At 46.2% G+C, this 58,430-nt stretch overlaps 4 protein-coding genes across 13 annotated transcripts; 3 read left to right on the top strand and 1 right to left on the bottom strand.

Annotated features, from left to right (window-relative positions):
* Positions 1-18,493: 18,493 nt before the first annotated feature.
* Positions 18,494-26,348, top strand: PDCD2 (programmed cell death 2). 8 transcript variants are annotated; one of them, XR_004985960.2, is made up of 6 exons: positions 18,496-18,825; positions 19,248-19,490; positions 20,194-20,325; positions 23,104-23,207; positions 23,657-23,762; positions 26,025-26,045. XR_004985960.2 is itself a non-coding variant. In XM_036425517.2 (6 exons), the coding sequence occupies exons 1-6, from the start codon at positions 18,543-18,545 to the stop codon at positions 24,092-24,094; spliced, it is 957 nt and encodes a 318-aa protein (XP_036281410.1). In that variant the 5' UTR covers positions 18,496-18,542; the 3' UTR covers positions 24,095-24,673. The 8 variants fall into 8 exon arrangements, 4 of the variants coding, with proteins under 4 accessions (XP_036281411.1, XP_036281410.1, XP_036281412.1 ...); XR_006740758.1 differs by lacking the exon at positions 26,025-26,045 and adding an exon at positions 24,014-24,111; XM_036425517.2 differs by lacking the exon at positions 26,025-26,045 and adding an exon at positions 24,014-24,673 and having other exon boundaries at positions 23,649-23,762.
* A 2,975-nt stretch (positions 26,349-29,323) lies between these two features.
* Positions 29,324-41,100, bottom strand: LOC118712088 (TATA-box binding protein). Of its 3 annotated transcripts, XM_036425520.2 has the most exons (8): positions 40,965-41,100; positions 39,544-39,736; positions 37,161-37,549; positions 34,880-34,967; positions 34,058-34,149; positions 32,035-32,202; positions 30,763-30,857; positions 29,324-29,971 (listed from the first exon to the last, which is right to left on the bottom strand). In XM_036425520.2, exons 2-8 carry the CDS (start codon positions 39,595-39,597, stop codon positions 29,892-29,894), a joined length of 966 nt encoding a protein of 321 aa, XP_036281413.1. In that variant the 5' UTR covers positions 39,598-39,736; positions 40,965-41,100; the 3' UTR covers positions 29,324-29,891. The 3 variants fall into 3 exon arrangements, with proteins under 3 accessions (XP_036281413.1, XP_036281415.1, XP_036281414.1); XM_036425522.2 differs by lacking the exon at positions 32,035-32,202; XM_036425521.2 differs by lacking the exon at positions 39,544-39,736 and having other exon boundaries at positions 40,965-41,091.
* Positions 41,101-41,976: 876 nt separating this feature from the next.
* Positions 41,977-53,961, top strand: PSMB1 (proteasome 20S subunit beta 1). The gene is made up of 6 exons (XM_036425523.2): positions 41,977-42,151; positions 44,030-44,137; positions 46,145-46,226; positions 49,950-50,079; positions 52,697-52,803; positions 53,570-53,961. The coding sequence occupies exons 1-6, from the start codon at positions 42,042-42,044 to the stop codon at positions 53,753-53,755; spliced, it is 723 nt and encodes a 240-aa protein (XP_036281416.1). The 5' UTR covers positions 41,977-42,041; the 3' UTR covers positions 53,756-53,961.
* Positions 46,913-47,263, top strand: LOC118712086 (40S ribosomal protein S28-like). The gene has a single exon (XM_036425514.2). The coding sequence runs from the start codon at positions 46,958-46,960 to the stop codon at positions 47,246-47,248; it is 291 nt and encodes a 96-aa protein (XP_036281407.1). The 5' UTR covers positions 46,913-46,957; the 3' UTR covers positions 47,249-47,263.
* Positions 53,962-58,430: the final 4,469 nt, after the last annotated feature.

Genomic DNA, 58,430 nt, shown 5'->3' on the forward strand with positions numbered 1-58,430 from the left:
ACCCTAACCCTAACTAACCCTAACCCCTAACCCCTAACCCCTAACCCCTAACCCCAAACACTAACCCTAACCCTAACCCTAACCCTAACCCTAACACTAAACCCTAACCCTAACCCTAACCCTAACCCTAACCCTAACCTTAACCCTAACCCCTAACCCTAACCCTAACCCTAACCCCAAACCCTAACCCTAAACCCTAGACCCTAGACCCTAGACCCTAGACCCTGACCCTAAACCCTGACCCTGACCCTAAATCCTGACCCTGACCCTGACCCTAAACCCTGACCCTGACCCTAAACCCTGACCCTGACCCTGACCCTAAACCCTGACCCTGACCCCTGACCCTGACCCTGACCCTGACCCTAACCCGACCCTGACCCCTGACCCTGACCCTGACCCCTAAACCCTGACCCTGACCCTGACCCTGACCCTAAACCCTGACCCTGACCCTGACCCCTAAACCCTGACCCTGACCCCTGACCCCGACCCTGACCCCGACCCCGACCCTGACCCTCTGACTCTCTGACCCTCTGATCCTCTGATCCTCTGGCCATGACCCTGACCCCCGACCCCCACCCCCACCCCCACCCCTACCCTCACCCTAACCCTAACCCTCTAACCCTCTAACCCTCTAACCCTTGACCCTGACCCTGACCCCGACCCCGACCCCGACTCCGACCCTAGCCCTAGCCCTAGCCCCTAGCCCTAGGCTATAGCCATAGCCATAGCCATAACCATAGCCATAGCCCATAGCCATAGCCCATAGCCCATAGCCCTAGCCCTAGCCCTAGGCCCTAGCCATAGCCATAGCCATAGCCCTAGGCCATAGCCCTAGCCCTACTCATAGCCATAGCCATAGCCCTAGCCCTAGCCATAGCCCCTAGCCCTAGCCATAGCCATAGCCCTAGCCCTAAGCCCTAACCCCCTTCCCCCTCTGAAATTCTCATCTAACCTGAAGGGGAAGAAAAAGCATTAGAAAACATCAAACACAATAAACACAATATCCACAAGCAATGCTACACAGATACATGAGACGCATGCTGGCGGAATCGGCGCAACCTCTTCACAATTCAACAAATGCAGAAAGCAGAACAAAGCTCTTTACCCCTTCAACATAACCATATCCAGGCATGTGGCTTGACAGTCAATTCAACCGTGACATCCATGCTTATAGGCTGATCATCAACCAGGTAGCAACAGCTATCATCTCTTTGTATATCACCCTAAAATACCAAGGAAGGAACCAAACAACCTTTTCTTGGGATGCACAGTGAGCACCAAGGTCAGCACGCTAAATGCATTTGCTGTCCCCACGTGTACCCCAGCGCACTACCGAGATTCATCAGCAAACCACCACACCACCAAGAGTCAACAACAACAACAATATTGGGGAAAGCATGAGCGCAAGCATGTCCTAGCCCCAAATTGGGCTCCTCCCAAGCCGCTGGCAGACTTCGTGTTTCCCTAATCCCCAAGGACCATCATGAAGGAAGGGAGGGAGGGAGATAGGGAAGGACATGGAGACACAGAAAATTAGAGACAGAAACAGGACAGTAAGAAAGAATGCAAGAGACAAAGATAGAAAGAAACAGAAAGATTGAGAAAGACATACACAATCAGAGACAAAGACAGACAAGGAAAGAGGCAGAGGACAGACCGAGAGAGAAAGAGAGACAGAGGGGGGAGAGAGAGACAGAAAGGGGGAGGGGGAGAAAGGGGGGAGAGAGAGGGAATCAAAGAAAAAGTGACAGAGACAGAGAGAGAGAGAGAGAGAGAGAGAGAGAGAGAGAGAGAGAGAAATATAGACAGAGACACAGAGAGAGAAGGAAGGGAAAGAGACAGAGGAGGGGAGGAAGAGAGAGTGGGGAGGAGAGAGGGAAGGAGAGAAAGGGAAGGAAAGAGAGGAAAGGAGAGAGAGGGGAGGGAGAGAAGAAGGGAGAGACAGAAGAAAAAATGGAAGAAGGGAGGGAGGGAGGGAGACAGGGAAAGAAAAAGAGACAGAATGAAGGAGAGACAGAGAGAGAGAGAGAGAGAGAGAGAGAGAGAGAGAGAGAGAGAGAGAGAAAGAAAGAAAGAAAGAAAGAAAGAAAGAAAGACAAGAAGAGAGACAGGGAGGGAGGAAGGAAGGGAGGAAGGGAGGGACGGAAAGGCAGACAGAGAGGGGAGACAGACAGAGAAAGAAAAGGAGGAGAGAGAGAGAGAGAGAAGGCAGGTGATAAAGAGAGACACAGACAGGGAAAGGGGGAGAGAAAGAGATAGAGATAGACAGAGAGTGTGGGAAAAATAGAAAGCGACAGAGAGATAGGAGAGAGAGAGAGAAAGAAAGAAGGAAAAATAGAGAGACAGAGAGAGAAACTTAGACAAACAGAAAGATAGATGGAGAGTTAAAGAGAAAATACAAAAACAGAAAGAAAGATACAAAGAGAAAGAAAGTTAATGTAGGAAGGAGGAAAAAAAAGATTAAGAAAAAGAGAGAAAAAAGGAGGTAGAGACACTGATCTTAGTAATGAGAGAAAATCATGACTCTCCTTCCTCCTGCATGTAATCTGATGCAGATGGAGCCCACTTCAATGGCACATGCCCTTGGCAGCAACGAAACCAGGGACTCCTGACCTTATAGATGACCCCTGCACAGTCTTTTCCGAGGTAAGTACGATCTGGCAGGTGGTGAACCTCAAAGGCTATGAATTCACATGAGCTGTTATCAAAATATTCTCAAGAAAGCAACCACCACCTATCAGATGCATGATCCACATGGCAATTAGAACACACAGTGAAGATGGGCACTCTGCATCCATCATCACTCTAATAAAAACCATTGTAAAAGGGCTTGACCCAAAGGAAACCTGCACAGACATGGTCTGCACCTCATAACGCAGAGGCTGAAAAGCATGCAAGGCAACAGAAGACACATGTTCATAAGTCATTATTTCGGCCTATTAATGAAAAGACACACTCAGTGCCAGACATACAATTTCACCTTGCAAGGAATTTTCTCACCTTGCTCATAACACAACTAAGCCCTCAAAATCTGTCATCATTTCTAAACGCAACACAAACACCAACAATAGAGACTACCATCAGTGTGTAACGAAACACAATGAGCATCTTGCAAAAAAAAATAGGTGCCAAAAACCTAATCTACACCACAAGAGAAAGACACATACACACACACACACACACACACACACACACACACACACTGGACTGCAGAACTTCCACCCTACAACAAGCAAAAAAAAAAAAAAAAAAATCCAGAAACGAACGTCAGGCACCAGCACTCACATCCAAAGGCATTCCCCCAAACTGCAGCATTCGGGCAGCCAGAAAGCCATGAAACAGATGCCAGAGACTGACATACAGCAGATGCCTCAGTCCACATCGCACACACCAGAATCTGAACAAATAAGTACAATCAGGTCCAAAACAAAACCCAGGAACAGTTTTCTGAAAGAAAATAAAGCACAACCACATACACTCATGGAATTACATGCAGAACCGTAACTGATCCTATCCTATCCAAGAGTAACTTTTAAATAAACCAGCACACAGCTTAAGTAAGCCCAACACCAGGCATGCCCACAAGCCATACCCAGCAACCACACCAAGCAAGCACTCTCACCAGCCACACAAACCAGCAGAACCAAGCAACCAAACCCAGCCACCACAACAACCAGCCACTCAGAGACAAAAAGCAAACCAACCTCAACCACAATGACTGCAGCCACAGACAGAAACACAGAGAGCAGGCTTTCAACAGAGCAAGCCAAGCTTCCCACACATCCAAGACAACCCAAAAACATAGAACTGCACATCTTGGAAATGCATAAGAACCAAATTGCAGAATCCGGGAAGCAAGCAGAATGACACAACGATTCAATCATTAAAAAAGAATAAAATGCACATAGCAGGGGCTACACTTGGGTCACCAGCTGGTGTGCCTGTGGCTGGCATGTGGCTGTGGTTGGCTTGCAAAACACCAAGGGCAACTCCCAAAAGCTATCCCAAGGTACCACTGAACCCCCACCCTGATCCGGGACCCCCTTCAGGAAAAACCAGCTAGCACCAACCCGTGCACAGAAATTTCAGAGCAGCATGCACATAGACTGTTGCTGCAACACACAACATGGATGGCACCATATGGTTGAAGACCCGGTGTCTGTGAGGAGAAGAGATAGCCAACACTAGATGGCCAACAGGGGATGGAGGTTGAGAAGGCACCTGGCCTGCAAAGGAGGGCAGCCAGAGACAATTCTCCATTTAGGAAGGGACAATTATGGGTTGCCAGGACAGCACAGTATAAAATCTAATTCAAAACAGGCTAGCAGAGGAGCACTTAGAAATCAATCAGGCTAGCATGGGAAAAGGTATGAGGTGATCAACATGGCAATCAGAATGGCTCAAGGACAATCGGGATTTCAGGCAAGCAGTTTGGAGCCAGCAGTCAATCCTGCATGGTGATAGGGATGTCCAAATGCACGCCCTACCCAGTAACGGCGAAACGGGGCATGAACGAACACTTTAACATTCCTAAAAGGGTCCCGGATTGAAAAGAGTGCAAGAGGCTTACCTTTGCTGACAGGTGCCCATCACATGCCGGCTGGACCACAGCAAGCGGTTTGCAGATCGTGCATAAAGGCAGGCAATTCCTCTCTTGAAAACTGTGGAAAAAAGGGGGGAAAGTCATTCATATCATACGTCTTACACTCAAATCTCTAGAACAATTACTAAAGTAACACGACCAACATAGAAAGAAATTCCGTACATTTCACAGATGCACTAGGAAAAGTCACACACAGAAGAATGCCAATATTGTGAACAAAAACTTTTGCATAATAGAGAACCGTGACGGCATTGGATTAAGGCTGTTAAGTGGGTGATATTGAGGAAAACAAATTGACAGAATAATCATCACGTAGATGCTTTCTTGGGTAATCTCAAAACTACAGAGGAAAAAAAAAATCCTGTCACATGGTTTTCAAACAAAACACAACCACCTGTGAAGGTGTATCTTCCAGAGAAAAAAGTGCAGAAAGTGGAATTTTGCAAACCTTACACCTGAAAGCAAGAGCAACAACTGAGACACTGTTCTGTTCACTTATAGCTTTGACAACCAGCCCCTAACAAATTTAAATCATTGTAGAGAGCATGAGCCTGCGTACTGAAGACTACTCGGCAGGATTCCATTTGAACGCATTTACTTTCCTTTCTGGCACATCCCCAGTGGGAGGCATGCACAAGCCAGCTAATCACTTCTTATTTCTCAGGGATGCTTCTCCCTGTGCACGCCTCGCCTGCCCTCTCTGTAACACAATGTCAGGAAACACCAGGAAAAATTCAATAAATCAATCAATCAACTAATAAGGAAACAAAAACATATGCAATTAAATAAAAATGTAAATTAACACACTAACCACCAAGTGAAACACAAAGCAGCGCCATGGCCTGAAAATATGGAAGAGGATGGGACAGAAAAGAAACACCAATAAAAAAGTAAATCGAAAATGGAAACATTACATGCCAGACATGTGACCTGTAACTAGCAGTGAAGTCTTACTATTATTGTACAATAACTGCCAATGCATTCACAGAACAGACACAAAATGTGCAACAGAAATCAATTCATCTCCCTCATAGGCACCAAAGGATGTAAAAGGGACCTGACACTCAGAAAACAATTCATCTCCCTCATAGGCTCCACGGAATCTAAAAAGGACACTGCACTGAAGTGGAAAAAGACATACAGTAAAGGAATGGGAGATACATAATAAGCAAGAATAAGAAAACCAACGCAATATAAGACAGGACACTCAAAATCAAAAGGCAGAAATGGACATGAAGAACGCCAGCCAAGAAGTAAGAGTGCATTTCCATCAGGAATGATATATCTCTCTGGCTTCCTACTTGCAAGAACTGCCGGGGGCGGGGGCGGGGGGCGGGGGCGGGGGCGGGCATGAGCAGAGCAAAATGAACTGTGACATGCAGCAGGCTGCCTGTTTGCACCCCTAAGTACTAAAACAGACCCAATCAGGATACTGCTCCCTCCCAAAAAGGCATTGGCAAAGAAATGTCTCAGGAGTACGTGTGGTGCCTTTCTAAAGCCCGCATAAACGTCCCCACCTTTAGAAAGGAAAAAAAACCTGCACCCAGAATCAGAGATAACTATCTTAAGGGACTTACACACTCCCCCTTTTAAGGTTCACAGAGCTGACAGGATACAGAGGATGCAGAAAGCACAGAGACGACCGAGACACCAAAAACATAAAGTCAAAGCAACAGCCTTGTCTGCTACGGAACCAACGGAGTCCCGGGACCAGCCACGCTGCTGCGGCTGGAAGGGGAGCGGAGCCAGAGCAGCCTGTCCTACAACCCCCACCGCTATGTCGCCTCAGGACTCACACAGCGGCCCCTCCTCACGGCCTCCAGGGGGCTCACCTCACCTCACCTCAGCCGCTTGGCCGCTGCCTCTCCCTGAGGCGCTCGCCTCACTCCTCAAGGACAAGCCACGCGCGGCCACTGCGCGGCCACTCCTCAGGACCGACAGGTCACAACTCGTCCCTGAACCCCGTGAGGCTCCAGCAGATCCACCTCCACAAATGAGTACCAGACCTTCAGTCACTCCCGCAGGCTCAGTTCCCGCCTCTCTCCGCAGTTCCCGCGCGCGCTGTGAATGGCTTTGGCTGGGGACGCACATAGAGGCCACGCCCCCAAGCGCAACGCAGGCTCCAAAGTGCAATCATGCCCCGCCCCTCGTCCCAACCTGAATGCACACCTCCCTCACGGAAAAGATTTCCGGCTTAGCCCTTATGTCGCCTGATAATGCTCATGAAGGACACTTGCACTGATTGTTAAAAGACAGTGGAATGGAACCCCACCTACACATCGCGACTTGGCATAAAGAGTGCCAGCCTTCGGACTGACGGATCCTGGAATGGAATGCAATACAATCGAGGCACACATGCCAAGTTTTAAGAATGGCTACCTGCACGAAACGTACAGGAGTCATGGAATCCATGGCCCCCTCTCACCGTGAGCACTCCTATCTATCCACCCATGTCCCGCTTCATCCGTCTCCAGAAACCAGGAAAACCATAACCGCACTGTCTGAAATGATGAAGTGTAAGACAGAAGGACTGACAAACACAAACAAATCTACTGGCAGCCTCCCAAAATGCAGCCCCCCTGTCGGGGAAGGGAGCAGGGACACGATATTCTGCTGCAGACATTCATCCCTTCGGCAGAAAAGCGCTGCAGCCGCACAGGCTGCCCAGAACAGCAACACTAAGTTGCGATCAAGGCCTTTCCCGGACACGTGGACGAAAAACCTCTGCACCCTTTCCCAGCAAGTAAAAAAGGGATAGAGAATGTGGCTGCAGGTCTCTCCGTGACCACACACTCATGACCAACCCCTCCACGGAGTGTGGACATTGCACAAGCCACTTGTTCCCTGGTCTATCTATCCTCAGCTCTTCAACGACCTACAAAGTAAACACTCACAGGCGGCAATTAATATTGGAATGGAAATGTGGCTCAAAACTAAAAAGACCCCCAGCACATAACGGAGACTAATCTCACAAAAACAAAACACAAAGACTACCCGATCGTGATCTTGGCTGCAATTATCCTGAAACATACATAACACACACACCGGTAAGTTTTATGGACTGCATCATGAGGACATCCCAAGGAAAGTACTGGGCACACAAACCAGATGACAGGAAGAGAAACTGCACAGCCTTCAAAACTAGTAGTTTAAGGAATCCCAGCCCCAGAGCATAAAAAAGCCCCCCAGTACCCAAAGCTGAACACATACCACAGGAAGACAGGAGCAATAAAAGCAATTCTTGGACCATAAACGCTGGACACTACATCACAAAGCATGCTTTCCACAAGAACCTAATGCCATACCTTCATGGGGAACCCACACAGAAACAAAGCAAGAAAACCAAGAACAGCCAAACAGACGAGAGACCACCTAAGACAATTTACGAGCAGAACAAGCACACTGCAACAGAAAATCAGACCTTCATCTGTGAACTGAGATCCCTCAGCAGGCACTGTACACAGAACGACAATCACCACATGGCAGACACAGAAGTGGAAACACGGGCCCTCACACTGAGAACAGGGCACTGACAACTAACCCCAGACATCCTACATGACCCTAGCCCCTACCCCACCCTCATCCTTCATAAAAACCTTTGGAAAGTCAAAGGAAATTTTAAAAACCAGGAAAAGAGAATGATGCAGCATCAAACAACGCACAGTAAATAAAGGAGCACAATATCCATAGAGCCCAAAACACAAGAATGCACAAAGAATCCTTCCTAACTTTACTAATGAATCCCAATCTTTCCCAAAGAACCCGTGCAACAGGTCAGCAACATTTCTGTCCAGCAACCACAGCAGTTGAAACAGAAGCAACTCCCACCTGTGATTTTTAGAATGCTTCCCTCAAACAAATAGCAATGTGGAAAACCTCACAGAAACGTCAAAGAACATGTAACCAGCGCAAAGGAAAAACCAATGGGAAATGGCTTACAATCCAGGAGATGTCCACAAGGCTAGAGCACTCTACCGCCTATCAAATGCTCACAACGGAAACTATGAAATATAGAAGCGACTATTCTAACATTGAACACAAGATGGCAGCAGAGGATCGCAAAAAAAACGCAATAGTCACAGTCAGGAAAAGACAGCAGAATCTCGGAGCAATGGTGCCTGCAAATAAAGGGAAAACGCAGCAGAAACCTCAAAAGCAATCACCCGAATGAAAAACACAGGACAACCAAAAATATGCGTGCATCACTGCACACTGGAAAATAAGCTCCACAAACTCACTACACATCAACCCACAGAAGTGGCAGACACAAAAAGAACAGCAGGCAAAAGAGCAAAATAGCAAAAACACTCAAGACGGGCCACACACTGGGGAGGTGGGGGAGCAGAGCAGCCTCCCAAGGCTCCCCGAGCTACTCACCTCAGAAGCCAAGAATGCAAGGGCAATGCTCACATCCTATGTGGTCTGGTGGGAACGCAAAAATCCCCGTTCTTCAGGTGCCACACCAAGGATGCATGCCAGACACCAAGGATGCATGCCAGACACCGGCGGGGCACGACTCCTTGCTCCCCATAAACACGAACAAAGGGATGTTATGGGCTGCATGCCTGTAGTAACTATCAGGTGTGAACCTCAGGGCTAAGCTGAAGCGATCAATTGTCTTCTGTCAACACAGCTCACTAAACTCAAAAACCTACAGCAAGTGGTGACTTCCCTCTCTCGCCAAAGTTCATTGAATTCAGAAACGTTCCACAAGGGGCAACTTCCCAACCTCAACAAATGTCATTGAATTCTGATAAGCCAGGAAAGTGGTGAGTTCCCTCTTTCAAAACCCTGAAGACAAAACTATGCAAAACAAAAGGCGCAAGAGGAATCACCCTTTCTTAAGGAAAACAACACAATCTCCGGCCATCAGGTGGGCCAAGCACACAGCGCCCTTCCCTGCGACAGACAACAATATCCATCAATCACCTTGCTCTACACCCAATGCCAGTCCTTCCCTACCTGAGACACAGCCCAACCCAGCGAATGCAGCATCCAATGGATAGCAGGGAAGCCAGTGACGCCCTTACTCTATGAAGAGCAGATATAAGAGAAGGGCACGAACCTCTGTTCCCTTTTCCTAGTACAGCGCTCCTACTCATTGGGATTACTTGCCGATGTGGAAACACCGTCTTGGAGAAACTCAGGAAACTGGCCAAGGAACGTAAAGCATGTCCCGCTCACCTCCCCGCAGTTGAGGGCAGACTCCGAAGCAACTCACCCAGGAGCACCACGGGGACTGGGACTGGTGCCAGGATCCAGCATGGTGCCCCGTTGCGCCCCGCCGACTGCCCGCTGCACACATGACAATCTAACATTAAAAATGCATCCACTGTCTACCATACAAGCCAACCGAGACACCAAATAATAAATAACACTTCAAAGGACATGGACAACACTTACAAATTAAAACTTGACACAACACATACCACTGTCTCAGGATTCAAAAATGCCTCCACCTCATCAACAAACAACCTCACCTCAAGGCACCTCACCGGAACCCGTGCCTCACCTCACTTCTCACAACAACACAACGCTTGTGAGCTTGCACTTACAACACAGCACCACACGCATGTGTGGCTCCACCCTCACCACCGAGCCCTTCCAGGTGAAAGGTTCCTTTACACAGAAAACACTGATGGACATAACTTAGGCACCTACCTGGATAAACAACTTACATCACAAGCACAAAGGAACAGACTTCATCTACACTAAAAACTCCTGCACCTACTGACTCAATGCCAATCAATGTTCTCGGACTCTGTGTTGTGGGGTAGAACCCTGGGTTCAAAATAAAACCATCGGAGACTGATGATTAATTTTAAGAGCAGGCAAAGATTTATTGAAATATCTGGCCAGGACAGCCACGAGAGCACCACAAGAAGGTGGTCTCCACACGTACTGCACCGTTTCAGTGGTAGGCAGTACCTTTTAAAGGTTCAAACCACAGGAAATTAACTTTGTTCTAAATAAATCCTAAAGACTAAATTCTAAAGATATTACTACCTACTATAACCTGTTACATATTTAATTTTCAAACCATCTTTTGTGGTTATCTTAGGTCTCTGGGTTTGCAAGACTGCCACCCAAGCCTTCCCTGAGCTTGTCAGGTTAGAATATGGCTCTTTTCTTTCACAGTTGTAAAACACAATTACCTAAGCCGCTTTTTGGAGCCAACTTCCCTGGCCCACCCTCAGACCAGCAGACTTCTCCTGATAGTGCAGATGAAAGCCTCTCCCCTTTTTAATCGCCTGGACTCCATGTCTTGTTTCTGCGTCTCAAACCTCTCAGCTGGAACTTTACAACAACCATACTTCACTCAACCACCTTCCTGATTCATCTCACAGCTCCTCTTTCCCGTGGGAGGACACCGCCCCGCTCCTTTGTCCCATACCAGCCTCTCACCTACAACCCCACAACGCTTCTGCACTAAAGATGACAAAAACAAAAAGAAAAAAGAAAAACAACCTCTTATGCCTTTTTGTAAATTCCAATAATCCATACATGGCAAAACTTGACCAACAAAAAAAGGCACGCACACGGCAACCTCTATTAAAACACAATCTTACCAAAAACATAACACCCCCTCAGAACACAATCATTTGACAAAAAAAAAAAAAAAAAAAAAGGTGATACACTGAAAGGACAGGGCGGGGCGAGGATGAGCTCCCAACTCCGCCCCGTAGGGCGGAGTTATCCCTAGCCTTCAAAACTCCTGGACCGGAAGAAATTCACTCTCTTCCACCATGCTGCCGGCATGAGTGGGGGAGCACATGCTAGCATGGTGAAGGCTCTCTTGCTTATTGCATCGGACTTGGCTCCCTGGTGGTCCTTGGGGATCACGAAGTCTGGGCATAACAACACAAATAAAAGAACAAAATATCTCAATCACCTCCACAAGGAACACGCACAATCAGACAAAAGTGGATTCCACAAAAAGTCACCTCAGGAAAATGTCAAACACAAGGATTAACATCAGAAACACACAATCACACCACAAACAGGCACCTTCTCCAAAAAAAACATCATTTTCCTCACAACAAACCTACACCGCTTCTTACCCTTTCAAATAAAAACAATGCACTTCCAACTTCCAAATATAAACAACAAACAAGGACTTGGGAGTGCCCTGATGACCATGCAACACTCCCATTATCAGGAAAAATGCCTCAAGCTTATTTCGCATTCACTGATGCTTCCAGTCAGGGAAAACAATCAAACCAAAATCTTGAAACAATTTCTCACACTTTGTTTCTTAATGAATATGTTGGTGACTTCCTATTTTTTTCTTTCCAAAAGTAAGGGACAGGGATACAGAGTTAGAAACATGGATGACAAACAAACATCAATCAGCTGCTCATGCAGGCCCCCCCCCCCACCGGAAAATGTGACCGCAACAAACGTACATGCCCTTGACTGGATAAGAACAGGGAATCTTTCACTTCACAGCAAGACGCTCTAGCCACAAAATCAGCCAAACCGTTTGCACAATTTCTTATACTTGGAGGAGTCCATAGGAAAAATCATAAACAGAGGAAAATGCACAGACACTCTGATATTCAGGAGACTCATCGACATTCTGGGGAGACTTTCCAGAACTCACTGCCTTTTCAGAACATCCTCAAGGGGCAACACCTACTTTCCTGGTGACCCAACATTTACACATGAAACAAAAGTTAGAAAAGAACACACACAAACAAGGAAATGATTTAAATGCCCCCTTATAAACAGCCATGGATCCACTGGGACGAAGGCGGAGACACAGGAACTGTAAGGACCACCAGCAACACATGGGAACTACAAATTGCCCAAAAATACCAACATACACATAAGACAATCTCATGCCATCGTTTCTTCAAAAGAAAAATATAAAAATCCCCTCACACAGCGGACCCACTGCCCCAATAAATGTCTCTCCTCACACCTCCTAGCTAGCACGGATCTTTGACACAACCTTAACAAACACACAGCAAACACGATGAGCAACAATATCCACGTGTGAACACAGTGCTTTACAATACCACTTTGCAACACCTGGTGTCACACACTTTCATTCAAACAAGGACACAGACATGCGTGACATGAAAGAAACCCAACCCAACCACACAATTCTGGGCGGTGGGGTGACTGTGCTATTTTGCAAAAAATAAAATAAAATAAAAACTTTGAGATGGCTGCAGAAGACTTAACATTCACCATTCACAACACTTCAGATGGGGGGGGGGGGTGATGCGCCTGTAGGGGGACCAAAAGGAACTTCAAACTAAATAGCACCTTTCACAACTAGGTCCTCCCATACGAAAACAGTAACTCCTTTGCGTTTCACCCTTTGCATTCAACTGCGGGGGGGGGGGGGGGGGGGGGGGGGGGCTGAAATTCGCTTCAATTTGTGAAGGCCAGAGAAAAAAGGCCTGCAAATAACACCCCAGCTGGTTTTACACAACAAACAGTGCTCAAATCACTTGCATTGCATCAAGGAATCAAGCAAACTCAAACCGCATCCTGGGGGAGGGGGGTTTGCCCATGGAAGATGCCGGCAAGCCCAATGCACGCCACCACTTCATCATGAAAACCTTACAGGCAACACATACCCCGGAACATGAACTCCACATAGGGGGCTCAAACACCTGCCGCTGCCTTCAAAATGGCAAATATGAGGGGAAGGGGGGACACGGGTCCACATGGCCTCGGACAGTGGAACGGGCCTCCTCACATGCCTCAGGGACATCGCCTCCCAACCACAACACTCACTCCACGGAAAAAAAGAAACATTCTTCACATAACAATGCAATCTTCTTCTCAACGAATCACAATCAACGTCACACTTTAAATTTAAAATAAAAAATAAAACCTCCTCACAACTGCCTCTGAACAACATTTAGGAACACTCAGCTCCATTCCAAAACACTTGACTACACACAACCACAACTTCCACACACACACACACACACACACAAAAAAAAAATCTAAATAAAAAGAAAACGCACAGAGTCACCACGCGCCTCAGGAGACGTCACAAAAAACAACACACCTTGGCCATGAATGGCACCTCACCTGGGGGACGTTAAAAGGATACCCCCTTCACAACACACGCTACAAAGGCACACATCGCCCCAACACATCACAAGGAAAACTCCCCAGCAAAACAACACACAAACATGTCTCATTGGCGACACCTGATGACAACGCAAGAAACGCCTTCACAACCAGACACCTCTCAGCACCATGGACAGGCACACAAAGAAGTACCATCACCGAGGACTTGGCGACATCTGCTGACAAACGGAGGAAACGCCTTCAAAGCGAGAAGCCTCTCAGGACAATGTCATCGGCAAGGACTTGGTGACACCTGCTAACCAACGTGGGAAACGCCTTGACAATAAAACACCTCTCAGCGCTGAGACCGGTTTGGCTCAATAGATAGAGCGTCGGCTTGGGGACTGAAGGGTCCCGGGTTTGATTCCGATCAAGGGCATGTACCTTGGTTGTGGGCAAATCCCCAGTAGGGGATGTGCAGGAGGCAGCTGAGCGATGACTCTCTCTCATCGATGTTTCTAACTCTCTATCTCTCTCCTTTCCTCTCTGTACAAAATCAATAAAATAAATTTTAAAAAAATTAAAAAACACCTTTCAGCACCATAGACACAGAGAACATAACTCTCAACGAAGTTCCTGGGAGCAAGTTGAAAAGAGAAATCTCTCTCTTTCTCTCTCTCTCTCTCTCTCTCTCTCTCTCTCTCTCTCTCTCTCTCTCTCTCTCTCTCCCTCTCCTTCCCATCTCCTACATCATTCAATTCCAACAAACATAATTTCAATGCCAGGATACAGTTCCTTTAAAAATTCTCATTTTTAAAAAGTACATTCACGCACAGAGTGCAACAAAATAAACAAAAATAAAAACCTTCACATTTCATCACTTTTCTTGCTGCAGCACTTCATTTTCAACAATTACTCATTTTGGACTTTCAATGTCACACCATTCACAAAATTCACCAATGAGTACATGACCATATTTCGCAGATGAAAAAGGACACATCTAGCCCACTTTACAAAATCACAAATTCAAGTAAAAGGAATAGGGATCACACGTGTTGTAAAGACAATACCTTCACTCACAATCAAGACGCCTCATAGGCAAGGCTTGTGATGGCACATCTTTAACACTCAATAGCACCACCATCCCGCTGCTGCTCACTCATCACACCATTAACTTACAACTTACACAGCTCAACACTCATCACTTCACTTCAAATAGGACACGGGGAGCGGTGGCGGGGGGGATGACAACATCTGACTCACGGTACCAATCAAACAACTCACAGGGAACTGCCATACAACACTCTGGTAATGGAGCCCACAACCTGGCATGTGCCCTGACTGGGAATGGAATCCCACAACCTCCAGGTTCACAGGTGGAAGCTCAACCACAGAGCCACACTGGCTGGAGGGCATCGGGGGTTTGAATGGTCTCTTCTGCAGTCAAAGTTCCAAAGAACAGAAACAAAAAGAACATTTTTCTTCAGAATCGGAGGCGACTGACCAGGCACTGGAAGCTACGGGTCCTTTGGGAGGGACTCCGCTCTCCAACCCTCACTCCCAGGCTGTGACCCTTCAGCCACGGTCTGGCAGCCCCAGGACAGGGTCCTCCCAAGACACTAATTCCTCTTCCTCCTGAAGTGCCTCCTCTCAGGCTTCTTGCCACTGCCACCTCACCTGACAGACAGTCCACACCCGCAGTGGCACAGCCGCCACTGCATTTCTCTGTTATAGTTATATTAGTGTGATGATTGATTTATATTTTAAGGATTTAAAACAGTGTGAGAATAATTATTTGTGTGATTTAAAATAGGAATGAAAGCATTTACTTTTATGAGTGATTTATAGTTTAAGTGTGAATTGTATTTCTGATCTTATTCTGATTTTATTTTAAGTTACAGAAATTATTTGAAATGTGTTTTAGGCTTAGTAAAAGTAACTCCATATAATGTGACTTGAATCCATTTTGTAAAACTTGAGTTTTAAAACTGACTTTGAGCCCCTAACTGTGTGAATGCCCTAACGTGTGCTTATCTGGAAAGTTGTAACTGTGTGAACGCCCTAACAAGTGTTTATCTGGAAAGTTGGGAACTGAGGAAAAAGGTACTTGGAGAGCTCCCAATTAGACACACTGAAGATTTATTGGTTGCACCCAGAAGGAATTAAGAGACACCCAGAAATGGCCATAAATAAAGGGACCTAGAGGCACTGGTTAGAAACCACAAAAGGCTCCTCCACCTGACGTGTTCTCCCACTCTCTTCTCCCTGTTCGAAATACTGCATGAAGCTCTGCCGGAGTGAAGCTGTCACTCTGCCTGTGAGCCGAACCTCTGAGGCCTCGTTCCTGACCGAGGCGCTGCAGCGGCACGTTCCTGTCCAGTGTGTGTGTCTGTCGGCGCGGATCTCCAGGTGACCTGCCTGGGCTTCTGGAAACCACCAGGACTCTGGTAAATAAACCTTGGGATTCATGCAATCTAACTCTTGTGTCTGTGTTTAGTTTATGCTCGGTCAGTTTTAATTAAGTACTGTGGGGAATCCGTATAAGTCCAGTTCTCTGGCTGAGGAACCCCAGTCACCTGTGCAGAAGTTCCCACCTGAGGGTGAGTTGGAACACTCTCTAAAAGAAAATAGCATATTTTCATTGATTTCAGCCACAGCAATACACACCCACAGTGAGAATCGGTTGCCTCCTGCACCTCCACACCAGGCATGGCGTCCCCAACCTTCGAATTGAACCAGGAATCACATCAGAGACCTCTGGGTTCCTAGGTCAAAGCTCAACCACTGACCATACTGGTGGGGTGTGGCCAGGTGGAATCGCTGTACCCAGGAGAGAAAGACTCCTTGGCTTTGGGCTGTTAACTCTGTTGACTCAGGGTTAATACTGCATTAACTTAGGGTTCACACTGCATATGAATGGGTTTGATCCACCCCTGTGGAGGGGGGTCGCCCTAGCTCCCCATCTCTTGTGGTTTCCAGGTCCAGGGCACCTTGGCTCCATCCCAGTTCTGGTTATGGGGGGGCGGGGGGAGGAAGGGGGAGAAGGTAGGGGCGGGGAGGGGTCTCTGGAGCCTGCAGAGTCCCTGATTCCAGATATTTTTATCCTCCGGTTCAGCAAAGTGTTAAAGCACTCAAGTCTGTAAAAGGTTCCAGGAGGAGGACTGGGAGAGGTGAAGACTCAATGGAAAGGGTGCCTCTCACAGGAAGGGGTGTCAGCAGGATCTCTGGCCGCCTGCCAAGGGCATTCCTGGGACAACGGGCGACATTGCAATCCTGTAAGAGGACTGGACTGCAGAGACACAGCAGTAGCAGCGTGAACTTCACGATGCTGATGGTTGTGCCAGAGAAGGCCCTGGTTTATAGGAAATTGCCCCTGGTATTAGAGCGAAAAAAAACTATAATATTTGCGGGGTCACAGGGTATCACACGGGAAATTTAAGATTGCTCATGAATAGACGTCTCTGTGCTATACTTGTCACTTTATTGTAGTTTTACTTTGGGAAGGCTTTAAAAAAAAAAAAAAGTTTAAACGACTCAATTCCAGAGATGTCCACAAGACGGCGACATAACATCACAAAAGTGGGTTACCAGGTATATATTGTAGATTAATAATGGGGATTTTTTAAATTTTTTTTTTTTTTTACCATAGATGGAGTTATTAGTAATGAACTAAAACTTCCCGCAAATGCTTTTCTTTGGCCTTAAACTCGACATTTCAGGCGTTACAATAGCTATGATGTTAACGCTTTCAGAAAATATGACTTGAAGTTGAAGAGTAGGAGCTCCTCAATGCCTCCATCAGTCTTTTTTCCTCTTTTATAATCATTGCTAGTCGCCCATCTCGGGATATCGCAAGCAAGGTCCTTTCTGCCTCTGCCTCTTCTGGGAGCTCCTGGCCACCTCTCTTCAATCACCACGTGACCCCATCTCTGTCCTCACCTGACTTCTTGAGAATGTTTAGGGGGCCCTGCCTCCTTACCCACAGGTCACAGGTAAAGGAGCCAGGCTGTGGGCAGCCTAAGGCTTCCTTTTTAGCTCAGCCCTTTTACCTCCTGTATGCCATCAAGGAAGTCGCTTGCCCTCTCTGCTGCTCCTCACAGGAGTGTAGGGAGATTGTGGGCGCCCCACTTGCCCTGAGGGCGTTCTGCTCCCTCGTCTGCACCCCCACCTCACCACCCTTCCCTCCCCCAGCCTTCCAGGGAGGCTCAGGCCCCTCTGGATCTCTGGCATGGACTCTGGACGGCCACTGCTCTCCTGTCTCCTTTAACCCCAGCTGAAGGATTTTGCCAAAGGGACTGCTGACAGGTGTGAGAGCGGAGGCAGCCAACCCGGGAGATGGCACCCCGGAAACAGGTCCATCCAAGGTCTCCAGGGGGCGGTACAATGCCATCACTAAGAAGTGGACACGTGAGCAAGGGGTGGGTGCACGTGATCACGCAGGCACCGAACAAGGGGGCAGGGCTACGTGATGGGGAAAGAGGCAGGCGGACAAGGGGTTGGGGCAGGTAAAGCTGACCTCCAGCACGAAGCTTCACACTGAACCCTAACCCTAAAGCCTAAACCCTAACCTTTAGCCCTGGGCCCTGACCCCTCAACCCTTCCCTCTCATCTCCAGTTTTTGCTCTCACCCCTCCTCAGGGCGCTCCCACGGCCCCTCAACCCTGCCCTGACTCTCAGCAGCTCCGCGAGCACTCGGCCCGCAGAGGCCAGGGCAACGGGAGTGGGCACGTGTCCGCAGCGTGTGCCCAGTCTACCGCCTGGGCTCACAGACCCTGGGAGGGCCCCAGGCATGACACCGGAAGTCAGTCACACAATCGCTTCCGGTTGGCTGTCCAAAGCGCCATCCGGGACCCGCCTTCCGCCTTCCGCCTTCCGCCTTCCGCCGGGGTGGCACTGCACGCGGATGGCAGTCGTGCGCGCCGGGGCGGCGGAGTTGGGCTTCGCGGAGGAGGCGCCGGCCTGGCGGCTGCGCAGCAGCCAATTCCCCAGCAAGGTCGGCGGCCGGCCGGCGTGGCTGGGCGAGGCTGGGCTGCCCGGGCCCGCGGAGCTGGCGTGCTCGCTATGCGGCCGCCCGCTGGCTTTCGTGCTCCAGCTGTACGCGCCCCTGCCCGGCCGCGCCGACGCCTTCCACCGCAGCCTGTTCCTCTTCTGCTGCCGCGCGCCGCCCTGCTGTGCGGGCCTGCGCGGTGAGCGGCGGGCGGGAGCGGCAGGGGAGGGCGGGGCGGGCTCCCGGGGTTCCCTTCCCCGCCCTCCAGCCCGGCTTTTCTTATCCCGCCGGTCCTCCGTGTGCTTGCTCATGTTTAGACTTTAAAAGGGTCTGTTTTCAGAAAGCGGTGTCCCCAAAGCTTTTCCGCATCTTTTCGTCTGTTGGGCTCAGTGGTAACTGGATTGACTGGCTCAGAGAGCCAGCTCGGTGCGGGTCCCAGACTAGTTTATAGATCTGAAGACTTTCTTGCTCTTTTCCACTTTCCCCCTTCTTTCATAAGTTCTCCGAAAGCAGAAATGGCCTTCTGTTTGTCTTTTTCATTCCTGTGTGGAATGGACGTTAAATGATTTGAATTGACATACTGTTTTATTTAAAAATACAATGTTCTCTTTTTTTTTTTAGTTTTTAGAAATCAGCTACCCAGGAAAAACGACTTTTACTCACATGAGCCGCCTCCTGAGGAGCCTCCTCCAGAGGCGGGAGAGTCCGTGTGCCTCCAGCTCAAGTCGGGGGCTCACCTCTGCAGGGTGTGCGGCTGCTTAGGCCCCAAGACGTGCTCTCGGTGTCGCCAGGCACATTACTGCAGTAAGGACCATCAGGCTGTGGACTGGAGGTCCGGACATAAGCAAGCGTGCGGACAAGCAGGTGAGTCCCTCTTTTTAAATTTCAGCTCATCTTCATAGCACCTACCAACTCTAGATTTTTATAAAGTTATAATTAGGAAAGCTCAAATACTTCTCAGAAGTTGGGTGTCAACAACACCTTTATGAAGGAAGAGCTATGAGCCGTGGCCAGTGTGGTGTAGTTTCTCTTCTGGTGCAGGAAAGGTCTCCCTTTGGATTCCCAGTCAGGGCAGTCCGGAGGATGCGTCTTGATTCCCAGTAGGAAGAGCTCTGAGATTCTGCCCACTCAGTTAGGTCTCATAGGAGCAGCATTTAATGTATGGTCTACAACCTAAAATATTTAAGCTATATATATTAATTAACTAGGAAAAGCTGTTACTATATTGGAATATACTTTATTTATTTTTAAAAATATATTTTATTGATTTTTTTACAGAGAGGAAGGGAGAGAGATAGAGAGCTAGAAACATCAATGAGAGACAAACATCGACCAGGTGCCTCTTGCACACCCCCTACCGAGGATGTGCCCACAACCAATGTACATACCCTTTGACCTGAATCAAACCTGGGACCTTTCATTCCGCTGAGCCAAACCGGTTTCACCTGGAATATACTTTAGAAATAGCACATTGGTAGGCTGTTCTTAGAACTAAGTTTTACTGATGGTGCAAGTTTTTTTTTTTTTTTTTTTTTTTACTTTTTTTTTTTTTTTTTTTTTTTTTCAGATAACTTGGACAACACAGTTCCAGATCACAACTTCCTTTTTCCAGAATTTGAAATTGTAATAGAAACAGAAGATGAGATTACACCTGAAGTTTCAGAAAAAGATGATGAACCAGAGATTATAGGGAGCATGGGTAAGGAGTCAGTTTCAGAACTTTATTCATTAAGTGATTGTGATGGTACATAATGCTTGAAACAGTGGGCTCAGAGTGTCCAGAGTGAGGTACTGACAGAAAAGCCAGCTAATTTTGGAGGCTGCAGTAACAGAACTTAACAATATTGCCTCATTTGACAACACCCTTCCTGTCCCTCCCACCCTGCCACATGTTAGGCACAGTCTGGATCCATAAAGGTATCTCAGTCAGAGGAATTGTGCAGGTAGCATTTGGGTAGGGCTGCCCAGGATGCTAGGAAATTGGTAAGTTCATCTGGGTCCAAGGTCTATTCCTCAGATCAAGATGGTGTACGTGAGAGAAAGTGGGACACTTTTTTCTTTTTCTTTTCTTTTTTAAATTGATTTTAAATATGATTTTTGTTGATTTTTAGAGAAAGGAGGAAGGAGAGAGAGAAACATTCATTTATTATTCCACTTATTTATGCGTTCATTGGTTGATTCTTGGATGTGCCCTGTCTGGGATGGAAGCCACAGCCTTGGTGTATCAGAACGACACTCTAACCAACTGAGCACCCAGCCATGGCCAGCAGGCCCTTTCGAAGTGAGAGGTGCTTCTTATTGACCCCAGAGAGGGCTGTCCAAGGTTGATCCTTATATAAATTTAAACGACAGACCTCAAATGCATTGCGAAAAGCTAATTTAATAAAGCAGTTAGAGCATGCACCTTTAGTGAAAAATCAAAGCAAACAAACCCATGCATGTGGCTTAGGAAGTGTAGACAGGCTCTCGGCTAATCTGCAGAACCAGTTGGATGGAGGTCTGAGCATTATGTACTCTGCTGTCTATAGGTTCCAAAATTCCTCTGCTGGATTTTTTTTTTTAATATAGTTTATTGATTTTCTTAGAGGAAGGGAGAGAGATAGAGAGCTAGAAACATCAACCAGCTGCCTCTTGCACACCCCCTTGGCCGGAATCGAACCTGGGATCTTTCAGTCTGCAGACCGATGCTCTACCGCTGAGCCAAACCGGTTTCTGCCCTCTGCTGGATATTTTGATGCAGATCAATTCTCAAAGTCCCTGTTTTCTTTATTGTGGCCTTCCCAGAATTCATGAGAAGTACCTGGCAACTTTACTTTGCCAAACCCGGGATTGCTGGCTTCTCTGCTTAGGGAGTAAAACGGCCCTTTTTTCCTTTCCCCTCCCTCTCCCTTTCTGCATTCTCTCCTTAGGGAGGTTTTTTAAGCATTGGCTCTCAGTCCTTGGCTGGGGAATATAAAGGCTTGTTAGTTTCATGCTGACTGCACATTGCCCGCACTGTTCGGCCTTGTTTTAACTTTCCTGCCTTGGTTCCTCTATTCCTCCTGCCCGGGGACCCTCTAACATAACCAGTTTTACACACTTTGGTTACTTCTCTAGAGTTGATCATACTCCAGAGCCTCTGCTGATCAAATACCTAAGAGGCTGATTGGGAGCAGCATTTATTCAACACTTTGCACCAAGGGCTTCTGTGCATGATCTCAGTAAAGTCTCAATTAATTCGCAACCCCATTTTGCAGTGAAGACTTTGAGGTTCTGGGTGTAACTTGTTTTGGTCATGTAACTGACCCAAGTTGTTAAGTTTTAAATGGAATTTGAGCTCACATCTCACTTACTAGAACTTGAGCTCTTAAGAAACACCACATAATTAGGTTTTAAATTAGAATGTTGGCTTACTGGTCAATAGTTCATGTAAGGGCATCAGAAATATATAGTAATAGTTGTCACAAAGACTACCTGCTGTTGGGGACAGCAGTGGTGCAGATGGCTGGGGTCCTAGGAGCTGAAGGTGTAGAGCACATGTGTCAAACACAAGGCCCGCGGGCCAAATCCGTCCCGCCAGGCCTTGCAATGTGGCCCGCACCGCGCTGTCATCACTGCACTCCGCTGCGTTTCCATCACAATGACAGTTTATGACTGTTCTGTAAACCATTCGGCCCGCGATTTAGGCTGGATTTTAGATTTTGGCCCTTTCTCTGATTGAGTTCGACACCCCTAGTGTAGGTGGAGGAATGAGCTGGCAGGACAGCTTAGCAGGTGGGCCAGCTGGGAAGAGAAATGTGAGGAGATTGGAAGTAAGAGTCCAGCTGCATAAGGGTGATAGTGATAAGAAGGACTCATGGCCCGGCATGGGTGGCTCCCTAGTTGAGCATTGTTGTCCCATGAGCGTTGAGGTCCTCAATTTTATTTTATTTTATTTTATTTTATTTTATTTTTATTTATTTATTTATTTTACTTTAAATTCTTTATTTTTTGAAATTATTACATAAGTCTCCTTCCCTTCTGAGGTCCTCAATTTTATTCCCAGTCAACACGATCCCCAGCCAATTGCTGTTTCTCAACTATATTTCAATCTCTTCTCCCTTCTTTCTATAAAATCAATAAAAACTTTTTTTTTTTTTTTTTTTTTTTTTTTACAACAGATGGGTTCACATTTGTTGAGTGTCCTAATGTGTGCTAGGAACAGCTTCCTGAGCCCAGGACTTGGGTCTGTTCTTTTAAATTTGAAACTTTAATGAAGAGAAGTAGTCACCAGGAAGGAACCTGGGTAGTGAATAGTGCTTCACGGGGCACCTGGAAATGCAGGTGGTCATGCAGGAAAAAAATCTGAAAGAACTTAAATAGGGAACATCTGGCCATCACTGTCTGATTCATTCAAAACTTAGTTGGTTGTTTGAAACTGGTTGCCCTCAAGTGGTTTTAATTGTTGAGTCCTGGGGATTATTTCTGTTGATGTAATGGTTGTGTTGATGGTTTTTAGGTGAAGCATCTGTGGACGAACTGGATTCCATGGCAAAACATGAATCCAGGGAAGATAAAATTTTCCAAGAGTTTAAAAATAAAATAGCCCTGGAACCAGAACAGGTAAAGTAGGGCTCAAATGGTTCCATCTTGTGTTCTGTTAGGGTGTCATCCTTAGAAGCTCTCATCACAGCAGCCCTATTTTTCTTTGTTTGGGGGGGGGCATTGTGAGAATGACTATATTATTCACTCCAAGTCTTCTAGCATTTACTATGCAGTTGGATCGTTGCATGCAGACACTTTAAACAAATATAGTTGCCTTTATTGGAAGAACCCTGTACACAACGCATGTAACTACAGGATTACCCAGCACCCAAGCATCCGGCATAGATGACAAGATTAAGATTAAATTTTGATAGCCTGAATTCCAGAGGCTGGATTCATTGCTTTGATAACATTGAAAAGAAATTAACTTTGAGAATGTGTGTGTGTGTGGGGGGGGGGGGGGGGGAACACTCTTAGGTGAGATGTGGGTGATCGGAATGTGATCCTAATTGATTTTAGATTCTCAGGTATGGTAGAGGGCTTGCCCCCATCTGGATCTCGGGTGAAAATGTCCCCGAAGAGGAGAATATTCCAGACTGCCCCTGTGGAGCCAAGAGAATATTTGAATTCCAGGTATGACCTTAAGTAGGAATAATTTTACTAGGTAATTACCCTGCTTTGTGTCTTTAAAACATTACAAAACTTTACCAAAGTAAAGTATGCATGGGGTCAGAATGGTATTACAGAAATAGCCCCACCATGAAATTCAATAGGTTCCTGCCCCACCTCAGGGCTTACAACTATCTCTTACTGATTTATCTGGTAGTTTTTCCATCTCTAAGTAACATGATTTTCCTGTTATTTGTAATTTTATTAATGTCCAGACATCTGTGGGCTTATACAATAATGAGGGTTTACATGTGTTCGCTTTTACCATCTGGTCCACCCCCACCTTCCAATGCTGATACAGCATTATTTTCAGTGTCTCTCTTATCTTGGTAATTTTAAATAATACAATTTCCACTGATCAGGTCTGACAATGTACGTTGTGAGAGGAATGTTTCAGAACTTGCTCTTTTTAGTGTTGATTTGTGGATTTGTTAGGAAAACAAATGCATGTATCATTAAGGCACATTAAGTATCATTAAGATAAATGTTTTTTCAAAAAAAGGTTGTTAGCATCAGAATCATTTTGGGATTGGGTGGAAATCAATCCTCTGTGGATTAAGTAACTTTACAGAGTGGTAGGTAATAATTGTTTTGGGTAAAAAGGGAATTACAAGGACTGCATCCAACACTGGTTGGTTCTAATCCCAAAGCTCTTGATGGTGAGTTGAGCTGCCAGTGTATGTGTGTGTGAGCGTGCGAAGCAGTTTCCTACCGGTGGGGCAGACCTTCACTCTTCCATCCAATTGCTGGCCTCCTGAGGTCCCTTTCTCTACAGACATCAACAAATTTTCTTTTTGTATTTATTATACTAGTGTTCCTTCAGTCATTGCACCAGCACCTGCTGTTCAAGTGATAGAAAGTAAAAGTTTCATAGAAGCCTCAGTACTATTTTATGGCACAGCCTATATAATAAAACCCTAATATATTATACAAATTGACTGAACAGCAGAATGAGTGGTTGCTATGACGCACACTGACCATCGGGGGCCAGACGCTCAATAGAAGAGCTGCCCCCTGGTGGTCATTGTTCTCCCACAGGGGGAGTGCTGCTCAGCCAAAAGCTGGGCTCACAGCTGGCAAGCTCAGCAGTGGTAGCTGGAACCTCTCCTGCCTCTGAGGCAGAGCTAAGAAACAGTGCTAAGGAGCAGCAAACTGAGTGGTAAGGAGCAAGGGTCCCAGACTGCAAGAGGGCACAGGCTGGGCTGATGGAACCCCCCCCCCCCAAGTGCACTAATTTTGTGCACCAGGCCTCTAGTTATTAATAAAATTATTTAGATAACCAGCCAAGCCAAATGGATCGGCCAGTCTTTTTTTTTTTTTTTTAATCAATCTTTATTGTTCATATTATTTCAAAGGTTCCTCATTTCTTCCCCCCTCCACCAGGTTCCCACCCCACCCTCCGCCCCCTCCCCATCCCCCATTGTCCTCATCCATAGGTGCACAGTTTATGTTCAGTCTCTTCCTCCCTCCCTTTCCCCAATAGTAAATCCCTTTTCAGATAGTAAATCAGTTACTTAGCATTTTCTCATATCAATAATACCTCCACATGCCCAACGATACACTTCACACAAAAGACATTTCCAAATAGGTCAACCAGCCTCATCCAGGCCCCACCCAAGGCACTCACAGATCAACACCCCAGCCCTATACTAACTCAACACATCCAGATCTAAGCCTTCATCACTTGATTCAGCAGACCCTCAAGTTCCCACAAAAGTTTCCAGCCATGTCTGAGAGGCAGTCTTGGGGCAGGGGCAGGCGAGGAGCGAGCTGTTCTGGGCCTGGCTGCTCCGGGCCTGGCCTCTGTTGCTCTGGTTCATTCCACAACCAGCTGCTCCGGGTCTGGTCACTGCCGCTCCCAACCTAGTTGCTCTGGACTTGGCTGCTGCTGCTCCGGGCCTGGCCGCACCCGGCCCGGCTGCTCTGGGTCTGGCTGCTCCGGGCCCGGCCGCTCCCAGCCTGGCCGCTCCCAGCCTGGCAGGGATCTGCCAGTCTTAAATTTGAAAACTTCTTTATCAAATGGAAGTGAAAGATGCCAAATGAAACGGGTTCTGAGGACAGAGCTGCAAAATATTTTTACAGTGTGCATTCATTATGTTCATTGCATGTCTGTAATGCTGTGTAGCATGGAAACTTTACAGCTCAGCATCAGCCTGGCAAGTAAGGTCTGCTGAAGGAAAATGGTGCTCCTCGCCTGAGCAGGTCTCTGTGTCGTCTTCTTCTCAGGTCATGCCTCAGCTGCTCAACTACCTAAAGGCCGACAGGCTGGGCAAGAGTGTTGATTGGGGTGTCCTGGCCATCTACACCTGTGCTGAGAGCTGCAGCCTGGGCACCGGCTACACAGAGGAATTTGTTTGGAAACAAGATGTAAATGATACATCTTAAAGACAACCTCGAAAAGCCTTAAAAGTGCTCATAACCTCTTAAATCTTGCAATTCCAATTTTAGGACATTATCCTAAGGGAATAATTGTACCAGAAAGAGAGGTACAAAGATGTTTTAGGCTTTTTCAAAATCTATAATAAAAAAAAGTGTAATATGCTTATTAGACTGGATAGCTAAACAACCTTCCAGACGTCCTTTCGGACAAAGCCGTGGGAGCTGAGGCAGTTAGGGGTGATCAGGCAAGCAGGAAGGTTAGTGTTTAGGAGCCAGTGGTCCTGGATTGCAAGAGGGATGTCCAACTGTGGGATCAGGCTTAAACTGGCAGTCAGACATAACCTGAGAGGTCCCATAATGCAAGGAAGGGTGCAGGCCGGGGTGAGAAAACCATCCATGCACAAATTTTATATGCCAGGCCTCTAGTATCTAAATATTAGTGAAATAAATATGTCCAGTAACTGGGAATTACATAAATTTTGGCGTGTCTATGCAGTGGAAAGCTGTTTTTGATGCATACCTGCATGCACATCCGGTAAAGTACAAATCTGAACAGATAGCAAGATACCAGTATAGATGGTATTCCTAGTACGATCATATTTTTTTTTTCAAATATTTGTACATCTGTGTATTTCCTTTTTCTAAGTGTTTAGTTTAATGGTTTCACACATGTTGACCTGCAATAGAATAAAACTTTAAAAAGAAAATTGGTCTTTTGTGAAGAGTGAGAGGTGCTGATCTACAGGAGGTCCTGTCCTGAGCCACCCCAACTCTTGCCATCACCTGCCATCTCCCCTGCCCCCGTTCCCCTCATTCCCCTCAGACTCTCCTTCTTCATGTATAAATACATCACGCAATTCAGTTGCCTCTAGAAATGTCAAAACATTTTATGGCTCCTGTAGAGGACATCCATCACTGCTGCTAATCCATCCACTGCCACCGACCTGCTTGGCCGGACTGCCTGACCAAACAGCCCATGTGGGGGAGCAGCCCACTCACCATGCAGCGGGCACTGGCTCTGGCCCTTCCAACCTCCAAGAATTCAGAAAGCACAGCAAAAAATATGCTGTAGTGCTTCCGATAATCATATTTGTGGTAGTGTATCAGACTGTTGTGTGTATAATTGAAAATGACGGGGATATTTTAACTTACCATCCCATGTGGTTTTTTTGTTTGTTTTTAATTAATTTTGTACAGAGAGGAAGGGAGATAGTTAGAAACATCGATGAGAGTCATCAATCAGCTGTCTCTTGCACACCCCCTAATGCGGATATGCCCGCAACCAAGGTACATGCCCTTGACCGGAATTGAACCCGGGACCCTTCAGTCCCCAAGCCGACGCTCTATCCATTGAGCCAAACCGGTCTCGGCCATCCCATGTGTTTTTAAACATGAAAAACTTTCAGTGTGGAGGATAATAAAAGTATTCCAATGAATACGAGGAAAAGGGAAATGACTATCGGGTCTAGTAATAATTAATGTTGTTTTTAAACATTCGTTTAAAATCTTGCTTGGAGTTGTATTGATATAACCTTCAAACACATGGTATCTACAGAACGTGTGAAGTGCAATTAACAAGTTTTGCTTGAAAAAGTTTGTGTTTGGTTTGGTTTTTGTTGCAAAACTAGGGCTAAGAAGATGGCGGATAAAGAGCATATTCGGCACTGCATGCCTCATGAGTTCCAATTAGGAAAAAAAGCAAGTGAGGCTGCAAAAAACATCTGTAGTGCTCTTGGTCAAGATGCAGTTAGCGCCAGAAAATGCCAGCGTTGGTTTGAGAAATTTCGCGAGGGAAATTTTTCGTTAGATGACAAGAGTGGTCGAGGCTGTGTGTCCAATTTTGATCAAGAAGCTCTTTTGGTGCAAAATCCTCAAATTACCCAACAAGAGCTTGCAACAACTTTAAATTGTTCACAAAAAAAACCCAATTTCCAATCAATTGCGTGCACTTGGCAAAGTCCAAAAGTTTGGAAAATGGGTTCCTCATGAGTTGACCGACAACAACCGTAATCAAAGAGTCACAATTTGCAGTTCGCTCCTCTCTCGTCAAAACCATTTGCCGTTTTTAGAGCAAATTGTTACCGGAGATGAAAAATGGGTGCTGTATGTTAATTTGAAAAGGCGGCCTCAATGGTTGGACAAAAATGAGGCTCCGCAGCCCACGCCAAAACCTGACTTGCATGCGAAAAAAGTGATGTTGTGTGTTTGGTGGAATTTTAAAGGAATTCTTCATTATGAACTTTTACCATCTAACCAAACCATTACAAGTGCAGTGTATAGTGCCCAATTGGAAAGGTTAGCCCAAGCTTTAAGAGAAAAAGAACCCACGCTGATTAATCGGAAGAGCGTAATTCTTCACCACGATAACGCATGACCGCATACTGCAAGAATCACTGCTGAAAAACAGTGCCAGTTGGAATGGGAAGTTCTCCCTCAACCTGCATATTCTCCTGATATTGCCCCTTCCGATTACCATTTGTTTCGTTCTTTGCAAAACTTTCTTCTTGGAAAAAAATTTAATAATGAAGAATGCCTCAAAAATGCATTGACCGAATTTTTTGCATCAAAATCACAAGAATTTTACAACAGAGGGATTAGAATGCTTCCTGAGCGCTGGGCACAAGTAGTAGAAAACAACGGCAACTATATTGTTGATTAAATTTTGTATTGTTTAAATAAATTCGATTTAAAAAAGTATTAGAAAATGACATTAATTATTACTAGACCTAATAGAATTTCATCATCTGCAACCGCCTAACGAGAGAGAGAACCAAATATTTGATTCATAACAGAACACACACTCAGCCATGACAAAGGGGGTCAAGCATCTGGATGCAGCCCCCAACTGCAGGAGCTGAGACGGGACACAGAACCAAAAAACGAATCAGCAAACGGCCCAACACAAGGAGGATACACCAGGCAAATGGCCTGAAATGTTCAGGAAAAGAGATGGAGGGAAGACTTCAGGAATAAAACATGTGCTGGGACAGGGTTAGTGCAACTCAGGCAACATCTCTGGGAAACGAAGAACTCCGTGCATGACCACGACAGACATGTTTGATGGGTAACCTTAAGCCTCCGGCCGATTCTTCCTTTCCCATTGCAACAGACAATGGAATGTTGATTGAAACAACAAGCACACACACAGTGGTTTCAGGCATTATATCTAAAATACAACCTTTTAACAGTAGGACCACATAAACCTTACAAGGCATTTATAGCATCAACCTAACTCTTTTATAAACAGCATTTATTGTACAGAGTATGAGGAGAAATATTTACAGCCATCCATGTTCATTAATACATCTGTCCTGCAATACTGAGAGGGCGGAATGTGTGGCACAAAAATAAACCCTAGGATTACAAATTAGAAAAACAACACTTGTAAAAAACATTTTTACTTTTCTGGTAGAAATATAAAAACTGGTTTATGGGGAAGAAAGCAAAAAAAAATTAAAAGTCCAGTCAATTGAAGAGGTGGCTTTAACACCAAAGTTTTGTCCCTTAAACCAACTTGTCAACAGCAGTAAGAGTTTAAAATTGAAAGCTAAATCTAAATAGACAGGCAGCACAGACCAGCACTACAGAAACACCTGGCGTGTGCCTAGGTGTACATGCAGGCTGCATTCCACACGGACCCAGGCCACCCACACCACCACTTAAATGTACCAAACGGGTGTGTTTTTACAAGTGGGTGGGAGGGCAGGCCAGCCATTACGTCGTCTTCCTGAAGCCCTTGAGGATGGGGTAGATGTTTTCAAAGGCTTCATAAATTTCTGCTCTGACTTTAGCACCTATGAAGACAAGTGGGGTATTGATGAGAGTCTAAAATAGCATTTCTTAACCTAGTAAGAGGCAATTTTATGATTTAAAACCACTAACATAAATCTCTCCATGAGTTAGACGAACAGGCACAGGCATTAAAATCCTATATATTAAAAGGGTAACTGACTGAACAGCAGAATAAACAGAATGCCCACCACCCCTAGCACCAGCCAGCCTGCCCCCAATGGCCACCCCACCAGCACACAAATTCGTGCACCGGGCCTCTAGTATTAATGATAAAACCCCTTGTCAAAATTTTGTTTTTAAAGCAGTTTTCTTAAAGGGCTTTTTAAATTATTAAAGTGACGCCCTATGTGACTCAGCCTCCTCTCGGCAGGCATCACAGTGCTGGTCCCTGCACCAGATCAGGGCCACAGGCACAGTAACAATGGCTGAATAGTATTCCCCAACTTCTGCCTCCCACCAAGCTCCTCCAAATCTCCCTTTGTTGTCTCAAAATCACATTGCTGATGAATGCAAAGGCTTTAAGGAACAATTTCCCAATAAAACTCCATCTCTTATCCAATGCAATGCCCATCTTCTCCCCTGCCCACAAGACAAGACTGGGCTAAAGGACCAGCAGGAATGGGGTCTGATTTTCTCTCTGGTACATTTCTTGCCAGCATGTTTGGGTGGGAGGAAAGAAAAGACCTCTGCAAATAGCTATCAGTGGTCCCAACTGTGAAATTACTTCTCACATGGAGAAAATTACATTCTTAAAACTTTAAAATCTCAGACACTACTCCCTGTTACAACTTACCCGTTAATACAACTTTTCCAGAAACAAAAATAAGAAGAACAATTCTGGGTTTGATCATTCTGTAGATTAAACCAGGAAATAACTCTGGCTCATAACTAGAAGGAAAACAAAAGTTTATAAATTAAAAGTTGCCCATGCTTTTAAGATAAAATGAAAACCTGTATAAGCAAAAACATGAAAATACAGCTATTATAGAAGGCAAAGCCTAGCTCCTCAAGTAGCATCAAAGGAGAGGGGGCAGAAGGCCAGGAAAGCCAACCGGTAATCTGCACCTGAGGACTAAATAACTATCTAATGAGGGTGGATTTTCTGACAAGAATGAGAGCTTTACATAATGTTCTAAAGTCTCTCTGACCCTTACCCAGTGTTATTCTGGACAAGTTTAGGGATACCATTGCTTCTCAATCTGACAGCAACATTCTGCCTTTTAGTCATTCTCATCTCATCTCATCTTACACTGAAATATTCTCTAGCTGTTGACCCTGGTTGGGCATTTAACCAGTGCTGGAGCAGATACGGGATACAGAATGTACCTTTCCCTGACTCCGCTGTTTGGATGCCCTACTCATGTGTCTTATTCTAAACCTAGAAATCTTGTGTCATTAGTTCAGAGACTGAAAACGGGATGTGTATGTCGCTAGCAGAAAATTCAGGAAGGTTTTTCTGAGGAAGAGGTGCTCAAGTTAAAAATGTGAGTAAGAGTTTTTAAAGCAAAAGTGAGACTATGCCGGGTATAAAAGTGGAATGTGCAAAGGCCCTGGTACCCCAAAGGATACATCAAGCCTGAGGGGTGCTGCAAGCAGGTAGGCTGGGGAGGGACCATCTGCCTGGTAGTTCTCGGCAGGAAGCAGCAGCAGAAAGGATATTCATGTCCTTCAACCATGCCCTTTACTGGTGGACCTGATAACGGCGAGTAGACTGAAAGGGGAAGGTTGATGCACAAGGTGGTGGGTTTAACCAGCTAACTGGCATGCATCCAAAACGGAAACCATCTATATGTCTATAGATGCTTATGGCGTACAAAGGATTAATTCACACATCTGAAATAGTCACTGAGCAATATGACAATGGAACAGAGAAGGGAATCAATTTCATAGTAAAGGGGGTTTTCACGTCACCACGTGCAGTGGGCAGAAGGCCAGCGAGACCCAGAGGCATCACTCCGGCCATCGGGAGAAACCTCCCCAGTAAGCACAGTGAGAGCTACACAGTTTATTGTGCACTTTTGAACAGACTGCTGCCAAAAGCAATCCCAACACCCTTCAGACTCACCTACTGAATTGTTGGTGGGTCAGCACCAGGCCTTCTAACCTTATGGGGAATTTCACATCGCAGCTCCCCACCATGTTCTGAATCTTGAAGTCCAAAAACTTGGCTGGGAAACCCAACTTCTGCACAACTCTGGCGTACTTTCGTGCTGCTAGTCGGGACTGCTCTTCACTAGGGAGAGGGAAAAGTGAGCTGTTCATGCTCAGAGCCAGCTGACATAGTTATTGAAATGAGCGGCTTTAAAAAGTGTGAACCGGTCACTCCTTCCCAATAAGAAAAAACATGTGCAGACACAAACAAATTTAGAAAACCAAGCCTACAAAAATGACCACCTTTCCAATTCACCCCATTACTACCAGCCACGAGTTTACAGATGTGCGCATACAATCACCAACATGACCACTGGCTGCTTTTGTATTTTAGCTCACAAATTCCTACTAAAAGAAAACAAGTATCCTTTTGATAGGAAAATACTGATGAGGTTTGTACTTAAAGAATGCACACAGTAGTTCTACCCTATTTTATGTCCATTTCAATAATTCACCTGTTGGATAAAACTGACTAAGAACGCAGAGTTTATGTAGAACCCAGTGAATGAGAGCAATGATACCACCCTAAACAAGACTCTCTCTCAGGTTCAAGGTTAGGAATGACAAAAATTAACTATACACAGTCTTATTTTTCTTTAATAAATGGCCGAAACGGGTTTGGCTCAGTGGATAGAGCATCGGCCTGCAGACTGAGGGGTCCCAGGTTCAATTCTGGTTAGGGGCATGTACTTTGGTTGTGGGCACATCCCCATGAGGGGGTGTGCAGGAGGCAGCTGATAGATGTTTCTCTCTTTGATGTTTCTAACTCTCTATCCCTCTCCCTTCCTCTCTGTAAAAACTCAATATATTTTTTTAAAAAAATTTAAATGTATGATTTCTTTATCTTGATAAAATAGTCACCCACACAGATACCCACTGTTCTTTCTGAGGTACAAGACAGCGTGGCTGCGGTGAAGGCAACACATGGAGCATCCACTAGGAAACCCCACGTCCAAAGTAAAACAAGCTGTTAAAGACACCGAAACGCAGTGTGACATGGAGCCAGGACAGACCCACGTCTCGCCTTCTGAAAACACTTTGAGACCAGAGCCAGAATGTCCACACCCATGCTTCCTTAAAAGACAACTTTTAAATTCCGAATAAGCAAAAGCTCTATAGCCCCTCTGTACGTTAACACCTGCAAGTGGCATCCATCACTTTATTTTAGGAGTTTAGTTTACTTCATTTGTGTCTAATTCCCCTACTCCTTGTGTCTCCTACCAAGTCTGTGGGCTGTTAGGCGTAGACTAGTCAAGGCATTCGAAGAGGGGCTCATGGCACACTGAGGCAGAGTACAGGCAGCAGCATTTGGCATGAAGGTGCACAACTCAGACCATCAGAACAAACACCATCCCCACGAGGGCAGTGGCACCTGTCACCATGTCACTGCCAGAGCCAAGGAGCTCTGTGCTCATCCTGATTTCTAGGGGATGAATTTGTGTACAAACTTTTTCACACAAAGGAATCCTTAATAGTTGTGATGTAATATTTTATCAAATACACACAAAATGCAACTGAATTGTAGGGAAATAAGCAATGGTAACATATGTCCAAAAGTCATGCCTAAGTTTTATTTTTTTATGGATTCTTAAAAATAGATTTTTAAAGAGGAAGGAAGGAAAAGGAAACATCAACGTGAGAGAGAAACAGTGATAAGTTGCCTCTGTACACGCCCCAACCGGGGATCGAACTCACAGTACAGGTATGTGCTCTGACCAGGAAAAGAACCTGCCACCTTTCAGTGTATGAGATGACACTCCAATCAGCTGAGCCAACCAGCCAGGGCCAGGCCTAACTTTAAAAAAATGAAATTACTGCCGACTAAAGTGATTAGAGCCAACTACTGTAGTAAGAAAGCAACAAAAGTATTTGATTCAAGCATCAGCCTACCACCGAGGACACACAAACAACAGACAGGACGGCCTCTCCGCACCTACCTCTTGGCACCCGTACACACCATTTTCCCGGAACTGAAGATCAAGGCTGTGGTCCTGGGCTCCCTTATTCTCATGATGACAGCAGCGAACCGCTGGAATGGTGGAGAGTCGTTAGGGCGTGAGGAAAACTAGACTATGAAAGCTAAGAAGTTCTGTGCACAGCCACCATAGCACCCACATGCGCCCCCAGGCAGGACCTCCCGCCACCAAGCAGGGCACAAGGTTTCCCATAGGAAGAACTGTGATGACCTGTATATTCTTTCCTACATTCCTATAAGATAGGGAATACTTGCAAATCTTTTTCTTAAAAGTTTTTTTTTTTTTTTATTGATTTGAGAAAGGGAGAGGGAAGGAGAGAGGGAAGGAGTGTGGGAGGGAGTTAGGAGGGGAGAAAAACATCATGTGACAGAGACACATTGATCTGCTGCCTACCATAGGACCAAACCTGCAATCCAGGCATAGGGCCTGACCGAGAATTGAGCCAGGGACCTTCCAGTGTCTGGGGCAAGCCTAACCAATTGAGCCACACAGGCAAGGGCTCAATTTCTTTTTCTTTTAATTACATGAGGTCCTCTACTTCTACCTTGTATTTGATGCTTCCCATGACTAGCTTCTGTAACTATAAACTTTGTTTGGAAAACCTTCACCTCCAGAGCAGTTAATAAGGCAGAATACAAACACATCAATACCTGCGGAAGTGACCTCCTATTCCAGTTGTATCTCAGAAACAGCATTTATTAATTACCATGGCACAAACTTACTGATCTAGGGATCTTGAGAAGTCCTGTATTACAGTGTGAAATACATTAAAATTGCTCTGACCTTGGGATTATATTCAGCATTTCGGGCACGAAGTGCAATGGTCTTCAGGTCAAGTTTACAACCAAGATTCACTGTGGATACAATATTTCTGCAAAAAAATTTAAAAGAAAATGTGATTTATTCATTTAACTTTTACAGGATGAGGTGTTAGATGATTATCTGGAAACCTGATTGTTTCATTCAAACTAATTCAATTTCATGAAATTTAATTTTAATTCAAAAAAATTTTTTTAAATATATTTTATTGATTTTTACAGAGAGGGAGAGAGAGGGATAGAGAGTTAGAAACATCGATGAGAGAGAATCATCGATCAGCTGCCTCTTGCACACCCCCCACTGGGGATGTGCCCGCAACCAAGGTACATGCCCTTGACCGGAATCGAACCTGGGACATCTCAGTCTGCAGGCCGACGCTCTACTGCTGAGCCAAACCGGTTCCAGCTAATTTTAATTCAAATTTTAATAAACTGACATTTTTAACTGTCTAAAAAGTAACATATACCATAGTGAGCATTTTACACATACTGAGGCTTAAATGGGGTAACCTACTCAGGAGACACGTGGCTCCTCAGAGCCAGAGCTGGGAGCCTGTCACCGAATCCGATGCACCTCATCTCTGAGCTCTGAACCACCACCACTGCTAACCCTAAGACCACTGCTTACAAAGAAAATGGGCAGGCATGACTTTCTCAGTCCTCTCAAAATAAGTATCCTATGGAAGAATAACAACTCAGAACAAAGGGGAAAAAAAAAACCTGTTTGGTTCTGCTTAACTCACAGTAAATCAAGAAAAACAGACAACCATTTATCTATGCCCAAGACTCCCATTTTCAGTATTCTTGTATCATTTCATGAATAACTTACAAAAGAAAAAATATGCTACAGCGAAAAACAACTTTATTACAAATTTTAATAAAAATTTATAAACAGAGCCAATCTAAATTTTTACTCTACATTTTCCTGGTCTTGAAAGTGTAGACTTGCTGTGCGTAGTGCCCCCTGAATAAAACTATCGTGCATGGGCCCGGCATCACTGTCCTGTGCACAGTGCACCCAGACTGCAGACGCACAGCTGTGAGGCACCTAGGAATGTCTTCATCTCCATGTCACCCATTTCCTTCCAATCAACTTCAATACACGCCTGCCTGTAACACTTGTCCATGTGTGAACTCAGTCAAGTAAATTTTGGTGCATCTATCACACACTTAGTCATTTAACAATTAAATGTATTCTTTTCTTTTTTAAATCCACATCTGTGATATGTTTTTCATTGATTCTAGAGAGAGTAGAAGGGAGAGGGAGAGAGAGAAACATCGATTGGTTGCCTCACTCATGCATCTCAACCAGGGATCAAATCTGCTACCTGGGTATGTGCCCTAACCAGGAACAGAAACTGCGACCCTAGGGTGCACAGGACAATGCTCTGACCACTGTGAACACCAGTTAGGACTTAAATGCATTCTTTATTCTCATTTTGAAATTGTCTTAAAATGCACATAACAAAATTTAGCACCTTTACCATTTTGGTGCACTGCTCAGTGGTGTCCAATGCATTCAGTGTTGTCCAGCCGCCACCACCATCCACCCATTCTCTAAGATACTTCCTCCTCCCCACTGTATGAATATATTGTATCCCCCATCCACTCCACCCCCCTCACCCCGAATCCTGTTACATATAGAACCCACTGCCTTTAGGCAAAAGTCAATTTAGGGAAAGAACAGCCATCCTCAGCTTGTGTGAAAGACACAGATCTTCAAAGATTTATATTCAGCCCTCATATAATCCTATATAATAAAAAGCTAATATGCTAATTAGACTAGACAGCAGACAGCCTTCAAGAACAACCAGTGGGCAGAGGGTGGGGCGACAAGGGCCTACTTTTGCACCATTTTTGTGCATCAGGTCTCTAATAACCAATGAAAACCAAGGACCGCTATGAACCATGTAATTCTATGACTAAGTAACTAATCATACCAAAGACCAACAGCATGCCAAGGGAAGGAGCTTCTATCTGGCCTGACTGAGCAAACCAGCTCTAGGAAAATGTCTACAAGAAAATACACAAAGGATTCTGCTGGTCCAAGAGCATAGACACAAACTGACAACTTATAAAGCTGGGAGAGCTTCTCACTGAGGGTGACTCACTAGGACAGCTTTGCTTCCCTCCCAAGTGAGACAGAAACTGCGATCCACTGTGAGATCCACGATGCCTCTGAAAACAAAGAGCAGCGGCAGGCTCCCAGGGACCCTCCCAGGCAGCAAGAAGACACAAGTACTCACTGCAGCTGTGGCACAATCCCCGAGCTCTCAGAGGCTGGCGTGGCAGGTGTGATGGGGGTCATGGGAGTCATGGGTGAGGGGTACAGGGGTGTGGTGCCTGGCAAGGGTGCAGTGGTAGTAAGAGTCTGTGAGTGGAAGAGCTGCGGTGTCTGTCCTGAGGCCCCCTGAGGAGCTTGCTGGGACGTTGACTGCTGCACTGCGGCTGTCACTGTTGTCACTGCTGCCGCCTGCTGCTGCTGCTGTTGCTGCTGCTGCTGTTGCTGCTGCTGCTGCCGTTGCTGCTCCTCCAGAATGGACAGACTGTTGGTGTTCTGAATGGGCTGTGGAGTCAGCCCTGTGCCATATGGCATCATTGGACTAAAGATAGGGATTCCAGGAGTCATGGCGCCCTGTGGAGAGTCAGAACAGTGGGTTAGGCTGGTTGGTGCTGCTAGGTGAGAGAACAGATGAGATGTGTAAAGACAGATGCCTTCTGGTGTAAATGCAGTTATTGAGCATTATTAGGGAGGAACTTGCTGTTCTTTCACACATCACTTTCTTCAATTACCATAACATAGTAGGTAGGAGCTCAGGTGTGAAATCCAAATCTGCTACTTATTACACATGAGAACCTAAGGAAGTTGCTAAATCCTTCAGGCCTACCTAGAAGACAATAATGCCCTGAGATTGTCAGAAAGAATCAGGGAGACCACTGGGGTGACCCCACATCCTTGTTTAAACTATTATCCTGCTGACCATCTGGGTAGCACCCCATTTCCAGCTTAGATGATAAATTACATGGTTACCCTAGAAATATTCACTTACAGCGTCCAACCAGATGACAGGCACATGGGAAACACTGAGTGCTTGCAGTGGTCATGATGATGATTCTAGCGCTATTAAAAAAGGTTAATCATTGCTCTCAAAAGGTTAAATCAACAAAACCAAACACATTTATCAGAGAATATCGATTTACTTTCTACTCTGCTTCTCAACACTTCCAGACATCGTGACAGTTATTAATCGCCCCGAGTCTTACCAACAGCCCTCTGGGAAGGGAAACACATGCTCTTCTTTCTTCTTTAACCACAGGTCTTATTGGCAGATTAGCCAAGATCACAAGCACATTTTCCCAACCCCCAGTCCGACCTTTTCCTGACACCCACATCCATGGAGACTGTGGAGCCAGCAGAGCTCGTGGCGGCTGTGAACCTCCTAAAGCCGCATCTGACAGTTCTGCATGGAGGGGTTCCCTTTCCATTATATTTTCAATAAGTGCAAGACCCAAACAAAGAACCACAACCCTTTTCTGCTCTGCCACTTTATTTGGCAGAAAGCATAAAACTAAAAATGTGTAAGACATTTATGTCAAACTATCTCACCAACATGGTGGCAGAAAGAATAAGAGAGGACAAACTACACACTGTGGCCCCGAGTACAGACATTATTCCACTGCATCTACCACTAACTTACATAAAAATGCTAGCTAGAGCTGAAACCAGTGGATACAGAGTTGGCCTGGGGACCGAAAGGTCCCAGGTTGGATTCCGGTCAAGGGCATGCATCTTGGTTGCAGACACATCCCCAGTAGGGGGTGTGCAAGAGGCAGCTGATCCATGATTTTCTCTCACCGATGTTTCTAACTCCCTATCCCTCTCTCTTCCTCTCTGTAAAAAATCAATAAAATATGCCGAAACCGGTTTGGCTCAGTGGTGGAGCATCAGTCTGCGGACTGAAAGGTCCCGGGTTCGATTCCGGTCAGGGGCATGTACGTTGGTTGCGGGCACATCCCTAGTGGGGGTTCTGCAGGAGGCAGCTGGTTGATGTTTCTCTCTCATCGACGTTTCTGGCTCTCTATCTCTCTCCCTTCCTCTCTGTAAATAATCAATAAAATAAAATAAAAATTTTAAAAAAAATCAATAAAATATATTTTAAAATAAATAAATACTTGCTAGAAAAAAATGCAAGCTACATTAACCTAAAAAGACTACAGCTAAGGTTTTGAAAGGTCTGCTTTCTTTAGGCCATGTATAAAAATGAGCTAAAGACAAATAAATGACAGATATACATATAAAAACAAGAACTATGCAGTAAAACACCTTATGAGTTAAAGTAGGCAAAGATCTCTCAGACAAGACACAGAAGACGAACCATGAAGCAATGCTGATAAAGAGGCGAGAAAAAAAATGATGAACTTCTACTTTCAAAAAGGCAACATCAGGAAAATTAAAAAATAAACCACAGACAGGGAGACAACACCTGCAGGACAAAGACACATTTATGCTTCCAGAGAGACTCTGCAAATTACACACGATCATGCCTGTTCAAAGCCTAGGAGACCTTCTCAACAAGATGTGAATGGTTTAAAGAATACCAATCAACCTTCAAGAGCAGATGCTGTTACCTGAGGGGAGGCCAGGCCCTGAGCATAGGGCGGCAGGCTGTTGTTCTGATCCATGGCGATCCCTTTTTTCTGGGCAAGTCAACAGCCTCTGCACTGGCGCTGCCTTAGCAGCTGGTCTTTCCCGGGAGCATCCCCAGCACAACTTCCTAGCAGCTCCCGCGGTTCTCCGTTACGTTCACACCTAGATGCTGCCCTGAAACGTTGAAGTTTGATGTGAGAATATCCATAAGCTCTACAATTTTATAAACCAGTTTCATGCTTACATACCACCCCCCCAAAGAAGCATTTTATCTTTAATACTGAAAGCTTATTCCTTCCATGTTGCCTGTGATTGCATGCAAAACTACCAAAAGGACAAAACTGTCTTGTTACATGTTTAATTTAAATACTCCTAATGTTCAAAATTAAGGTGTCATAATCAGCACTGAAATTTTTGGGGGGAAAATACCCAGAGAAAACAACCAAGCAAACTTTATGCCTGAGTTTACTCTATGTACACAGCCCTATTAGGCCAATTTCAGGTTCTTAAATATTCCAATTAGTTTTATAACTTCAGTGTCTTAGGCATTGAATTCAATAAACATTTTATTGGATCCAATACACTTTAGTGTGATCACTTATTGACCTGCCACTTCAGTAAAACACTGTAGAAGCTGTCTGTTTTATGTAATAACTTTACCTCTCTGGAAGACATAAATACAAAGTGTATCTGTATCTGGCTTTCGTTAAATTACTATTTTTTTCTTGGCTTAATTTTTGAAGTAACTTTTAGACAAAATAAGTGACTCTGCTCAAAGACCCCGTGTTCTGTTCCGTTCCGTTGGATGGGCTGTTGCCCTGGGAACCGGTTGAATCACTAAGTTAAGTGATGATCACACACAGCACCTCGTTGTCCCACAGGATAAACGTGTGACATTATCACTAGACATCAGTTTAAACATTATCTAATAGGACGTTCTCACTAGATTTGCGGGTCTTAGTTACAAGTTAAAAGTCAAAACCCACATGCACTCAAGCATGAGCTGCTGCAGCGCAAACACTGACATTTCCAGAACGGACCAAAGAATCCGATGATCACTGTGAGGAAAACGAGCCACACTCCTGAAAAACAGGCCAAAAACGTGAAAACGAGAACCCCGCTTCAGAAAGTGTCAGAGATGTGAAAAGTTTCTTTTTGGACATCGTTACTCTAAAACCTCATTAGTGCTGCATATACAAAAACGAAAAGGAGAGACGGCGGCAGCACAGGAGGACCCGACCCCGCGTCCGCCCGGAGTGGCGGCGGGGGGCGTCGGCTCCAACGGAGAGCGTTCCCGCGCGGCCTGGGCGCTCATCCGCCTCCTCCGGGCCTCCAGGCGGCCCCGTCGCAGGGTCCTCTTCGTACGGCCCTGGGAGGAGAGAAAGGCCAAGGCGGCTGTTACCTGGGGCCACTGCTGACGCCAACACCACCTGCGGAGGCCTAGTCTAACGGCCGGCGGCCCAGGCGCCCGCCGCGGCGACCCCGGCCGACCCTCCGGAGCTCCCGGCGCACGTTTATAACGTCACTTCCGCCAGTGCACGCTCGGCTTCAGCGCGGGGCCACGCCCGGGGGGCGGTGCTGGGAAGTGTGGGCTTGCGTCACTTCCGGGGCTTCCCGGGATAAGCGTTTTGAAGGGCTTGTGGGGCGAGGCAGAGCCATTCGGGAGTTCCGGGGCGGGGCCCGCTGGTCCGTGTCTTCTCATTGGTCATTACTGGAAGTAGGCAAAGCGACTGTCTGCGTGATCTTTGGCCGGTTGCCTGCCTCTCCGCCTCAGTTTCTCCGTCCGTTTTTAAAAGGACTTTTAAGAAAATTGTAAAATATAATGTTCACATAAGGAAGTGAAAACACACGTCCAGATGAACAGGAGGTTATAAATCAGGAAGCCGAGTACTGCCGGCCCTTCCAGCTGTGTCCTGTTATGTAGCGTGTCCCGACAGAAGACCCCTCGCTAGCGGACTTCGGTTAACCGTCGTTGATATGACATATGCCTGCGTTTGTGGATATTTGCTCACTTCCAGTTTGGGACTATTTGGGACAATGCTATGTGGACATTCTTGCACATGCCTTCTGGCGTAGTACACACCGGGAAGCTTAACTGCTGGGAGTGCAGGTGTGCTCTCCAAAGATGCCAGGTGATGCCAGTCACTTTCCAAATTCTGCCGCACCAACTTGCACTCCCGTAGACGATCCGACTTTGCGATGCGCGGTAGTGTTGGCAATTATTTTTGTATGGTCAGGCTTTAAAATTCCTGTACATCCAAAGTGAATTCGGGTGTTTTCTTAAGGAAGAAAACCCTGACACCTCCGTCAGCTTTCTTGGAGTGGGGGGCCCAGCAGCCACGCGGACCTCTGGAAACCGGGCACCTTTGCGCGCCCGGGCGACCAGAGGGAGCGCCGCGGGACAACCGGAAGTGGCGCGATTTCCTACTTCCGGCTGGGTGGCCATCTCGGGGTGAGACAGCAGGAGCGGGTGCCGGCGATGTTGTCCTCTGCAGCGGTGTCTTGGGGTCCTGGACGAGAGATGGCGATGGAGCCGCGCGGCGCCGGCCCCGTGCAGCTGCGCTTCTCGCCCTACGCGTTCAACGGAGGGTGAGGCCTCACAGTCGCTCCCCATCCCGGGCTCTGCTCACGCCCTCCGGTGTGCTGAGGGCCTCCGTCTCCGGGTGGCTTGTCCTCTGGGCCCATCACTTGGGTCTCGGTGCGGTCGGCCAGTGGGCAGTGAGGCCGCAGGTTGTCACGAAGTCCGGCCTCCGCTGCGGGGGAGCTTCCCGGAGGGACCCACCGGCAGCAACGGACAGTGGAGTGTCTGAGGGTGGATCCGTCCGCGTTGGAGATGCATAGTTGTGTCTGGAGCCACAAGGGCTGATCACACAACTTAATCGTCTTCTGTTATTTTAGGTAGAAAGTAGCATTAGTTGGCCAGGCTTCGTTTCATAGTTCAATGCTTGTTTTTTTTAAGATTTAGCTTAACTCCGGGGGAAAATACTCAGAAGAGGGCCTTTAAAAATGTTATCTTGCATGTTACATTTAAGTAGTCCTTTTAAAAATAAAAATACAGCTTTATATTACGTGGTGCTTTTCCTTGATAAACACTGAAAGAATTAGGGTTGAATTAGTCCATTAAGGACTCTTGGCAGCTGTAAATTGAGGCAGTGTTGCAGTTTACCGACCAAACTACGTAAAGCAAACACCAGCTGGAACACACCAGTTTATTTAATCAGGTCTTGTGGATTTGAAGTATTCAAGCATATTTTTGGGATGTGGTGGAAGATATGATTTTAGCCTTGTGCCTGCCACTAAAGGGCAATGTGGCCTCTCCACTTTTTGAACACAAATGCCCTTCTCTTCCTTAGCTTCTTAGAGTTTGGAGGAGAATCAAGCATTTTGTAAATTGCCAGCAGTTAGATTTTTTCATCCTCATGCTGCCCTGAGTATTAGATGGTATTAGCCCGTTTTTACAATGACCCTGGGGCTCCAGCTACAAGGCCGGTGTGAAGTTGAGCCAGGATTTGAATCCATATATCTGTGGCCACTGAGTTTATGCTTTACTGTTTCACTTCTAACACTTTTGGTGGCAACTGATGGAATAGTTATGTCATAAGGTGGCTATTGGACTCATTTCAAAAGGCAGTTGTGAATTCTAAGACTGTGCAAGATTTTGAATATTCAGTACTCATTTCTCACTTTTTAGCCTCTTGTAATCCAATTTAAGCTCTATGAATTTCTGATTATTAAACTGAGTTACCTTTTTTCTCAGTCTATATATTTTTTTTATTTTTTTATTGATTTCAGAGAGAGGAAGGGAGGGGGAGAGAGGGTTAGAAACATCAATGATAAGAGAGAATCACTGACTGTCTGCCTCCTGCACACCCCACACTGGGGCTTGAGCGCAACCAGGGCATGTACCCTGACCAGGAATGGAATCATGACCTGGTTCATAAGTTGATGCTCAAACACTGAGCCACATCGGCAGGGCAGGCATTTAATTTTTAATAATGATGATAATTTTGTGGCTCTTCTTTTACCTCCCACTATGGACCCTTTGCTGTGATGTAGACTTGTATTTTAAAGAATTCTGGATATTTTTCCAGGTGACTTGTAGCCAGGGCTCCTTTCCTGATCTCACCTCTTCTATCTGAATCCTGCTCTTGCTCGTATTCAGTGATTTTTTCCAGTGCAGCCATACCTTGTGTTGTGTTTAATGTGCTCACAGATGATGTGTTCTTTACAAGTGGTTAGCATTTTTTAGCAATAACATTTTAAAATTACATAATAGTATTACACACTTATTTCAGTGTAGTATAAATGTAACTTTTCTGTGCCCAGAGAACCCAAAAACTGTGACTCACTCTGTTGTGATACTCGCTTTATTGCAGTGGTCAGAACTGGGCCCGCACCCTTCTGTTGGGTCAGGCTTGTTTACCATCCAGGAGGATTCATTAATTTTTTTTGTCCTTTTTTCCTCAGTACTGTATTGGCTATTGCTGGAGAAGATTTTTCCATTGTTGCTTCTGATACTCGATTGAGTGAAGGGTTTTCAATCCACACCCGGGACAGTCCCAAATGTTACAAATTGTAAGTAAATTTCTAATTCCACATTTCCCAGCTCCTTGTAGTAATTTATTGCTACAGAAATTTAACTTCTAAACAGTGTGTTGTGTGACTTCTTAGACCGCCCCTGTTTGGGGCTTAGCTTGCATTTTTGTTAGGAAACAATTTTACAAATTAGTATTTCCTAATAATTTACTATGTAGTGTTCATGGTATCTGCCATTTGTGGATACCAACAGTGCCTTTCTTTTTTAAAAAATATATATATTTTATCGGGTTTTTTTACAGAGAGGAAGGGAGAGAGGGATAGAGACCTAGAAACATTGATGAGAGAGAAACATGGATCAGCTGCCTCCTGCATATCCCCTACTGGGGATGTGCCCGCAACCAAGGTATGTGCCCTTGATCGGAATCAAACCTGGGGCCTTTCAGTCCGCAGACCGATGCTCTATCCACTGAGCCAAACCGGTTTAAGCAACAGTGCCTTTCATAACCTAAATATTTTCTTTTAAGATTATTTTTATTTATTTATTTATTTTAAACATATTTAATTTTTACAGAGAGGAAGAGAGAGGAAGAGAGATTTAGAAACATCAATGAGAAACATCAGCTGCTTCCTGCACACCTCCTACTGGGGATGTGCCCACAACCAAAGTACATGCCCTTGACTGGAATCAAACCTGGGACCCTTCAATCTGTAGGCCAACGCTCTATCCACTGAGCCAAACCACTTAGGGCCATAACCTAAATATTTTCATCTCAACATTTTGTCATGAAAAATTTCAAATACACAACAGAAATCATGGCCTATGCTAAATAGTTCTTGACAAGGTTGGTTTAGCTTTCTTTATAGATTAATACCCAGATTCACAGGTTAATTTTTGAGACATGTTGAACTTGTAGGGATGAACCAAAATTAAACCAGTTTCCCTCGGGTGGGATGTTTTTTATTTGTTGTTTTGGAGAGCCATTACAATAGTATGTATACTCACACAAGTGATCTAGAACATGTCTTTGCAAACTTGCTGACATGATGAATCTCTGGCAGTGGGATTATTGTATGAAAGTGATATGCGCTTAACCCTTTGCTAGATCTAGCCAGTCACCTCCTGAGGGTGAGATTGATGCGTACTTCTTCCCAGCATCTGAGAGGACCATTTTCCAAAAGCTGCCAGCACGAGGCATTACAGCCAGGGTAATAGGTGGAAATCGTCTCTTGTTTAGATTTGGATTTCTGAGAAACCAGGAGGCTCTTTTCATATGTTTATGGTGACTTGTGTCTACCTTTATTTGACTGTCATAACATTTTACCCATCTTAGTTTCAGATGTACAACATGATTCTAATTGGCATGTAATGTAAAATAATCACAGTAAGTCTAGGTCAGTGGTCGGCAAACTCAGTCAACAGAGCCAAATATCAATAGTATAACGTTTGAAATTTATTTTGAGAGCCAAATTTTTTAAACTTAAACTATATAGGTAGGTACATTGTTATTAACTCAATTAGGGTACTCCTAAGTTGGACTTTGCTTAAAACTCAAGGGGCCAAAGAGCCGCATGTGGCTTGAGAGCCGCAGTTTGCCGACCACTGGTCTAGGTAAAAACTGTCCACGCACATATTGCACAGATTTACTTATTGTAATGAGAACTTATCTCACCCACTTCAAATATGTACGACAGTAACGACAGCCACCATGTTGCATGTTACACCCCCATAATCCCTTGCGGTATTAACGATTTTCCTAATTGTACACAAAGTTAAAGCTGGACTTTGGTCATATGTATTACTAATACATTATCTTATTTTTTCTTTTAAACTTTGTATTTTTCTCTAAAATTTATGTGATGTAAGGAATTAGGTATCCAGTTACAGACATTTCCCCATTTCCATTATTCACTGAATGGCAATAGCAGTTGTCCCATTACCATCCAGTGAACAATGGGAATAGAAGTTTTAAGTTTAGCATTGCCCAACATGTGTTTTGCTTTACTGTTTAACCAACTCAATGTCCTGAAATGTGCTTTTTATAGAACAGACAAAACAGTCATTGGATGCAGCGGTTTCCATGGAGACTGTCTAACCCTGACGAAGATTATTGAAGCAAGACTAAAGGTAAATGCGTCTTACATGTCTGACTATTGGAAGTTAATAACTCGTTAGACACTTTTACGGACATGGTGTGGCTGCTGCTCAGAATAGCTGGAGAAGCGCTAGGTTAATATGACAAACTTACCTATCGATGCAGCGTCATTAACAAAAAGAACATGAAACCACAACAGATCCACCTGTCAGATCCCTACAACAGAAAGGATTTCTGCCCTTTTTTGAGGCAGCAGGAATGGGGTTCTTCTTCCCTAAAAAACAAAACGGATCGACTTCTGTGGAGAAAACAAGCTTTTTGATGGGAGCTTGGTCTGGAATCCTGTCAGCTGATGTGTTTTCCCCCCCTGTCCCTTACAGACAGAACTTATGGGTAGGAGTAGGAAGGGGAAAGCCAATATTACCTACTACCTTCACAGGCTTTAATTGAGGCCGGTGGGATGGGAGAGAGGAGAGGCAGTGTTAGGAAGAAGTGAAAGAAGGAATGAGACCAACCTTTAGCAAAGGGCTGACACGTCCCTGCCTGAGGCATGAGCTGTGATTGACTCAGATGAAGCAAGGGGGGTCTGGACTTGGATTAGTGTATAGTAAGCATTTGCTTCTAGTTGCTTCCAGACTAGGGTAGGAGTGTTTGGACTGTTAGGTGGATTTTACTGCAATCAGAAGGGCTAGAACTCACAGTCACCATTGTCAGCATTCAGAATGTAGTCTAGTTTTTTTTCCGCCCGACTATTGCCGCCATCATGGACACGAGTCGCGTGCAGCCCATCAAGCTGGCCAGGGTGATCAAGGTGCTGGGCAGGACCGGCTCCCAGGGACAGTGCACGCAGGTCCGCGTGGAGTTCGTGGACGACACGAGCCGCTCCATCATCCGCAACGTGAAAGGCCCTGTGCGCGAGGGCGACGTGCTCACCCTATTGGAGTCCGAGCGAGAGGCACGGAGACTGCGTGAACACAGAGCCCACGGGGAAGATGCGCCACTGTTAATAAAGTGTTTGTATAAAAAAGAAAAGAAAAAAAGAAATGTAGTCTAGTGAGATTTTGACAGAGCTGTTGGTGGTATTTGCAGTGTCAGTTCCAATGCCCTTGGTTCCTCATTTAATTTTGTAGGTTGTGGTCACAGTTTTTAAGTGGTTGGTTGGTCCACCTGGTACATGAAGAAATGAGCAGTAGTGACCATGTTTGCCTGCCTGTTTGTAACATCTGAGATGTTCCCCCTGCGAGTGGTGTGTTCACTGGACTACGCAGTGCCTTACTCATCTGACACGTAGTTCTTGCATATGTAGGAGCTATCTGATTCAGTATTTATTGGTTGTTAATACTTATTTAAAAATTAGAGGCAAGAAATTCATACATGGGGGTTGGTGGGATCCCTCAGCCCAGCCTGCATTCTCTCCAATCTGGGACCCCTTGAGAGAATCAGAGATCGGGCCTAAACGGGCAGTCAGACATCCCTCTCACAATCCAGGACTGCTGGCTCCCAACTGCTCACCTGCTTGCCTTCTTAATTGCCCCAACCTCTTCTGCCTTTCAGTCTGATCATCCCCTAGCCACTCCCCTGCCAGCCTGATTGATGCCTAACTGCTCCCCTGCCAGCCTGTTTGCCCCTAACTGCCCTCCTCTGCAGGCCTGGGTCCCTCCCAACTGTCCTTTCCTGCAGGCCTCATCGCCCCCAATTGCCTTCTTTCACAGCTCATGCCTCAGGCAGTGATGTGTCAGCCCTTTGCTAAAGGTTGGTCTCATTCCTCTTCCGGCTTGGCCACCCCTAACTGTCCTCCCCTGCAGGCTTGATCACCCTCAACTGCCTTCTTTTGCAAGCCTGGTCCCTCCCAACTGCCCTCCCCTGCTGGCCATCTTGGGGTTGGCCATCTTGGGTCCACATAGGGGTAGCCATCTTGTGTGTTCTAGTGATGGTTAATCTGCATATTACTCCTTTATTAGATAGGATAGAGGCCTGGTGCACGGGTAGGGGCTGTTTTGCCCTGAAGGGTGTTCTGGATCAGGGTAGGGGTTCCCTTGGGGCATGGGGCGGCCTGGGCAAGGGGCCTGAGGTGGTTTTCAGGCCACGCCACCTGGCAACCCAAGTGGAGGCCCTGGTATCTGGAGTTTTTTTATCTTCTACAATTGAAACTTCATAACCTGGAGTGGAGCCAAGCCTTTTGCTTGCTCAGTGGCAGCAGCCATTTCTATTCGGATTTTTGTATCTTCTATAATTGAAACTTTGTAGGCTTAGGCAGAGGCGTGGTCTGGCCAGGGTGTGCAGAAAGCTTGACTTCCTCCATCACCCAGAGCAACTCTAGCCGCCTGCTCTTTCCAACTCTTTTCTGTTTGGGTTTATGTTATCTTCTATAATTGAAATTTTATAGCCTTGAGTGGAGGCCTAGGCTTGCAAGGGCAGGCGGAAAGTTTGGCTTCCTCCATTGCTGGGGAAACCCAAGCCTCCCTCTTGCTCTCTGTGGCCGTAGCCATCTTGGTTGGGTTTATTTGTATATTCGCTCCTGATTGGCTGGTGGGTGTGGCTTGTGGGTATAGCAGGGGTGATTGTTAATTTGCATATTACTCTTATTAGATAGGATTCCACTTACATTGCAAGCTTCAGCAACTTACATTTATTGACCTGTGTGTGGTTTCTAATACATATTTTGTAAATGGGACTTAGAGGGCAAAAATAAACATGACAGGGAGAGCTGTTTTGTTAAATAAAACAAGAATCAATGAGATCAACTTAGTGCACAATACTTCCTGAAATGTTTCTTCGATACATTATTACATATATGGTGAGGTGAATAAATGGGGTTTGGTTTTGAAATAAAAGGAAATTAAAATTTTGTATGACTTTCACCTCGGAAAACATTCTTCTGGACACCAACACATATACCACTTGTGTCTTGAGTGCTTTGTCACTGATGATTCCACAGTACCTCCTAGGTGTCTCTTTAGAGATGGTTGCTATGTGGCTGACAATTTGGGGAACTTGATGTTATATTTGCTATTTGGTAAGATTCCTCAGTCTGTTGGATAAGTTTGGGTTCCCACGGGTGAAATAAATGTGGGCTGGGACTCTGAATGTGAATGTCACCTGGGTTCGGAGGCTCCTGTCCTCACTGCAGGGGCTTTAGGAGCAAGACCACACCTGTCCTATATTCTGAGGCCTCATTTCTGCTCTCAGGCGAGGCTGCTGTGCCAAGAGGGGCCTCGACCTGCATCTGATCAGGGCTCACAGACTCTACAAAGGCCCAGATGGGAAGTGTCTCAGCTTTGTGGATCACTAGGTCTTGGTGGCAACACTCAGCTCTGCTGTTGAAACTCAGAAGCAGCTGTAGCTGGCATGTCATGATGAGAGAAACTGCTTACAGTCATGGGTGGGGCTGGATTTGGCCCACGGCTACAGTTTTCTGACTGGTCTATGCGGAGTGAAGAGCTGGGTTGGTGTGAGTTTGCTCTGGAGTTTGTATCTTTGTCTTGGAATAAGGATGACATGGGAAATAGTCTGTAAACCAGATACTAGAGGGCAAACTTAGTGTTCTTTCCTCTAAAAATTCTTATTCCTCCCAAAGTGATAGGGTATAGTGAATTATTTTACCTTAGTAATATTGTGTATTTTTATCATGAGAGAAACAGGTATCTTTTCTTTCACCAAGATATGCACTTATTCTTTTCCCTGTATTATTCATTGTTGTAGCCTATAATAAATATAGTCTGCCTCTACATACCTATTTTTGTTTAAAATGGCAGATGTACAAGCATTCCAATAACAAGGCCATGACCACGGGGGCTATTGCAGCAATGTTGTCCACAATCCTCTACTCACGGCGCTTCTTTCCGTACTACGTTTACAACATCATCGGGGGACTCGACGAAGAAGGTAAGGTCTTTCTTGTGGAAAAGGAGGGGCTGGCATGTCTTAGGTGCTGGGGTTTCATCTAGACTTGAAGAGAACCACAAGGACCATCTTGCCCAACAATTTTATTTTCTGATAAAGCAACAGAGACTGAAGCTGAGAGGAAATAGATGGTTGTCCAGGGACACAGAGCAGGTGGCAGTTGGCGTTAGAATGTCGGCAGGCGTTACTTTACTATTTCCTCAAGGTCTCAGTGAGTTCAGAAGTAGGTACTCAGCATTTTAGTCTTAAAAAGGAAATTTGATCTGGAGGATAAACTTATTTGACATCAAAAAGTTTTTAAAAAACTGATGTCTTGGAAGGAATGCATGCGTTTTCACCCGTGTGTTTTTTGGTGGTTTTGTTTTTAATATATTTTAATGATTTTTTTTTTTTTCAGAGTGGAAGGGAGAGGGATAGAGAGTTAGAAACATCAATAAGACAGAAACATTGATCAGCTGCCTCCTGCCCACCCCCCACTGGGGATGTGCCCACAACCAAGGTACATGCCCTTGACCGGAATTGAACCTGGGATCCTTTAGTCTGCATATTGACGCTCTTTCTACTGAGCCAAACCGGTTAAGGTTCGCCCGTGGTTTTGTAACATTTTTGAAAGGCTCTGGTTTCCGACAGAGCCGGGACGTTTCTGTCCTATTGTTTGGCTAAGCTTCACACAGGTCTGATCTGTGCTGACTTTCAGTTGCTTCAAACACCACATAGACTCTCAGGTCTGTCTGTGCACCATTTAGAGTGGCTTACAGAAGCGTCAGTGAGACCTGGTCACTGAAATGGGTCTCCTTCCGTGAGGGAAGGTGGTGGGAAGGAGTCGGGGCTTCTCTGTTACGTCCCTCCAGGCTCTGTGTCTCTGCCCACAGGCTTCCCTGCTGCCCCCACCAAGGGGCTCTAGGAGCTTTCTGCACTTCCACCTTCACGGTTCACATGAAACAGACTAGGCCAACACAGTATCTTTTGAGGCTTACAGCCTAGAAAACTAAGAGAAAGTGTAAGGGTTAGAAATGATCATCAGAAATTAATTACTCTTAACCTGGGCAATTAAATTCTAGCCACCGATCAGCTGCCTAACCTAGTACAGCTCTTCTGGTGCCTCTTTGACTTAAATTATATCTGATTTGAATGTCAGATCAATAAATTCCTGTTTTAGCAGCATTCGTAGCTACGGTTGAATTTCAGCAGGGCAGGCAAGGTCCTTGACCTCCCCTGAGAGTCAGGGCTGATCTGGGAGCTCATGGCTACTAACCGGCAGGCTGGGGTTTGGGTCTGTTTGACTGCAGGCCCTTCCTGGCCTTTGATTTACACATGACAGCGCTCCTTGTTCTGGTGGATTTGATTCTCAGGCATTTCCAACTGTCCTTTCTAATCTTGTCTTTGATTTTCCTTAAAGTAATACTATTTGTTAAAGAAGTTTGTTCCCCAGCAGTCTTCAGCTCTGACCAAGGCATCCCTTTTTTGGTTTTTCTCCAAGTGGATTTCTGAAAAAGAAACAGGCAGGCCTTTCTGAGACTTTACTGTTGGCCTCTGTCTCATCCTGGGTTCTGACCCTCGTTTAGGATTTTTCCTCATTACTGTGTCTCTTTCTCCACCTTCTCCACCAGCTTTCCCTTTTTTGTTTCTCAGTTTCCATATATATATATATATATTTTTAAGAATCCTGCTCTTTTTATACCTTGTTATACTTTGAAGTTTCCTTGAGTTGTTGCATTTTATCAGATTGGTTTTCTTGTTGTTTGTTTTGGGCTCTGTCTTCTACATTGGAGGCTTCCTTAAAATGTCTGTTCCAGTGTTTTGTTTTGTTTTTTTAAAATATATTTTATTGACTTATTACAGAGAGGAAGGGAGAGGAGAGGGATAGAGAGCTAGAAACATCAACCAGTTGCTTCCAACACACCCCCTACGGGGGATGTGCCTACAACCAAGGTACATGCCCTTGACCAGAATCGAACCTGGCACCTTTCAGTCCACTGGCCTATGTTCTATCCACTGAGCCAAACTGGTTTTGGCCTGTTCCAATTTTTGGCTTCCATTCCTCTTGACAATGCTGCACCTAGGTGTGATGGTCAGGTCTGATCGCCACGCCCCAGCCCTACCCTCTCTGTAGGCTGTCTATCACTGTGGATGTGCTGATGGAGTTGAGGCTGCTAGAAAGGTTTGCTCTTAGGAGCCACAGAAATGGCCTTGTCCACACTGCCGTGTTTCACATGCCAGCTTCAGAGTGGTTGCAGTTTTGGTTCCATACTAACTACGATGTTCAGGAGGAATTTGGTGCAGAACTTAGAGCAGGACCTGTGACCATTAACTGTCATGCCTGTGAGGCCACATGCACACAGGGAGTCAAGGATGGGGGTGGTGTTTGGTGTGCAGAGTGCAATCTGGTGGCAGACACCACGTGGAAACAGGAGTGGCAGGTGGGCTCTGGGGGACGGGAGGGCAGGCTGCTGATATTCCATGTGCAACAGGGCTTGTGCTCCTCGCTGAGAGTTGCTGAAATTTTAGCTAAGTCAGTAGTCCATTCAGCTTCACACTTTGCCATGATTTGAGATTGGGGTCAGGATGCAGCCTCATGGAGACTGTTTCCTTCTTGAAGGGAAGGGAGCCGTGTACAGCTTTGACCCCGTGGGCTCCTACCAGAGAGACTCCTTCAAAGCAGGAGGTTCAGCAAGTGCCATGCTGCAGCCATTGCTGGACAACCAGGTAACAACACTGCCCCATTTCTCCTCTGCTCCAGGGCCAGGGGCAGGGGGGAGGCCAGGCTTTCTCGTAAATCCTTGTGGACTATGGCTGATTTGCCTGCTAGACTGGTCTCTGCTGGCCCTCGGCCACTGCTCACCTACCCCATGCCTGCCTGCTTCCTGCATCCCTGAGACTTCTAGGACTCTGGTGCTGACCACAGTTGGTCCATCTTTTCAGTTCTCCTTACATCCTCACCCGAGTTTCCTGAAAACACCTTTCTCCCTGATACCATCTCTGTCTTATTAACATGCTCCTTTTCCATTTCTGCTGACTGAACTCAGACCAGTGTGGCATCTTGCCTGGATTGTTGTATCTCCTCATATCTGTCCTGCATTCTGGCTCCCTTCCCCAGGTCATTCTCCTCGCTTTTCTGAAATTGGTCACATGCAGTAACTTCTCTGCTCATTGCTTACTACCTCTACTCCCGTGTTTCTCCTTCACGCTCAACTCCAGTGTCTTTTGTTCTAGCGGGTCTGATCGTTGCTGCTCGGCTTTCCTGGCTCCTCTCCCTCCTCAGCTGCAGCACAGTCTGTAACGCTCTGCCCTTGCCCACCTTCAGGCCAGGGGCTTCCTGAGACCCAGGGCTTTGTCTCCACGCATCTGTGTGGGAGGACACTGATCCGTGCGACGTGTTTGTTATGAACTCAGACATGTTAAGGCAGAGGGACAAGAGCTTGGTCCTCCGTACGGTCACGTGATGCCTCACCCAAGTTTCCTGTCCCACCAGGTTGGTTTTAAGAACATGCAGAATGTGGAGCATGTCCCGCTATCTTTGGACAGAGCCATGCGGCTCGTGAAAGACGTCTTCATTTCTGCTGCCGAGAGGGACGTGTACACCGGGGACGCCCTGCGGATCTGCATCGTGACTAAGGAGGGCATCCGGGAGGAGACGGTGCCCCTGCGGAAAGATTGACCTCTGTGCCACGTGCTGCTTTGTTTATTCAAATAAACCCTGATGTGCTTATCCTGTTAGAACTTCTCTTCTCTCAGCAGCTCAGGTCCAGGGGCTGAATTTCCTTTCCTTTTCCTCATTCTTCCACACTTGTCTATCCTCCAGAGCTATTTTTTAAATTTTATTTTAAGGATGAAAAAATAAACGGCTCGTGACAGTTTTCCTTATATTTATGACCAAGAAGTTTATCTGGAAAAGTTGACTTTTGTCCATGGAGATGGCTGACCTGTCTCATGCATAGGGTTTCTTCACGGTTTCCCTTTCCTCCCTCTGGGTCTCACTAAGACGTCTGTGGATGTAAGTGAACACCTTGGACTCACATTCCCGGGGTTGGGGACACGCAGCCTGGAGGGGCTGTTTTGGAGACACATCTGATCACTACATAGAGGAAAATCGTAAAAGCAAGCAAATAGGCCTTTACATGGACCTTAGCCAGAAATCTCAGATAATTTTTCCAAACAGCTTAGGAATGTTAAAATCAGACCTCAATTTTGATATTGCTAAGGCAGTTTTTGCTCTAGAATTATTACGTGCATTTTAGTTACTTACATATAACCTTGGACTAGTTTTCTTGGTGTTGAGCAAGTCCAGTTATACAAAACAGCCTAGATGATTTTCTTGGTAGACCAACAGAGAATTTACTGTTGACCTCGTTAAGAGTTAATAAAAATTGTTAAAGCCCCTACTTTGGTCTACAAATAGGGTCACAGGTGGAAACCGGCCATGTCATTGAGTTCATCCTAGTTCTCTAGGGAAGCAGCTGGTCGGACACAGACAGACTTATGGTGAGGAAGTGACTCTGCTGATCTGCTGTCTTCGAGCCAGGGCCAGAGCCCAGAGCAGATTCCCACTGCAGTGTGCTGGGCGGGAGGACCCTCCTTGCTCAGCGCTCCCCGCTCGGGCTCCTTCCAGCCTCAGCATTGCAGGAGGGCAGCCACCTCACTCAGCTCCTGACTTAAAATGCTGAAGAAACCCTCACACGCTCAGGAATATTTATTTAAAATATCTGGGCACCCTGTGATCCAGTTGAGCTGACAACCACTGCAATTATATAAACAGGGTTTTTTTGTTTGTTTGTTTCAAAGGACTTGGTTGAGTTTGGGGTTTTTTACTATTTGAAATTATATGAATGTGTGTGTGTAGAATTCTCAATGAGTCCTCCCCTCTGAAGGTTCCTAGTAACTATCTTTTTCACAGCTTCAGGCACAAGTTGTTTAGCCCTGTTTCCTCCAAAGCTTGGACAAGGTCTCCTTTGTGTGTGAAGGAGTCACCTCCAGCCTCCATATGTTGATGCGTGGGCCCCTCTGAGCCAACTCTGACTCGTTACTGGGCGGCTTTTCTAGATAGATCCACCATAATTGCTCACCTGAAAAGGCAGCCTTTTAGCACCTGGACAGATTCGAGGGACAACTTCCTTTGATAGCTAGCTTTCCGTTCTGTTTATGCTGAGACCCATCAGGTTAGTGATGTTCCTGCCAGGACACAGCTCACTCTGGATTCACAGAATAAGTTGGAATGCTCTGCAGAGGCTTGTTCTTAGCAGAAATATTTCTCTGGGTCTGCTGAACGGGCTGCCTGCCTCCTCCAACCCCTCCCCAGCTGCCCCTGGGACTCCATGTTTCCTGCTCTGACTTGCAGTCAGGGAAGTGAGCCTGTGAGACTGACTGCAAGGGTGTGGGACCGTCTAGTAGGAGGCGGTCTTGGTTATTATCAGATTTCTGGCTAAGGCCCATGTAAAGACCTATTTGCTTTTACGATTTTACTCTATGTAGTGATTAGAAGATGCGTCTCCAAAACAGCCCCTCCAGGCTGCGTGTCCCCAACCCCGGGAATATGAGTCCAAGTGGGCCTGTGAGACAACTGGGAGGGTGGGGCCGTCTAGTAGGAGGCGGTCTTGGTCACCACAGTGTCCCAGCAGATATGTGCCTGCCTTTTGCACCTCAGGAAGGTGGGTCCCCTGTATTCTGCAGAACACTTGTCCTAAACTGATTCTGGGCCACCTCAGGTGTACTGCCTCCCCTCAGTGACGTGATCTGAACACTTGCATGGTAAACCATCCAATGCCAGGATGATGGTCACACTTGGAAGCTCGACCAGCTCCTCTGCAGACAAGTTCCCTCAGAAACAGTCCTGGGAGAGGGTGAGGGGTAACTCTAGGGCTCTTGGAACAGGTAAGGGGCTGGTTAGATGGCCTGTGTGAGGCAGAAGCCTGGCGTCCATACAGTGCCTGTCACGGGCCACGCCAGCCTCAGAACCTCCCAATGGTGGGGGTTGGGGGGTGTGCACTCAAAGGACCCTGCCTCTGGAGAGGAGCTATAGGGTCTGCGGAGCCAGAGGCAGTCCTGTCAATCGCCTGCCAGCTGCTGGCCACTATGCAGTGTGGTCAGGAGCTCCGTGGAGGAGGTAGCCCCTGTGTCCATGGACAATTAGGGGAGCCAGAAGGCTGGGAGCACTGGGGGTCCAGAACCTCACCCTCAGTTCTGGGCAGGCCTGAAGGGTTTGTCAACACCCTGGGGCGAGTTTTCTCTCTGGGAACTCACGTGTGTGCATTTTGGAGGTGACAGGATGCATTCAACAAAGGGAGAGGCCACAGTTAGCATCTCTGTCCCCAAGGCCCTTCCCAGGCATCGTCCCAGGACACCCACCTGGTCTTAGTGGCTCCTTGGAACTTGTCCTCTTCAGAAAGAATTTTTCTGTAAAGGGGAAACGTCTCCATTCAGTAAAGGGTCTGGGGTGTGGCTTGCTGCCCACAGAGCTGAGCTGAGCTAGAAACACACAGACGATCTGGCATGTGATTGAACCACGTTGCCCTCCCGTAGCCCCAGGGCCTGCACCTTCTCTGCCCAGACACTGCTGGGAGCCCCCTGCCTCGGAGTTGGCTGGGGTACCTTGGAAACCCACTCCTTCAAGAGGGCAGGTGCACGCCTCTCTCCTGGAGGTCACCAGGGGGCAGTGTCAGCCTGGTCAGCCGTGGGAAGGAGGTCTGTCGCTGGCCAAGGTCCTGGTGCTGGTGTGGCTGAGCTTCTGTGAGAGCACTGCGCCTCACCTGGGAGGAGGGCACCTTTCCGCTCCAGGTCTCAGCTGTGCTGACACCAGGGGACAAAGTCAGTAGCAAGGTAGCAATCTAGTGCAGGAGGTAAGAATGTATGTGGAGGCCCTGGGTGTGGGGCGGGGAGATGGAGAGAGAAAGGAAGCAGGAGGGGCTGGTCGTGGTTTCAGCAGACAAAAATCAAAACAGAATTCCTTAGGAAGCAGGGAAACCCACGGATTCCAGGGATCTGACCCGTGGCAAACTGAGATTAAGACAGAATTCCACTGGTCTCTCGTTTTCCTTGGTTTTCTGCTATAATCAAGTCCTTCATTTCTTGTACTTTGGTAAATTCCCTCCCAAAGAACCTCGATATTCTGATCATCTAAGGACCTGGGTGAGGGTGCTGCGTGGGTGCTGGTGAAAGGAGGACCCCCAAGGTCAGGAGCACAAGTCAGACCTGCGCTTCTTGCATTTAACTCGAAGGCTTCAGTTCCGGGGAATTTGGCCTGGCCCCTCCACCTGACAGTGGCAAGGGCTAAATGTTTTCCTTGTAGGTTACATGTAACTGCCTTTTTTACCCTCTTGCACAGAAGAAAAATCCAGTAAGTCCAGGGCAGACCTGCCCTAATGTAGATAAAAGGAAATTCTGTAGTTAGAATAACCACAACCCGGGCATGTGCCCAGACTGGGAATCAAACCGGCAACCTCCTGGTTCATGGGTCAATGTTCAACCATTGAACTACGCCAGCTGGGCTTTAACTGATTTTTAAAAAAGTTGATTCCAGAAAGAGGAAGGAGAGAGAAAAGCTGTTTGGCCGCCTCCCGCATTTGCTGGAAATAGGACTCAAACCGGCCGCTTGGGTGCACAAGATGACGCACCAGCCGACCGAGCCGCACCAGGCAGGACACTTGATTTCATTTTGTAGTTACCAGTCTGTGCTTCTTAATGCCCTCACTTTTCCCCCAACCCCCACCTGCAGCCCTTAGTTTAATCTCTGTGCCTGTTTATATTTTGTTTATTCGTTTGATTTGTTCTTTAGATTCCACATATAAGTGAAATCACTTGGCATTTGTCTTTCTCTGATTTATTTCACTTAGCATAATGCCCTCCAGGTCCACCCATGCTGTAGCAGATGGTAAGATTTTCTTCTTTTTATGACTGCATAGTATTCCACTGTGTAGATGTGCCACAACTTTAGTTGTTATTCCTCACCCAAGGATAGTTTTCTACTGATTTTAGAGAGAGTGGGAGAGAGAGGGAAAGACAGAGAGAAACATCGATGTGAGAGAAACACATCAGTTTGTTGCCTCTTGCACACACCTCAAGCACGGCCCAGGCCAGGGAGGAGCCTGCAACCAAGGTATGTGCCCTTGACTGGAATTGAACCCAAGACACTTTGGTCCACAGGGCGACGTTCTATCCACTGAGGCAAACCGGCTAGGGCTGTACAATAGCTTTTTAATGCTCTCATCTTCTGTGAATCAGGAAGTCACTGTTCAATTCCCCATCAGGGTGTGTGCCTATGTTGCAGGTTCCATCCCTAGTTGGGGGTGCAGGAGGCAGCCAATCCATGCTTCTCTTTCATCAGTGATGCTTCTCTCTCT

The sequence above is a fragment of the Pipistrellus kuhlii genome, unplaced genomic scaffold, assembly GCF_014108245.1.
Source record: "Pipistrellus kuhlii isolate mPipKuh1 unplaced genomic scaffold, mPipKuh1.p scaffold_m20_p_82, whole genome shotgun sequence".
NCBI lineage: Eukaryota > Metazoa > Chordata > Mammalia > Chiroptera > Vespertilionidae > Pipistrellus > Pipistrellus kuhlii.

Excerpts from the sequence above, each read along its gene's own strand:
- LOC118712088 (XM_036425520.2), bottom strand. The coding sequence starts at position 39,597 with ATGGATCAGAACAACAGCCTGCCGCCCTATGCTCAGGGCCTGGCCTCC. Across the intron at positions 32,203-34,057 it reads GTGTGTACGGGTGCCAAGAG|TGAAGAGCAGTCCCGACTAG; the intron begins GTAGGTGCGGAG and ends CCCTCTCCCTAG. Across the intron at positions 30,858-32,034 it reads ACCCACCAACAATTCAGTAG|TTATGAGCCAGAGTTATTTC; the intron begins GTGAGTCTGAAG and ends TTTTCCTTCTAG.
- PDCD2 (XM_036425515.2), top strand. The coding sequence starts at position 18,543 with ATGGCAGTCGTGCGCGCCGGGGCGGCGGAGTTGGGCTTCGCGGAGGAG. Across the intron at positions 19,491-20,193 it reads GCAAGCGTGCGGACAAGCAG|ATAACTTGGACAACACAGTT; the intron begins GTGAGTCCCTCT and ends TTTTTTTTTCAG. Across the intron at positions 20,326-23,103 it reads AGAGATTATAGGGAGCATGG|GTGAAGCATCTGTGGACGAA; the intron begins GTAAGGAGTCAG and ends GATGGTTTTTAG.
- PSMB1 (XM_036425523.2), top strand. The coding sequence starts at position 42,042 with ATGTTGTCCTCTGCAGCGGTGTCTTGGGGTCCTGGACGAGAGATGGCG. Across the intron at positions 44,138-46,144 it reads AGTCCCAAATGTTACAAATT|AACAGACAAAACAGTCATTG; the intron begins GTAAGTAAATTT and ends TGCTTTTTATAG. Across the intron at positions 50,080-52,696 it reads CGGGGGACTCGACGAAGAAG|GGAAGGGAGCCGTGTACAGC; the intron begins GTAAGGTCTTTC and ends TCCTTCTTGAAG.
- LOC118712086 (XM_036425514.2), top strand. The coding sequence starts at position 46,958 with ATGGACACGAGTCGCGTGCAGCCCATCAAGCTGGCCAGGGTGATCAAG.